The sequence below is a fragment of the Phragmites australis genome, chromosome 1, assembly GCF_958298935.1.
Source record: "Phragmites australis chromosome 1, lpPhrAust1.1, whole genome shotgun sequence".
NCBI lineage: Eukaryota > Viridiplantae > Streptophyta > Magnoliopsida > Poales > Poaceae > Phragmites > Phragmites australis.
Window position 1 is genome coordinate 1,511,259 of NC_084921.1, and position 70,207 is coordinate 1,581,465.

At 42.0% G+C, this 70,207-nt stretch overlaps 3 protein-coding genes and 1 pseudogene across 3 annotated transcripts; 2 read left to right on the top strand and 2 right to left on the bottom strand.

The window, feature by feature from the left end:
- The first annotated feature begins 10,021 nt into the window (after window positions 1-10,021).
- Window positions 10,022-23,860, top strand: LOC133910293 (uncharacterized). Its single transcript, XM_062352820.1, has 22 exons — window positions 10,022-11,054; window positions 11,686-11,801; window positions 12,374-12,582; window positions 13,155-13,274; window positions 13,393-13,521; window positions 13,608-13,733; window positions 14,240-14,295; window positions 14,399-14,498; window positions 14,591-14,708; window positions 15,269-15,478; window positions 15,574-15,886; window positions 19,553-19,646; window positions 19,883-19,991; window positions 20,263-20,534; window positions 20,632-20,759; window positions 20,923-21,157; window positions 21,636-21,824; window positions 21,905-22,191; window positions 22,298-22,478; window positions 22,570-22,812; window positions 22,998-23,080; window positions 23,202-23,860. Exons 1-22 carry the CDS (start codon window positions 10,219-10,221, stop codon window positions 23,347-23,349), a joined length of 4,302 nt encoding a protein of 1,433 aa, XP_062208804.1. The 5' UTR covers window positions 10,022-10,218; the 3' UTR covers window positions 23,350-23,860.
- A 3,515-nt stretch (window positions 23,861-27,375) lies between these two features.
- Window positions 27,376-31,182, top strand: LOC133910522 (zinc finger CCCH domain-containing protein 17-like; annotated as a pseudogene).
- Window positions 31,183-34,392: 3,210 nt separating this feature from the next.
- LOC133910428 (cytokinin dehydrogenase 1-like) lies at window positions 34,393-36,751 on the bottom strand. Its single transcript, XM_062352854.1, has 4 exons — window positions 36,089-36,751; window positions 35,301-35,716; window positions 34,949-35,214; window positions 34,393-34,812 (listed from the first exon to the last, which is right to left on the bottom strand). Exons 1-4 carry the CDS (start codon window positions 36,669-36,671, stop codon window positions 34,524-34,526), a joined length of 1,554 nt encoding a protein of 517 aa, XP_062208838.1. The 5' UTR covers window positions 36,672-36,751; the 3' UTR covers window positions 34,393-34,523.
- Window positions 36,752-58,218: 21,467 nt separating this feature from the next.
- Window positions 58,219-62,889, bottom strand: LOC133910614 (transcription factor MYBS3-like). Its single transcript, XM_062352966.1, has 3 exons — window positions 62,430-62,889; window positions 59,274-59,482; window positions 58,219-59,135 (listed from the first exon to the last, which is right to left on the bottom strand). Exons 1-3 carry the CDS (start codon window positions 62,758-62,760, stop codon window positions 58,566-58,568), a joined length of 1,110 nt encoding a protein of 369 aa, XP_062208950.1. The 5' UTR covers window positions 62,761-62,889; the 3' UTR covers window positions 58,219-58,565.
- Between the last annotated feature and the right edge of the window lie 7,318 nt (window positions 62,890-70,207).

The following is a 70,207-nucleotide window of genomic DNA, read 5'->3' on the forward strand; positions in this document are numbered from 1 at the left end:
TTACCAAAAGATGGAAATTTTTGCTTTGAACCTTACTTGCTCCAACCTTTTCTCTTCTATTCGCCTGAACTTCTCCAAAACCTCTCTTTCTACGAAGTGCTCCTCCCCCTTTTATCCTACCGGGGGAGGCTCGACGTGCCCAAATCGGGAGCACAAGTTTCCGTACACCATAAATGAAAAGCAACCATTATGGGTCTACAGTTTAATGTTACAAGCGTTGAAAATGATCCCTTCGGTCGGTCCCGTCGCTCATTACGCCCCAACTTTAGCAGGTGCAGGGGGGCCACCGGGCAGCCGCTGAATATCCCCGCATGCCCGTCCGGTCAGAGCAGATTTGACACGGTCTGACACGGCAGGATGGCACGCGATACGCCTCGAGCCCAGCGATAATATCTTCAAGCCATTTCCTTTATGGGCCCCGTAGGGTGACGTGCGATGGGACCCGTCGCATTAAATATCCCCATGCCTTCCTGCCAGACGGTCGCAGGGACTGGCGTACTCAGTACGATAGGCGTGGGGGGAGTGGTTGGATGTGACAGGCCACGCTCCCTCTTAAATGCAGCATCGGGCCTCCCACCGATTGACACCTCACCGTGGAACCCTTGTGGGGTCCATCGGCAAGGGGCTTCTCAGAACCTCAGGGAACTCTGGGTACTTGGGGACTAACTGTTGTTGGTCCCCGAGTACCCTCTCCCGGATTCGTCTCTTCTCAGGTCCTCGGGGAACTTCGGGTACTCGGGGACCAACCTCTCCTGGATTCGTCTCTTCTCAGGTCCTCGGGGAACTCCAGGTACTCGGGGGCCAACTATTTATGGCCTCGAGCACCCCTCTCGGAACTGGATCTTCTCGGATCCTCGGGTAACTCTGGGTACTCGGGGACCAACTGTTTATGACCCCGAGCACCCCTCCCGGAACTGTCTCTTCTCGGGTCCTCGGGGAACTCTGGGTACTCGGGGACCAACTGTTCTTGGCCCCGAGCACCCCTCCCAGAACTGTCTTTTCTCGGCCCTCGGGGAGATAGTCCCTGAGGGGTGGTGCCACGTGGTATTGTGCTGCCCTGGCCTCGGGACTCGGGAACTCCTGGTTCCCATATCACCGACAGCGTTCTTGGTAGCTTTTAGTTTATACTTCGTATGGTTATTTGGTATGACATTTTATTTGCTATAAATATTGTGAGCAAGAAGTTGCAATCATCATCTATGTGCATCAAGAAGTTGCAATCATCATCCATGTGCATCAACTTTGCTTTGCACCAAATTGAAGGTATGGTTCAATACTTTGAGAAGTATAGAAATGAAGGGTATGCTTCTAGTTTGAACATTGCCAAAGACCTTGCATTTGAAATGGGTGTTGAGCCATCGATTCCAGTAAAACGTCGTGCTCTTAGGAAAAAATAATTTGATGAAATTGATTGCAATGAAGAAATACTGCAAGATGAAAAGGCCTTTGAAGTTAATTACTTTTTGGTCAGGTTTATATGGTAACAACTTTATTGAAAAATAGATTTGAAGAACTCCAAGTGTTTAAAGGTATATTCGGGTTTTTACTGAGTTCAAACACCTTGAAGTCACTGAATGATATTGAACTAACATATTGCTGCACTAAATTTGCAAAAACTTTATCTTTATATGGTTCATCTGATGTGGAGTTAAATGATCTAATATCTGAATTAAGGGTTATGCAATTGACTTTACTGAATAGAACAATATCTGCTATGGCGAATTTTGAATTTGTTAGAGAAGTGGACCGCTATCCTAATATTTCTATTACTTATCGAATCTTATTTATTGTGCTTGTGACTATAGCATCGGCTGAAAGAAGCTTTTCAAGATTGAAATTATTGAAGAACTATTTGAGGTAAGTAATATCTCAAGAAAAGGCTAAATAGTTTGGCAACTTTATGCATTAAGAAGAATTTGTTGGATGAGATTGATATCGATACCATCATTAGTGACTCCGCTTCTGTAAATGTTAGAAAAAATTGTTTCAGATGATCTCTACAGGTAAAATTATATTCATATACTATTTTACTTTTGTAAGCTTAGCCACATTCATTGTCTCTGACATGTCTAATTATATTCTTATATTTGTTTTAGATTTATGAAAAGCTGGCTTCTATTTTCAAGTTAGGTGATGGAGTCGTGATTGCTAAACTTGATGTTGACAAACACAGAGACTTAGCTAAGAAGTATGTCTTTATTTTACTCTCTCATATAGCTATTTGTATGATATACAAAATATAACACTATTGCTTTGCGCCATTGTGTTATATGCTATTATCTATATATTATAATTTTGATTTTTTTAATGTATCACCGTTAGAGGTAATAATTTTTTAATACTTAAAATGTTATCTTTATAATTGATATATAAAATTTTTGAAGTTTATGTTTAATGACCCATGTTTTAGTTTGGTCCTGGGTCACCGAAATATCAGACCGATCGTGACTTTGCCCCCATCTAAGCGCATGTGCTAATGCAGTTGAGAAAACAAATCTATTTTTTCTTCTTTCAATAAGCACCTCCTGTGAGCAAAAGACATGTTTTTGTTGAGGTCCTTAGAAAAAAGTTTTTTGGTTGAGGAGAAAGATGACAGGTCTCTCTCGTACTCAGAAGAAAGTATAGAAAAAAGTTTATTGTTGCTCAATCGGCCGGCTCCGACGAGGACGAGGATGCGAGGGTTCGCTCATTTGACTCGAGACGCCAGCGACACGACAGGTGAAAATCTCCTGCTCTTCTGACGAATTTACGCCTGCCTTTCATCCTGTATCATCTGGAATTCTGAACTGAATTTTCATTGGTCCATTTAGATAACCGAATGAGAGGCTAAGGAGAGAAGAACCTTGAAGCCGATCCAAGCCAATCAATTCCTTGTCCCATGTCAACGTTATCTGAACTCTGATCTCCTGCTAATTCTCTGACGCGGCGCGGCGCTTCTGAAGGCAACCCGTGAAATGTAACCACCCAAGAAACCCTTACTCTGAAACCTGAGTGAGACTTGCTGAATATACATTCTAGGGCAGGGAACTGCCCATGTTATCCATGTAGTGTTTCTTGAGCTCAGCGGTCCTTTCGCCGTCTGCTACAAGCGGATGTGTCGGCGTCAGATCTCGCGTCAGTTTCCACTCTCTCTCTCTCTCTCTCTCTCTCTCTCTCTCTCTCTCTCTCTCTCGCCGTCTTTTTCGCAGATCGTCCCTCCCTCCGTCATCCTGGCCGAAAGGGCGAGTGACCGACCACCCCGCCGCCGAGAAAACAACCGGCCGATGGGAAAGGGATGGTGGATTTTGACCTGCAGAAAACGAAACCAGCAGGAGACGGGTCGATCGGTCGAGCCTCCGATGGTGACTCTCATCGATTTCGCCTTTTTTTCTGCTCCCAGGTTGAGGAAAAAAGTGACTTTTTTGTGGGTGGTTCTGTCTGGTGTGTTTCAGATCACACATAGTGGTCCTGGGTCACCCAGCCTATCTATGCTCCTAATCAACTAGCTGATTAGGCTTTGAAATATTGCCAGTGCTCAACAGGCCCAACTTGTGTTCAACTAGCTGGAGATTACCCAATTGGTCTGCGCTTTTTTAAATAATAATATTATTAGAAAATTACAAAAATAATACATAAAATCTGATATTTGCATAAATATGTACTAAAAATAATACGTGGAGTGTCGACATATTACCTAGCAGTGGGTTATAGGGTCTGTCGGTACTCCATGTGCCGACAGGTCTTATGTCCTAGACGATATTCAAAGAAAATTTATAATTTTTTTCATAAGATTTTGAATGGAGATGATCTTTATATGAAATTCGAATCTATCGACTATACCTATAAACTTTGTAATTGAATATTTTTCCATGTGAATCTATTTAGATATCCAAAAAGTGATTAGAAATTCCATACTAGTTTTTCAGGTCTGAAACTTATAACTATTTTTTTACACCTAAACAAATTTAAATTGAAAAGTGTTCAACTAAAAAGTTATAGATGTTATTGATAGGTAGAATTTTTAAATAAAAAATCATCTTCATCCAACATTATATGAAAAGGTTTTGATTTTTTTCTTTAAATATCGTTTGAGGACCGTGCCAATAGGTCCGTAGTCGGCACTCTGCATAATGGCACGTACCTATTTATACAAATGTGATATTATTTTTATAATTTTTTAATAAAATAATATTATTTTAAAAATCCTTTGTTCTGGCATGTCGGGTTTGTTAATCCTGCTTACATTAAGCCGACCTTAAGTGCTGCTTCTGATTGCTAATTATAATAAGTTGAGTAAATTTCACAAACTTACGATTATTTGTATGTTTATAACATAAAATTATATTTTTTAAGATATATTTTATAAAACTATAATTATTTGTATTCTTAATAACGCAAAACTACATGGTATAAATAGTTAGTTTTGTGAAATAGATCTTAAAAATTATAGTTTTATGTTATAAAGGTACAAATAATTATAAGTTTTTAAATTTTACTCTAATAGACTCTATTTAACACAGCTCTAGATCCGAATCCATACTGAATCTAGAATTTGTATAATAAAATAAATTAGTTTAAGCATTTAATTTTTTTCAAAATAAAAATCAAATTACTCAACCAAATAACCTCAATCTATTTATAATTTCATATTCTAGATTTTTTTTAAACTGGTCATTAACAAATTAGAATCTAAATTTGTACCAGACGGCTCTAAATTCGATAGAGACTGTGACATCCCCAGACGTCCTCAGGCTCCGGTCCAAGGCAAGGAGAACACGACGCAAAAGCTCCAAATGAGCTTAGTTCTATCGCGTTTGAGCTTAAACATGTTTTGTTACCTTTTGAAAAATAAGTGTGCAAGGTAAAAAAACTAAGAGAAAAACATAGACATTTCAATGCATTTTTCTGCTCCACTTTTAGTCAGGGATTTTTTTTCCTTGGTCTTCTTGTAGACGATAAACCTCTGCTTTTTCCTTAATGGAGTACATAACAATTCTTAAAAAAAAAAAAGTGAACAGATGTCAATAAAGCAGCCGTGTGCACGCTCATAAACTCCAAAGGAAAACAGAGCTTCCATCATGCCTGCAGCCCTGCATCAGCACCGCATAGGAAGTCCAATTTCTTGCATCACTGGAAAAGAAAAGAAAGGAAAGGAAAAGGCATCGTTTGCTTCTTTTTTGCCCACCGATTTCTCCCAAATATACTTTCTCACTATGCATAGTTCCTTCTGTATGAAGGCCCATTGTTTTCAAAATATTCCCTCTGTTATTCACTCATCTCAGTCTTCACCTTTTGTAACTTTTTTTTAAGACAAACGAAACTTTATTTCGAGATGAAATATTGATCCGGTTTCTACAACTAGCAAAATACTTGCACCCGTAAAATAGTGATGCACCACACCATTACATAAGAAAAAGGTAAAAAAATAAAGAAAAGAGAAAAATACTAAAACGGAGTATGAACAAAACAACATCGAGTCTCAAACCTAGAGCTACAGCTCGAACCACCCTACACTCTATAATAGAAATGCTTGGCGCTATTTCTACTGCGACATAGAGATATAAATAGCAGCACATATTACCTTACATCACGAATTGAGAGGATCTCAAAGATTCACAACAATTGATGTCCTCCCGCAAATAGGAGGTGAACAACAGAGTCACCTAAAGCAGTACACAAACATCTACAGCCTAGCATAGCCTCTGAGGATATATCAGATATTGGCCCTAAAGCTACACACAACTAGCTATCACCATCTAACAATGACGAGCGATCGCCTAGCACGACCAACCGATGACTTGACCAGCGAACCCATGATTTCAGTCGAGCGTCTTCTCTCCGAGCGAGCTCCAACAACATGAACAAGAACTCCAAAGCAACGCCTCTAAAGAGGACACAATGTCAAGACGTTGTCATTGCCATATATGTTATGAGATCTGGGTTTCACCCAGAGTGATGTGAGGGTTGGTCCCGTTCTTCTGATAGGCAAGAATAACTATAGAGTTGTTAGTGTATGGTGATGACGATGATGATTTGATTTTTGATCAGCGTGAAGGAATCCCTACAATCGCTTTACCACATAACCTGTTCACAAAGAACAATTATTGCATTGGAATCGAAAGAACAAAGCAGGAACTAGTACCAATCTGAATTGGAGATAAATAATTTGCTCATAATTGATAGAATGTTTCGGCTCGAATTGGTCGACCTAGTCGTGTCGAGCGATGAGAAACCCAACAGGGGCCTTGAATCACAATAATAAGTCTAGTGGATACTAGGATTAGGATGAGCTTGTGTCACGAGGAAGATAACTAAACAAAACCTAAAAAAAGTTATGGGTGACTAGCTAGGGTACGCATCCAGGAGACGAATGCGCTGCATCTAGGGTTGTCGTGGTCCTTGGACCCACCACATAATACATGGTCATGGGCCAATTTTGGAAGGATTTTCTCTTGACTTATTTCCTTGTGCTTGGAGATATGAGAGTTCAAGTTAGTGCCGATGTGGAACGGCAACATGTGGACGTACGTGTGGCAGGCCTTAGCGCGAGCTTGTGTCGGCACATGCCTGTAGGAAGACTTGCTGCAGGATCGATGCAGCAGACCTTGATGTCAAGGTACAGGTAGCAGCTATGCAACACTTGATGACACGAGGGAGCAGTGGTGGCCGACGTGTTAGAATCAAATTGAGGCAGTCTTGTTCATTTAGCAACATGTTAAAGTAGTTGTTGTGGTAGGAATGAACTAGCTCCTTCACAATAGCATGCATGTTTCTTTCTTCTATTTCTAAATGATCAAACAAACCAAAACTCACCTGAATAAGGTCCTGCATCATGGTTGTGTCCCAATGAACCATGATCTCATCACAGAGAACCCAACAAGGGTGGCAAAGCATGGGACACCATAGCGACACCTCAGAGGAGGGGAACGACATCTGAGGGCGTCGTTGTCTCTAACGTCGGCAGAAAGCCAAACAAAATTTTCACCCAATGCCCCGCCACCGCCCCGTGCACACGCTATCGCCTTTGAACCCACAACGTGGTGGCCATGTGTAGCATGGAGGAGCCCATGGAATGCGTTGTGCAGCCGCATAAGATCCTAGTTGGTTGCCATCGAAGACATGGGTGACACGGGGTACCGAGAGAAGCCTCATTTACACATACCCATGAGACGCTGGACCACCACCAGTCATGAGCATGCATGACGGTTGCCTCACAAATCTCCGCCACTGCGCCTAATCGAGCTGTCGCAACGCCAAACCCGACATCCATCGCGCGGATCACTGCCACGCGAAATAGGCCTGTTGGTATAATATGTAAGGGAGTGCCCCCACTTGACGGATCCCACGCTATCATGTGTCAACAGGCGGGCAAATATCCCCAAAACCATACCCTCACCTTGCGACCAGTCCGGTTAAATCACATTTAATCCCTGGTCGAATGGCATGTACTTACCTAACCGGTTAAATCATATTTAATCCCACGCACTCAAGTGTTTTTCATTCCACAGTCACTCTCTTTCAGTGAGGAAGGTCGTAGGCAAGCATACTAGCGCAGTAACCCATCCCATAATATTTAATGCTACAGAATGTTCTTGCAAACAAGCGTGACGATGTTCAGTGATAGGACGGGGCATGCAGGACGATCAAAGTAGGGCGTGCGTGCCTATCCTTCGTTATGATGAGCTAGGAATAGTTAGCTTCGTCAGGTGTAGGGCTGCCACAGAGTTTAGCACGATCTATTCGTATGTGCATATTTTCTCCTGTTATATAAAAGGGAGGAACCGACATGTATGATATAAAAACACATTATGTAATAAGTTCATTAAATCTATAAGAAATATATAAGACATACGAATATTATTAAAAAAAATTTAAACATGGATAATTTTTTTATTCTTGAGTCTATCGATCGATATACTTAAATTTATTATCAGAGATTATCCTGATAAGACTGTTTCTGCCGCCTTTAGAGGTAGGGGTAGTTTTTTTTTTTGACTCTTCGCCACTGAATACAGCTGTAGTATCTGAACATGAACGCGCGCGCACTCACCCCTCACACACGCACCCACTCCACACGCATCCACTCCACGCACACCTAACGCACGCACATGCTAGCCCTACAACTACACACAGCTTGAAAAAAGCGTCCATCTAAAGATCACCAGGACTCAAGAATCCCGAAGACGACGAGCACGTCGCAATCCTTTCTGTAGCACCACGCCGGAGAAACTGGAGAAATCCAAAATAAATCGGAACTCCCGTACGACAGCCAGACTTGAAGCCCGGCTAGGTTCGGCACAACGCCGGTGCCTTACCATCGTGCTGGAGGCACGTTCGCGAGGTAGGGGTAGTTGGGTGAGGGTTCGGATGCGCCTCGTGTCACCCCACAGAGAGACGTCGAGGGTCACATTACTTTTAAGAGTCTGCAGGAAAGATGTTGGTTAGCTTCCCTTCAGTGACGCCATATATTGATAATCAATACAAATATTAGTTCTCTGGCAATTTTTTTTTGCTTGGTCACCCATCGACATACCAGTCATCTATTTTGATTTGGTGGTAGTATCTGACAAAGTGCCTTTTATTGCTCACAGTGACTAAAAAATTCGTTTGAACAATTTTTCATCTTGGAGTATTTCTTTCTTGAAAGCAAGCGTGCAGCATTATGTGGTGAAATTTTCATGACAACAGCTAGCCGAAGGAAAGATGAAAGTACTTTTTGTACGAGAAACAATAAAGAGAAAATTTCCTACTTTTACACGTCAAATAAAAAATGGTGAAATACAAAAGAATACACTCTCATCAAGAAAGAAATGGATAAGCCTGTTACCTCACTACAAGACAGGGGTTCTTTTACAAAACATGGTGCCTTTTTGGATGACTTCCTCGATAAGGTTCCGGATAAATCCAATAACTCCCAATCTTTTTTTCTTTGCTTTTCAAAAAGCTCAGCCTATACATTTTCGTCAATCTGTTCTCCGTCTCTGCAAAACCAATGTAAAAAAATAGATGAGAAGAACGCATTAAACTGGCCAATTAGATCTCACATAACAAAAGAGAAGTTGGATCACAGAAAGCATTATGCTCTTTTCTCAATCAAGTCCAAAAGACAAATAAATTTGCAAAGGCATGAAACACGGTGTGAAAATTATGCTGGTTTAGTTTAGAGATAAGGCTAAGTTATTTTGGATACTTAAAAGGGCCAAAAATATAATATTTAGTAAAATCTCTACTACATAAAATCCATACTATATAAAACACGAGTTGATTCACGCGTCTACTCTCCCGTATCCTCCTCTCGTCTAATAAAACCCTTAAAATTCAAATAATTTACCAATTTTTATCATCCATTCTCGTCCTACAACCTTCCCATATCGTTAGACCAAGCCCAAGGGAGTTCCTTCACGGGCAGATTCCCTTCGTGAAGGGATTCCCGTTCCCTTCAGCGCTCCCAACGGTTTCCCTTCACGGTTCCCTTCACGACGGGATTTCCAGGGTCATTCCCTTCAGGACGGGATTCTCTCTCCGTTCCCTTCGCGATTCCTCTCGAAGGGAAGCTGTTGGAGATGAGAGGAAATAAAGGGAATGTGAACGGGGAAGAGAATCGAGAAAGGAACAAAATGAAGGGAAAATGGTTGGAGATAGTCTTACCGGCTACAAATGTAATACTCGTTTTACTAATAAAAATAAATAAATAAATTATGAGAGAAATTAAAGAATAATCTCCTCATCCTTTTTAATCCCATATAAAATTAAATTATCGTTTTCGACGTATTCATTTGACGATACTTTTATGACAATCGTATCTTCGTATCTTAAATTACCATATTTAATATTTACATTTTCTTTACACCTCACACTTAAGCTAGCACGATAAAACGCAGCAGCTAAAAAAGAAATAAAGAAAGCTAAAAGGACAAGCGAAAAAAACGGTGTCTTCTGCTCCACTTGTCTCTACTGCAGTACCTACTCTCACGAATCGTGAAGCACATCAAACGGTCCGCAGCCTTCTCCCTGCTCCCCCCACCCCACTTCTCCTCCCATCCATAATCCATTAAACCAAAAGAAGAAACCAGAGGAAATGGAAAGGGGAAAAAAGGACTAAACCCAAATCGACTCACCAAACCCAACCCGGAACACCCGCCGCCGCCATCGCCGGCGACCACCGCAGCCGTGGTGTCCGGAACCTAGTACTGGTACTACCAACCCCCCTAGAGCCTGGACTCTGATGCGTCCCAGCCCATGGCCTCCCACCTCCGCCTCCTCCTCCATCTCCGCCTCTTTCTGCTCCTCGGCGCCGCCCTCGGGAACGCCGGCCCCGGTTGGGGCGTCGGGCAGCAGGCGTCAGATCGGGCGGAGCCGGACCCGTACTCGATCCTGACGTGGCAAGACTACTCGCCGCCGTCGCCACCGCCCCCGCCGCCTCCTCCGGTAGCGCCGGCGGCGACCTGTGCGGGGGACCTCCGTGGGAAGGGGGACTTACGCACGCGCTGCGAGGTCTCCGAGGAGGTCGAGCTGGACGGTGACGTCTACATCACGGGGAACGGCAGCCTCGTGCTCCTCGCCGGCGCCGCCCTGACCTGCGAGAAGGCCGGGTGCGTCATATCAGCCAACCTCTCCGGTGAGGTGCGCCTCGGCCGCGGCGTGCGCGTCATAGCCGGGAGGGTCTCCTTGGCCGCCACCAACATCACGCTCGCCGACACGGTCGTTGTGAACACCACCGCGCTTGCTGGCGATCCGCCCGACCGGACCAGTGGCATCCCCACGGGGACGCACGGGGATGGTGGCGGACACGGCGGCCGTGGCGCCAGCTGCTACGTCAAGGATGGGCAGACACAGGAGGACTCCTGGGGCGGCGATGCCTACGCATGGTCAGACCTCGAACACCCGTTTAGCTATGGGAGCAAAGGGGGTTCGACCAGTGTTGAGAAGGACTACGGTGGTGCCGGTGGTGGCATCGTGTGGGTCTTTGCGGACGACCTGGTCATGAATGGCACAGTGCTCGCGGACGGCGGGGCTAGCAGTGAGAAGGGCGGAGGTGGCTCTGGAGGGAGCATCTATATAAATGCAGCGACTATGTGAGTGTTTTTGGAATGATTAAAATTCCCGTTCTGCTTTCTGTATACTAAGTGAACTGAGGTATGGGAATCTAATCTAGTTAATTAACTTGAAGTTAAGAAAACAGTACCCAATTGAAGGCCACTGTAATGAATTGGTAGGTTCTGCAGTTTAGGAACAAGTAGTAAGTGGGATTTACGGCAGTATTTGTATTGTGATGATAGTAGCCTAGTAGGCTAAGAGGTATTGAAAGAAGAAAAAAGGATACTCAGATTTCTAAAAGTGTACTCATGTTTGAAGTACTGCAGGGAAGCCAGTAATTAATTTAGGTAGTGGGCTCAATTTGATGGCATGTCTTGTTAAAATGTTAATGAACTAAAATTTAGCTTGGTTGAATCACCTACTTGACCACAGTACAAGAATCAAGATCAAGTGAGTTTTAGGATTTTCTTTCGTATAGAGAAATTAAGGGTAGAAAAAAATCACACCCAGGGATTGATAGAGAGTAGCTAAATGACGCGCATAATTATTTAGTAGATGAGTCTAGAAAGAATTTTATACTGATCACAATAACATAAATATATAATAAAAGTTGTAGTTGAGGAATCTCTAGTGTCATCTTGTTTCTTTATCTAAATTCATATGCAACAGGCATGGTGGTGGCAAGATCAGTGCTTCTGGGGGTGATGGTTTGGCTGGTGGAGGTGGAGGACGAGTTTCTATAAATGTTTTTAGTAGGCATGATGACACCCAGATTTTTGTTCATGGTAACTTGCTCTATCTTATTCACATTAATCTTCTTTTGCTTTCTTCATTTAACTTGTGGTGTTGTTAACAATTTTCTATTTTGGAGAGTTGCAGTTTCAAAGATGCAGATTAGTAGTTCATCTGATGTATATAGCTTATCATATGTTTTGTTTCTTGGTTGCCAATTCTGGTATTTTAGATTTTGGCTCTGTGAAGTTGCCTCTTTATAAACCCTTCTTTGCATTATTCATAGATTTCAATTAAACAAGGTTCTCGCTGAATCGATCTTTACTTTTCCTTCTTTCTTTTATTCCTGGAATTTAGTTTAAGAGCTATATGTTTTCACTGGACCTGCATGTAGTGTGCTGTTTGTATCAGAACAATAATATTCATCTATTTAACCATGGAAGCATCCTACTGCTCCTTTTTAAATTTACTCCAAGGCCTCAATATGTTGCGAGTCTTCTCTTTGTTGTATGAGATAAAACTCCTAGTCTTAGTAACGTTTTCTAGTGATATATGATTGAAGCTAGTGTGTAGACAAATATATCGATTTGTTGTGTTTGAAATTGAAGCGCGACATCTTTTTCAGGGGGGAGGAGTTCGGGCTGTCCTGATAATGCAGGAGCTGCTGGAACTCTCTATGAAGCAGTACCGAAGAGTCTTATTGTTAGCAACAATAATTTGAGTACACAGACTGACACTCTTCTTTTAGAGTTCCCAAATCAGCCACTATGGACAAATGTTTTTGTCAGAAATCATGCTAAAGTTGTCGTTCCCTTGCTCTGGAGTCGCGTTCAGGTATGAGAGCTATCTTGATTATCTTTTCCTACCATGGTGTCTTTAGTAGTAACACTTGCCTTATATATCTGACATCGACCCATTGGGTCCTATGATTTTGCATTTTCACGTTCTTCAATTTTTAATTTCTATCTTTTATAGACTCTCTAGAAACAAAGAATGCGTATGTGAATTTCGGTTGTAGTCATATAGTCAATGCCTCAGTAATATACCACATGGGAACTTTATGTCTGTATCCTAGTTTAGAGTCAAAAGTACTAAAGTCTACATGTGTCATTCTCCCCTTAGTACATATCATGTCAAGAAACCTCTATGATTTTAAAGTTCAAGAATGTACATCTGGAAGTAGTTACTAGAGTCTTAATGTTCCACGAAAATTTTTGTATTCTTTTGCAGCTGAAGCTCTTTACATCTTCATAACTAATGTTACATGTCGTTTGCATAGTCCATGAAGGTGTATGTTTTCTTATAATGAGACACACCTATTTTGGATTTGCTGCTTTTATTTCTATTGACTACGTGCTTTCTCTCTAAAAGATTTAAGTACACAACTGATTATTTATATTTTTCAGGTCCAAGGGCAACTTAGCCTTCTTACTGGTGCTGTTCTAACTTTTGGTCTGACCCGTTATCCATACTCGGAGTTTGAACTGATGGCTGAGGAGCTTCTTATGAGTGACTCAACAATCAAGGTGATTTTTTTGTTGGTTCTTGTGATTTGCTGTCTCTTATGATATTCATTTACTCACCTTCAACTTGGTGTATCTGCTAGGTATGTATTCCTGGGCCTAACTTTAATTTTTCTTCCAGGTGTTCGGTGCTTTGAGAATGTCTGTAAAGATGCTCCTTATGTGGAACTCCAGAATGTTAATTGATGGTGGTAGAGATTCGATAGTTGCAACTTCTTTGCTGGACGCTAGCAATTTGATAGTTCTGAAGGTGCATTGTTGGCCCAGCATTAATGACTGTTTTCTATTTTGCTGCTTTTACTTAATGCACATCATTTTTGCTCATGTATTTGTCAGGAATCATCTGTGATACATTCTAATGCTAATCTTGGAGTTCGTGGTCAAGGCCTGTTGAATTTGTCCGGGGACGGAGATGCAATTGAGGCACAACGCCTTATTTTATCACTGTTCTACAGTGTACACGTATGATAGTTTCTTTAGCATGTTTTGTTTTTGTTTTCCTTATCCACCGCCTTTTCTGATGTATTTGTTTCTTGCTGCAGTTTTCGCGTTTACTTAGTGCAAAACTGTGTTTTCTCTTATTCCTTTTTATTGCATGTGGAAATTTATCTGTGATGCGATTTACAGTTTGCAAATTGCACAGTCTGTATAGCATTTTATTGCTCTATTCGAACCCAAAATGCGATATTAGACATTTGTTTAACTACCCTAGTTAAGATGGCTCATATAGTCATATTTCTCCGCTTATTCAACCTTTAACTGGGGAATAATTTCTACTTCTGGGATGATTGCCATATCGTCTCCTGCTGTGTTATGGTATATTGCTCACGTGGTTTTCCTGTATTTGTAATTCTAATTTATAACCATCCCATTCAATATTGCATATTTTGCCGCACGAGGCATTATGTTCTGTTTTTCCTTTATAATCTATCAAAAGAAAGAATAATGATAAATGTTTTATTTTGTAGGTTGGACCTGGTTCCATTTTACGGGGCCCACTTGTAAATAGAAGTAGCGATGATGTGTAAATACTTTCACCTTCAACTATCACATTGAGATGTTCTTTAGCCATATTTCCTGTGTAGGGAAATTGTTTGCTCATTAATGAGCTCTTGTTCATCTATTAGGGCCCCAAAGCTGAATTGTGAAGACGATAGCTGTCCTGTGGAAATAATACATCCACCGGAAGATTGCAATCTAAATTCTTCATTGTCATTTACCCTTCAGGTAGATTCATTTTTTTTTTGAATGATCCAACAGAGTGTTTCCCAGGTTACTTTTCTGATGCGATACAACTTATGGCCCACTTTCCCCTTTAGGTATGCCGCGTTGAAGATATTGACGTCTGGGGTCTTGTACAAGGAACTGTAATTCATTTCAATAGAGCGAGAAGTGTCACTGTGCATACATCTGGGATCATCAGCGCATCAGGCTTGGGTAATTTGTTTTCTTTCTGTTATTTGTCAGAATTCTTTGTTGGCTTGTTGCCTTTTGGCTGCAGTTCTAATTTCTAAGGACAGCAGGTATCCCTGTGGATGAGCGAATCATATCATTAGCTCAGCTATAGCTACAGTTGAAGATTGTTGTGGAAACTTGCAGAGTTATTTGGTTGCTTAGTATAAGAGAGTGGCACACATACTATGATCTTTAAACCCATTTATCCTGAACATATTTCAACAATGATGTTTGGCATTCATCTAGCTTGTCAAGATGTCATGGTATAATATTTTTGGCAGGAATAAATGTTATCTTATATTCCAACCAAGTGACTGAAGATTTATTGCACTCTATAACGTTGAATATGTCCTTTTTTTGCCCTTTCTATTCTATATGTTATGCCTGCTATTACTTCTTTTGCTAATCCATATAGAACAAATTGATCTTACATTTGCTAGTCTAAAGCTATTCTTTCACATTGAGATGATTTTTTTTTGAGTCTGGTGGCATGCTTTCTCCTACTTATAACAGAATTTAAATTTCGTTTATTCTAATTTCAGGCTGCCGAACTGGAGTAGGACAAGGAAAAATGTTAAGCAGCGGCATAAGCGGTGGTGGTGGACATGGTGGTAAAGGTGGGGATGGTTTTCATGATGGAAGCCACGCTGAGGGTGGACCTACCTATGGTAATGCTGATCTACCTTGTCAACTTGGCAGCGGCAGTGGGAATGACACTACAGGATTTTCCACAGCTGGTGGTGGTATAATAGGTATGAAGGTATCACATGATTCAGTTGACCTCAGTTTTTGCTCATAGTATGTGCTAAGAACTCATCTCTTAAACATTGCTGTAACTGCACTCCAGTGATGGGTTCATGGGAGTATTCTCTGCCAAGTCTTGCCCTCTATGGTTCAGTAGAATCAAATGGTGACAGTTATGCTGATATGGTTACTAATGGCTCCATTGGAGGACCTGGTGGTGGTTCTGGGGGCACAATTCTTCTATTTGTGCGCACTTTGTACCTAGCGGAAAGCTCTGTCTTTTCGAGTGTTGGTGGCTTTGGAAGTTCTGGCAGTGGTGGGGGTGGAGGAGGGAGGATTCACTTCCATTGGTCTGAAATTCCTACCAGAGATGAGTATATTCCTTTTGCAGCTGTTAAAGGATCAATACTTACAAGGTCTAGTCTGATTCTTTCTCTAGTAATTTTAGTATCCTTGTTTTCTGGATGAATTCATAAAAGGTTGCTTTGGTATTTCTGGCGATTTAGGTCAGAACACGTGGTGTTAGTACTATTTATGAACTTCTATGTTCTAGACTTTTAGTTCCAATTTAATCTTGCAGTGACTACTATTCTTGTCTAATCTGATTTCGTTTTTTTCCTTCCGAAAATGCGTTCTCACTCGTGCCCATGCCTGGGTTTGTAGCCACGGCACGGGCAGCCCGCTCTTTCTTTTATCACCGTCATCTATAGCATGGTTTTTAAGGCGGCAAGGCGAGGCGCGGCGGCCCACCCCCTTCCAGCCGCCTAGGCACTTAAGGCGCGTGTGAGGCGATGACATACACACATCCTAACCTTCATTGGCTCTAGATTTTAGTACCAATGTAGCACATATACTTACCTTTGCTTTTGCTGCCAATGATCCGACCTCTATTCTCTTCCCTTCTCTTTTCTTCTATTCTGACTAACAAAGTAGAGTAGAGCAGTGCACAACAGACTAGCATAGCAAAGCGAAAGGCATAGGACCAGAACAACGTAGAACACAATACTACAGCAGAGCAGAGCATGGAGAAGGAGGATCGGAGGATTACCTCCTCTCTTGTTCGGCCACCGCCGAGCAGAGCAAGGAGGGGATCCAACCGCCAAGGAGAGATGGGATCCCGCCGCCAAGCAGAGAAGAGAATGGATCCTGCTGCCGATCACACCAGAGCAGGGATCCCGCCGCCAAGCACATCAGAGCAGGGATCCCGTCGCCAAGCACATCAGAGCAGGGATCCCGCTGCTGAGCACATCAGAGCAGGGATCCCTCCGCCACGGAGCCACCTCTTTCCCTCCCTCTCTGTTTCTGAAGGCACTCTGAGATCCCACTGCTCCGCCGGTCACCGTTAGTTTCAGTTTCTGCCGCCCGCCGCATCTTTCCCTTCCTCTCTATTATTTTGTTTTCTATTTCTCTCCCCTTCTTTCCGCGCGGCGCACCCCTCTTTCCCCATGCGCGCCTCTTTTCCCGCTTGCTTGCTAGTTTGGCTTCGTTGAATGGCATCCGCCTCAAGCCGTTGGGTGCCAAAGTGATGCCTTATTGCGCCTAGGCAACGCTACAACGCTCAAGGCGGACACCATAAGCTCGGATGGCAAGGCGACGTCGACACCTAGAGCTTGAGCTCGCCTGGACTCCTAGGGGTGTGTTTGGATGGCCTGATGCGCTCGTGCAGGCTCCGCTCGTCCGTATACGCGTGAGGAGTCAAGCGTTTGGTTGTCTGAACGGGAGTCGTGCGCTGCATCCGCCCGTGCAGCTTGCATCCGCCCGTGCTGCATCCAGAGTACGCGGGAATCGGCCGTATGTCGCATGCTGGCTCGCCGAGTGCAGCGTTGTGTAGCTGGGTCCACTCGTCAGTGACAGCGAGTTTTCTCGTGCAGTCTCAGATTCAGCCTACCAAACACAAACTCAAATTCAACCTGCATCCGTTGATCCAACCAACCAAACACTCTTCTTTTCTAAAATACAGCTCCCCTCAGCCTGCTTCCTCTCATCCAGGATATACGATGCAGCTCTACAAGACACGTGCAGGCAACCAAACACACCCTAGGTGACTCCTAGGTGTCGCCTTAAAAATCATGATCTATAGAACTATTTTGTGTTGTATGCCTTGATATTTTGGACCTTTCATCAGTATCTCTGCCAGCCTTATCATCAACTTTGTAGATGGTGTCATTTTTTTTGTAGACTTGCTATTTATGTTTCATATTCTTTTTACATTGGTGTGTCGGCAGTTGGAATTGTCACATCTTATACAGTAAAGCAATGTGGAAGGTTCTGATATTATATAACAAAATTTGTGTAGAAATTACTGTAGTAACGTTTCACAAGAAAAAAATGGGCACACAAAATAAATGACCTAGTATTCCAGAACTTATCTAGCCTTACATCTAGGATAGCTGAAAAGAGCATATTGGTGCTTTAAATGTGGACTTAATCGTCACATATCATGTCTATGTTGAAGCTTAATATAGAAGATGGCACTGTAGAGTGCCACGTCACCCCGTTTTCTTCGTGCTATCCGATTCAGATCAAATTAAAATACACCTAAAGAAATAAAATAAATCATACAATCTAGAACTCATTACAAACTTGTAGCCGTGTAAGGCTAAACAACACATCTCTCTGAACACAGACAAAAGAAGTAACTTATTTCATACGAGTTGCATAATCATTTTCTCGTACCATTGATAATACGAACTTTCCATGCTAAATTAAAAGGAGTTGGAATTTCCGCATCAACATGCTGGCTTGCTAGTTCTCAGGATTTCTCAACGTGGAAACATTTTAGTAGGATGGCATCTGGTCTTCATATGGTTTCCTCATATAATATAGCCCTGCTTTCATATGGTTCTTACCAGTGTTCACCTATATGCTACTAGATGTAGACAAGCGGTCACCTCGTGGTTAGCTTCTAGGCTGTCTAGACGATGACTAGACGATTTTGTAATGTAGCAGCAAAAATGAAAACAAATCTGGTGCCTTGTAGCAAGCTAGGAGTAGCATGCAACAGAGTGCACAAATAGAGCAGAGCACACAGAAGTAGTAGCAGTACAAGCAGCAGAGCAAAGCACACAAGCCATACCAGGGGAGTAGAGCACAGATCCGGTGGAGGAGGAGCACAGATCCGGTGGAGGAGGAGCACAGATCCGGGGAGCTGGCAAGCAAGGGAGTTGTGGAGTGGAGGGGCAACGACTTGGGCCTGGGTGACAGCGCAAGCGCGCAGGGCTGCAATCGGTTGCACGACAGATGAGAGGAGACGAGACAAAGACTTCAGATGCCAGATGGGGAATGGTTTAGGTCTTTGTGTGTGGAATAGTTTGACGGGGCCAAAATTTCCTCCCCCGTGCGGCCAAAACATTTACTCCCGTGCGTGGATCCGCATTTACTCTCGTGCCTCGTCGCGTCCAGGAACCATCTAGCTCCGCCGACTAGGCCGTCTAGACGGTCTAGCTGTCTAGAGTTGCGCCTACCCCCTAAACTGGGCGCCGAGCCTTCGACTAGCGTCTAGTCATCTAGACGCTCTAGACAATTGTCTATGCGAACATTGGTTCTTACCGTCCTTCATAGCGGTAATGCCTTTGTGATGATAACATGCTGTTACTACTTCAATAGATAGAAGTTCTTTTGTGGAATTCTCATCCAATCTGCACAAGAACCATCTTGAACAAGCATTCCTGTCAGTTCGAAGGTGACCTTAGATATGAAAGAGCATGACAATTTAAAACTAAGACTTAATTCCACCAGTTTTTGACACAGATCATTGTGATCAAATTTGATTGTGTTTAAAATATTTATGCGTCAATTACTCTGACTTTATGTAATGCTGAAATAATGTGTTGAATTAGACTTTATGGAATGTGCTGTCAAAGTGAGTTGTACTATATTTGATGCATGTGGTGATGAAAAATCTGAAATCCATGGTTGAGCTGTGATGTGCATGGTATAGCTTAAGTTGAATTTTGTAAATTTTCCTTTCATCACCAGTGGCTTTTGTGTGAAGGATGCACTCATACACATGTCCGACATGACTGTAATGTTTTGAATTTGTATGTATATTGTGAGTATGCTAACTGTGTATTCTTATACAGTGGAGGAATCAGTAAAGGGCAGGGGTTTTCTGGTGGGAATGGAACAGTTACAGGAAAAGCTTGCCCAGAGGGTCTTTATGGCACATTCTGCAAGGTAACTTGTTTATATGTTTGAAATGTGATCTACCCTGTCTTATTATTTACTTGTAACATGTTGAACAGTGAAGTTTGATTGGTTAACCACCCAAGTGTTCTGTTCATGATAATATTTAACATGGTTGTTGCAAAATTGAATAATTATGTATCTAGTTCTGTTAGTTTTGATGGCTATATCTTCGGTAACTCTATTACTACTTAACGTGGTGGTAATTGTTTCCGTGTAAATTGCAGGAATGCCCTTTGGGAACATACAAGAATGTCACTGGATCTTCTAAATCTTTATGCTTTCCATGCCCTCCAGAAGAACTCCCTCAGCGTGCTATATACATAAATGTCCGAGGTATTCTGTCTATTTGTTTGTTTTTTGATGTGGTATATAGCGGAAATGCAACCTAAGAACAACATTTTTGACTTAACCTTCTAATTTTCCCAACCACTTGGCCTCTTTTTCGATGAAGATTTTTTTTCGCTCCTGGTCACGCGTGATTTCTCCCTTTTTCTTCTTGGTTTTAGCATAAATCCTTTTACCTTTTCTTTTGATATGCTAGCTAGGTATCCAGACAATTTTGTTACTTTGCTTGGATATTACAAGCCTTGCTTATGTTTGACAGGAGGTGCTGCTGAAACTCCATGTCCATACAGATGTGTGTCTGACAGATATCGCATGCCTCACTGTTATACTGCTCTTGAAGAATTAATATACACTTTTGGGGGACCTTGGTTATTTGGCCTACTTCTTTCGGGCCTTCTTATCTTGTTAGCTCTTGTTTTAAGTGTTGCCCGAATGAAATTTGTTGGTACTGATGAGTTGCCTGGGCCAGCTCCAACTCAACAAGGATCGCAAATTGATCATTCCTTTCCTTTCCTAGAATCACTAAATGAGGTACTTAATACTTTTTTCTTCTCTTAGTTCTCCAGCTCACATCTTAAGTACCATGTGGCCATCCTGAATTCTGATAGAAGTTTTTCTGTTGCTGCAGGTCTTGGAAACTAATAGGGCTGAAGAATCACACGGTCATGTACACAGGATGTATTTCATGGGTCCCAACACCTTCAGTGAACCTTGGCATCTCCCACACACCCCACCAGAACAGATCACAGAGATTGTGTACGTATACTTGTTCAAAAGTGGACCTAGATCCAACCTTCCCTTCACCCCTTAAGCTTTGTTGATTTTCTCTTTTGACTCAAATACACCTTTTTAATCTGCCTGTTGGAAGTCCTATCAAAATTGAAGTCATGTTCTAGTTGTGCTGTCTCTTCATTGTCAGGTATGAAGACGCGTTTAATCGATTTGTCGATGATATAAACACCCTTGCAGCTTATCAGTGGTGGGAAGGATCAATTTATAGTATCCTTTGTATACTTGCATACCCCCTGGCTTGGTCATGGCAACAGTGGCGTAGGAGAAAAAAATTACAGAGACTTCGTGAATTTGTTCGCTCTGAGTATGATCATTCATGCTTACGGTCTTGCCGTTCACGTGCGCTCTATGAAGGTCTCAAGGTCTGAATTTGTTTTTCTCAGAATATTCAAATGCCTTTTGATTTCTTGGTCTTCCTCAGAACATCGAATACTTTTAAGTTCTTAAAGTTGGATCCTTAAACCTAGACTTCAGTTTGCGTGGTGAGTGTACCCACTGTCAACTAATAAAAAATTATCTGAGGGGGTGGCATCCAAAACTACCAAGATTAGAAGTAGTAGTCTCAAAGATGCTACTTTGGGTGGATAACAAGAGTTGTTGTGTTGATGTTAATATTTCTATAAATCAGAAAACATTGTCACTGAATTTATTAAGATCCCCTGGAATTACATTCAGGTTTAAGATAAACCATCTGTAAATAACCCTTTTACTGTTTCTAGTACCCTTAGTTTGGTCAACTGTATACTGTTTACTCATGTTCTCATTTCCAAAGCTAGATCTGTACCTTCAAGCTTGTCAATTTCTGGAATTTAAGATGATGCTGGCTTTTCCAATCTATAGGTGACCGCAACTCCAGATCTAATGCTAGGATATTTAGATTTTTTCCTTGGGGGAGATGAAAAAAGGCCTGATCTTCCACCTCGTCTTCGTCAAAGATTTCCAATGTCCTTGATCTTTGGAGGTGATGGAAGTTACATGGCTCCATTTTCACTTCATAGTGACAGTGTTCTCACTAGTCTAATGAGCCAGGTATGATTTTAAGATCTTCCAAACTGCACTGTTTATGTCTTGACACTTTTCCTCAGAACCTCATGTCATATCCATTACAGGCTGTTCCCTCATGGATATGGCACCGTCTTGTAGCTGGATTGAATGCCCAGCTGCGTTTGGTTCGACGTGGAAATCTGAAAGTAGCATTTCTTCCTGTCCTCGATTGGCTTGAAACTCATGCAAATCCCTCTTTGGCAGTGAATGGTATCCGTGTTGATCTTGCCTGGTTCCAAGCTACAGCATTAGGGTATTGCCAACTCGGTCTTGTTGTTTATGCTGTTGAAGGAGAACCAGCAGGTGCTGAACCTGATGGTAGCCCTAGAACTAAAATAGAGCAACGTCCACCGTGAGTTATTATGAGCTTTGCTATTTGTTATTGGTCTTGAGAATTCATCATTTTGCTTGCCAATCATCATTTATCAATTATTGCTGATGGCTTCTTCATCATGCAGAGCGCAAGACACGCTCGCTGGTACTCAACTAGGCCAGACAAGGATTAAGGATGCTCTTATGCGCAAAAGGATTACTGGTGGAGTTCTGGATAGTAATAGCTTAAGGACACTCAAAGACAGGAGAGATATTTTTTACCCATTTTCTCTTATCTTGCACAATACTAAGCCAGTTGGGCATCAGGTTGTTCTCCGCCATTGTTTCAATTCGCAGAATAATTGTGAGCTATTTCTTCATGTCGCGCTAATCATAGTTCTATTGTTCTTAACTGCAGGATCTTGTTGGTTTAGTAATCTCAATATTGCTTCTTGCGGACTTCAGCTTAGTTTTGCTTACTTTTCTCCAGCTATATTCATACTCTATGGTTGATGTTCTCTTGGTTTTGTTTATTCTTCCTCTTGGGATTTTGTTGCCTTTCCCTGCTGGTATAAATGCTCTGTTTAGTCATGGACCGAGGCGGTCAGCAGGCCTTGCTCGTGTATATGCATTGTGGAACATAACTTCACTGGTCAATGTTGTAAGTATTCTCCGCCCATCTACATTTCAATGTTACATGCTTATTGGCATCTACAATGTATTTGATGCCCCCGAAAGCTCTGTTGTTAGGATTGGCCTCTATTATGCATAATAGCAGCAACCGGACTAGCTTATTTATATCAAGTTTTACTCCTCTATAACCTTCATGTGCTTGTTTATCACTAGGTTGTGGCTTTCATATGTGGTCTTGTACATTATAAGTCATCAACCAAAAGACACCCGAGCGTGCAGCCATGGAATCTGGGAACGTAAGCATAATTTCCCCGCCCATCCACTAGCATCTTTTGAGAGTTGCATGCAATTAGGCTACAACACATCGTTTTCCCCACCTTGCCACCTCGTTTTTCACATATCATGAACTCTTTCCAGGGATGAAAGTGGTTGGTGGCTCTTCCCGACCGGACTCATGTTGTTGAAATGCATCCAAGCAAGGCTCGTTGATTGGCACGTCTCTAATTTAGAGATCCAAGACCGAGCAGTCTATAGTAATGACCCGAACATATTTTGGCAGTCATGACACCTGGTGTAACTGAGGTCCCTTTGGAAGCTTTTTACAACTCGATTTTTTGGGAGTTGCTAAAAGGAAGAGTGCGGGCAGCAAGGCCTTTCTTTGTTGACCAGGCCAAAGAAGCAACTACAGCGGTTGTAGATGCATACTTCCGCGTCCTTCGTTAATCATGTGCAGTTGCAACCGGTGTTCTGTTGTATATATAAAGGTGTACTTGATCCATTCTTTGTAGGATTTAGACACCATAGAATTATAAACAAGGGGTCTCTAAACAATGCCAAATCTAACTTAAGAGACGCATTGGCGGGATGTGGTTTTGTTATTGCTGTTCTCTTGCTATCCAGCCCTGGCCCCTGATGTTGTTGAGCTGGGCATAGGTAAGTCATCAAAATGCAAAACCTTTTGTTGTATCTGATGTTCTAATTGGTTTTCACTAACACATAGCAAGGCTGATAGAGTGCTGTGACAAATTGATATAAGCGTTTTTAGGATGTTGATTCAATGTGCTTGTTTCTGACGTTTTCCCCCTGTACTTAAATATATCAGGCTTTGGTCAATAGTTTTTTCCGGAATCTTATACTTTGCTCGCGAATATAGTGCGCACGCCTTTCTTCTCCGGCGAGCCGCCGCCTCCGACCATCACGCCAGCACTTCCCTAACCTCCGCGTCGATGTTCCCTCGCCTCCCGCAACTGGATATATCTGAACAAGAATGGTCCCTGCTAGTCGTTGCTGCTCCCTCCGTGCTTCCCAAGCTGTGCCTCTCCCCTTCCCTCTCCTGATCGCCAATTGGCAATTAGCTAGCTCGGCTACCACGCCAGCCGCGACGGATATATAATGGACCAAAGAGTTAAGATTGTCATAAAATGGAATGGAACAGTAAAATGGAATGGAACAGTAGAGTGAGAATAAAGAACAGGATCAAGTCATCTTTGATTAATCATTAATGTACATATTTATACAAAATGAAGAGATGTAAGTTACTGCTAGGTTGGCACCCCTCCCCAATAAACACATGCAACTGCACGTTAGATGTTTGGTCACAAAAGATGTTAACCGCAACACTCTCCTTGAGCAACTTCGTCATTTGTGCATTGAAAACTTCTACAAAAACATGAGGAGAAAAAAAAGATGATAATAAGCCATTAAAAATTCTTTTAAAACCCAGTTGAAAAAATATTGGAAGAAAATGTTATGGCATATATGAATACTTGTATTAATATTGCCTCATTAAATTTTTATGAGAAACTTCCTGAAAAAATCATAAAAGAAATAGTACAATATTTGCGATCTGATTATAATTTAGGAGTTTACTCCCTCAATTTTGCAAATCTTGTACCAATTCCATGAACATATTTTTGGAATGTAGATTTTGGTAAGGACTTTGTAAATGCATATGCTAGATTTTCAGAAGGTTTTATTTGCAAAGTATTTATTTCTTCATTTTTTTGTAGTTCATGTGGAAAAATAAATTTAGGAGCAATGTGTTTAGTAATATCGCACCTTATATGACATGTTTGCATTTGAGTAATACAAGCCGCATTATGTTTATAGATAATAGTAGGCAATTCTAATAAACCTATACCACATGACATTTGAATGTGATTAATCATTTAATGAAACCATACACATTCACGTCATACCTCGTACCAGAATAGTTAGTTAAAGTAGCCACCAAAGTTTGTTATGATAACTTCCACGGGAAAGTTATACCACCATATAGAAAGATAAATCCAATTTATGATATGATATTACGAGGATCAGATAAATATCTAGCATTTATATATTCTACCATGATCATATCTTGATTTTTCTGATAGAATAAACCAAGATATATTGTAACTTGGAGATATCTGAGGATATTCATTATGCCACCCAAATGTCTTTTTATTGGGGTTGCACTATATCTGGTAATAAGTAAACTGCAAATGGTATTAAGATATGGAATTTCAGGCCCTAATATCTCTTCATCATCGTCGTCTAGGTCTGAATGGATCTTTATCCATATCAAAAAATCGAAAAATCATAAGATTTTTAGAGGGATATGATTTATCCATATTGAATTTTTTCAATATTTTCTAGATATATGTAGCCTGATGTACTGATATTCTTGAAGGAAATTGCTTAAGTTGTAGTCATAAGCAAAATTTGGTTTTATCCAAGTTTTTCATCTCAAATTCCGTCATAAGATGATTGCTTACTTCTTTAATGTCTATTGTATTTATGATGATATTAAGATCATCGACATATACTGAGATGATTCAAAATCCAACTGATAATTTCTTTATGAATACTCATGGACAATTATCATTATTTGAGTAACCTTTTTGTAAAAGGAACTCACTCAATCATTTTTATCACATTCTTCTTTACTGTTTTAAGCAATATAGTGATTTTTGTAGTTTTACACAGTACATGTTGCGATTTGATTTTGGATTTAGAATCTTAAGCCATTGAAGGTCTTTCATATAGATATTCGAATCAACTGACCAACATAAGTATGCAGTTACTACATCTATCAACTGCATGGTTAAATTCATTTGTATTGCTAATAAAATTAAATATTGAAACGTTATTCCACTTATAACAGGTGAGCATGTTTCATCGTAATCGATGCCTGGTTTATATGTGAACATTTGTGCTACAAGTTTCACTTTATACTCATCACCTTATTGTTTTCGTTTCTTTTCTGAATGAAAACCCATTTGACTTCCACAAGAAAAACATTATAAGAACTAGGTATTACTGAGGAAAATACATCTTTTTAGTTAAGCGAGCGTAATTCTACCTCAATTGCTTACTTTTATTTGACACAGTCTAAGCACTTGAGGCACTTTGCAAAATATTTAATTATGGATCTAGTTCGAGGCCTTTGGTAATTTTTTAGAAGAAATATATATCGATAATTGTGGTCTTTCTATTATATAATTCTCTTGAATCGATATAGTTTATGGAAATTCAATGTATTATCCATTCGAATAGATTTTATCATGTGTTTAAGATAATTGGCTCTTAATTTGATAATGTGAGTAATTAATTTAGCAAAAATATGGTTCCTTATGGATAAGAGAGACACATAAGACCATCTCATAGATGCATTGATGAGCATCATAAAGTATAAATGGTCTACATAGTAGTTGAATAGGGCAACATATATCTTTTTGAATGTGTTCAAGAAACTTGAGTGACTCAATTTTAATTTTAAGGTAAGAAAAAAATTAATTTTCTTGATGCACATGATGTGCATATAAAATTTGATGATTTTAGGAAATTTGTAGCATTTATGTTATGACTTAAAGAATTGTTAATATTTTTTCTCATTATCTCTAACCTAGGGCGACCAAGGTGATCATGCAAAATCTTGAATTTATCAAGAGTTTGAAAAAATATTTTGAACATAACATGTAGTATGAGTTTGATATATATAAAACACAATAAAGATAATAAAGAATGAATTTTCTCAAGTACTTGTTTGTCAGAACGTTAACCTTGGTGAGAAGTAGATATGCATCACGGTTTTCAATATGAGTTTTTGCATGGAAACCATTCATATGTATATATTTAAAACTGTGTAGGTTATGGATGTAATCGGGATACAGAAGTACATTATCGATTACTATATTTGTTCTCATGGGAGGAATAATTGTGGCTAGACCCGAACCAACAATTAATGTATAGTGACAGTTATAATCTTTCTATTTCTCTTTGTAAGATTATGAAAATATTTGATCTCACTTATTATGGTGTTAATAGTATAATTATTCATTAAATAAATTTCTTCCTCCATCTGATTACTTCCAAAAAAAATTCGGCAATTGTTTGGTCTTCATGGCCGATTAGTGTAAGTGATTAAAAAAACGTGGCTGATAAGGTGTTATAAAATGGAATGGAACATGAGAGTAGAGAATAGAATCAAGTCATATTTCATTAATCATTGATGTAAATATTTATACAAAATTAAAAACAGACATGTTGGAGGAGCATCCCTCCCTAACAGAGATGTGCAACTGCAAAATGCAGTTAGATGTTTGATAACAAAAGATGTTAACCGCAACAAAGATTTCGCGTAGCCCCACGTCGACGGTCACGATCACCTGCCTTCTTCCAAGTTTCACCACGCCAATCACCCGTGGAAACCTAGCGCCGCCTCGACCTCGCCGTCGCCGCGCCGCGCTTCCACGAGATCGGCACCAGTCACCGACATGCCTATCTCCTCCACCCTCTCCGCGCGCCTCGGCACCGGCAATGGCCCCGCGCCCCCGCCCGCGCGGTGGAGCCCTTACGCCCGCCCCTCTGTGCCTGAGCCCGGCGGCGGCGGCGGTGGCGCCAAGGCCTCCCGTCCTCCCCTCCGCCTCGATCCCGCGAAGGCGAGGCTCCTCGGTCCCGCGCCTTCCGGGCCAGGTCGCCGTGCCGAGCCAGCCGCGTCCGGTGCTGCTGCCCCCGCACGACGGCGCCGTATATGCGAGGCGACAAATCCGAGGCCTGTGCCGAAGCCGAAACCGGCGGCAGGAGACGAAAAACCGCCCCTTAAGGAGAAGTGCCGCGGTGGTGGCGGCGGATTCGTCTTCCTCTGCGTCCTCGCTGGACACACGGAGGTGCGTGCTTCCCTGCCTCTCTCCAAATCCGCGCAATTTCAACGTGACCGGGACCCAATTTGGACATTGATTTGTGGCAATTCTGCGACATGTTTCTGATGATGCAAGGAATTTCGGTCGAGTAGTTGATGGGTTCTTACTGTCATCATTGAATCCCGCAGGCTATCAGTGGGATCTCTCTGCCGCTGGGTTCAGACAAGCTTTACTCCGGCAGCGTCGACGGATATGTTCGCGTTTGGGACTGCAACTCCGGCAAGGTAGCTCGGTTCCCGGCTCCTGGCAATCTCATCTGACTTTTTATGCACGGTTCAACTTGGGGTTGCATCAACCTCGATTCATCCAATGCTTATGGTGTAAGCCTGTGTCACCAATTGGCAATCCGGGATTTCTTCTGATTGCTTAATGGTGGATGATGTGTCATTCGGTTCGAATTGGATTGTCCGTTGCACGTCTACAGTTCTGGACATGTTGATTGGGCTGATTGTTCTTGGAGGTTCTTCACCTGAGTCAGTGATTAGTGTGCCCGGGATCAGTTAGGGAGTCCATCTGGCCTGTTGGCTGACAAGCAAGGGGCTCTCCGAGATTACACTTGTCTCATTTGCAGATGATCCTACGTTTTTGTAAGAAAAATGAGTAGTGAGAAAAAAAAGATAAAAAGTACACAAAAAGGGAAAAAAGATATTGAGAGAAATGAACATATTTTCTAGATTGAGAAGAGGAAAAGAGATCTTCATGTACAAGATAAAAAAAATACGATTCTAATATGCTACTGCATTGCCTTTTCGTTCTTAATGTCTGCAATAGTGTGTTGATGTCATCAAGATGGGAGGCAAGGTTGGCTGCATGATCACCGATGGCCCGTGGGTGTTTATTGGAATCCCGAAATCCGTGGAGGTGATAGTCTTGTTTCATGGATTCTAGTGGGAGCACACATTCATTTTATGTTATACCATATGGTGATGTTATATTGAGGGTTGAACTGTTGATTTTGATTGGTACCAGATATGGAACACACAGACAGGGATGAAACAAAGTCTTCATGGTCCTTCTGGGCTGGTTTGTTCCATGACTATAAAGAATGAGATGATGTTTGCCGGTACGGGGGATGGTCGCATCATGGCTTGGAAATTCCCTTCTAAGGAGATCAGCATTGAACCGGTGGCAATCCTTAGTGGCCATGCACGTCCTGTGATTTCACTCTCTATCTCAGCAGCAAGCCTGGCTCACTTGACAAGACCATCAAAGTAAGCATTTTTTCAAGATTTTGCTCACATTGACCACTGAATGTTATGTTGGTACTGATGAATTCTTTCTTTTTTATCAGGTATGGGACCTTACAACCCTGCAGTGCGTCCAAACACTGTCTGAGCATAAAGCTGCTGTAACATCTGTGCTTTGTTGGGATCAGAAGTTACTATCTTGCTCCCTGGACAAGACTGTAAAGGTCTGGACTCTTTCAGAGTCTGGAAGCCTTCAAGCGAAATATACCCATGCTGAGGAGCATGTAAGTAGTGCATGCCTGCTTCTCATGTGTTGAAGTCTTGAAGATATCTCGTTTTGTTTGGTTGAATGCTGCAGACTGTTTATAGTAAATAGTTAATGGCATCTGCATATATTTAGTTGTAACTAAATTGTATTATTAAGGTTGAGAATTAAGTAGCAACCTTTACCTTTTGCTAATTGCAGTGCTTGGTTGAGCTATTTTTATTCTTCTGAATGTGGGTTCAGCAAAGAAAAATGATAGCGTGTGAAAACGATGATGTTTTTTAGTTTGTTTCACCAATCAATGAATTTTGTGTATGCACAGTGGTTGTTACTTCTGTTCCTGTCTTTCATGCATCAATTTTGTTTCTTGTGTGCTTCTGCATTGATCAGCTTCTGTATGTTCTCAAGCGACAACACAATGCTTCTGCACTAGCAATTACTTCACTAAAATCAAGCGGAAGATGTTTGCTCAGAGTTGTTTTGTTGCCGCAATTGGTTTTCCTGTTCTTGCTGTCAGTTTCATGGAGGACTTAATTGTCGGGACTTCATCTGCATTCAGCCAAGCAATACGATTCATACGTATGGTCTCTGAATAAGGTGTAGCATAGGCATACTGGAACCCCTCTATGTAGGGTGTTCTTCTATATCATATTGACAAGGATGGCATGCGGGAGATTGCTTGTCTGGTGGGTCTTCTTGGCCAACTGGAGTTGTTCTTTTATATAGTGAACTGGGAACTTCATAAGCCTTATTGGTTGAGAACTTCAGATGGTTGCACTATCAGTCTGCTCAGTTCATCTATTTGCCTTGATGAGTATTTTGTATCTTAGAACTCAGAAAGCAATTGATTAGAGTTTATCTTGGAACTGATTAGAGCCTATCATCAACAACTGAAATGCAGTCTGCTTGAAGCAAGAACTAACAAAATTGCCTCAGAATGATGTTTCTTTCTGAATTCCGGATTTTTTTCTGGATTGTTTGTCAAGCGCTGTATTCAACCTTCCTGTATCTATACCTGTATGTCCAAGTGTCCCCTCAATGTATTATTTTCTCGTGTAGTACTCTAGATTTGGAACTAGTTCAAATAATTACCGTTAGAGGTTCTGTTGAGTTCCTTAGTAAGATGGTCTCAGAAAAATGTGCTGTGCTGCGATGGTGATTGGCCATGGAGATCATACAAGCGCAATGAGAGTGTCCTATTTTTCACTCGATTTATTTGCCTCGCACTAGAATGATTTGTTTCTGAACGTCTTGGTAATGCAGTTTTCTGCTGTTTAAATGTCTGTCGGTTTCATCACAAGAACAAATCACGAGCGTAGGCGTTGAGGCATCGCTTCCTAACTGACAAGAGTTCTGCTTTTGCTTGGTTGTCATCTTTCAGGTTCGATGAGATGGGCACGCTCTTCTCCAAGAAGGAAGTGAGGACCATCGAACTCGCGGCCGGTGGGCTGCTCTTCACCGGAGACTGCGCTGGCGAGCTGAAGGTGTGGAGGTGGGCGCCCCAGCTGGACTAGGAGGCAGCACCTGCGGCGCCTCCAGAATCTGCAGTGCAACGTCATTGAATAACGGGTGTTCCTTCCACGAGCTCCATCATTGTGTCCATGTAAATTATGGCAGCTCCAAAGTGAAGTGCTGATCGATGTAAAACAAAATGGATCCGGATCCTCTACAGTAATGACCAATTAATGTAGAGGACCACTGTATGGTAGTATAATGCGCCATCTGCTACAGTACTATGCATTAATTAGTGGTTACTGGTACAACAGTACTTTGGTTTACTGTGCTGATGAAAAAGTGCTGTAGTGGCAATAATGTAGCGGTCATTTTGGAGGTTGTCTTTCGATCTGATGGCTGCGAGTAGGGATGATAATGGGTACTGCTACCTGATGGGTAATTACTTCATTAGAATCGGATATTTTTTATATCCACGGGTTTGTTAGCGGATAAAATCTTCATCTATTAGTGGAGCGGGTCAGATACATTTTTGTAGTACCCGAACACGTTTACCCATAGGTTCTAGATCCCCTACCAGTCACCAGCCCACCTCCTTCATCTGACCTAAATTACCCATGCAACGTCGCAACCTAACCCTGTGAGGGCGTGAGGTCCTAACCCTGTTGCCCAAATACCCACTCGTGACTCACCCTTGTCTGGCTGTCGCATGCCTGCACAACAATGTTGCCCTCGTCCACTCTGTCGCTTAGCGCTTGGTGCGTCGCCCTTGCCCAATGCCTCCACCGTGGCATCGATGCATTACCTAGTGCCTCCGTTGTGGTGTCGACGTGTCGCCCTTGCCACCTCTACCCATTGCCCGTGCACCTGTCACTTGTCACTCCCCTCTCGACCCCCGTCAGCCACTGCCGCAGTCCTGGCCAGTCGCCTCCCAGCCGTCATCGCTAGATCCCGGCCGATACCGCCAGATCCCAGCCACTGCCTCTTTCACTTGATCCCGCTTCGAGCGACTAGGGTTACTCCATGGCGGCACTCTCCGACACCACCGATGATGACAAACCGGTGACGATCCTTTGATTCCTTCTTCCTTATTGCGGCTAGCCATCTATTGACCCCGCAGGCAAGAACCTGCTCCTGGTATTGTCGGTGTCACTACCAATTGGAGGTGTTTAGCTCTATGTCTTTGATTTTGGGTGCCTGTAATCTGTTCGAGTGCGTATGTTTTAGATCCAGTTGTATGCAATGTGTCATTGGTCATGGATGGTTGCAATTTTTCGGTTTGCCTATATTCTTGAGGATCTGGCCTTTGCAAGGTGCTTGTGAATTGTGAGTTGCCATTAGATGACTAAGAGCTGCTGCCTTGTTTGACTGAGATCAGGATCGTTCAGTCATGTAGGCCTTCTAGGCATGCCTTGGAACTAGATGCTGAAGTCTTTTGTAGGGTCAATTTGCAAATGTTGCGTAGCAATGTGGAATCTAGTTGATCAAGAGCATACTTACTGATTCTAGCAAGATTTTGATGTATGGATAATTTTTTTTGTTCTTTCGACTAACTGTTGTACCATTTTAAAACTCACTGCAGTGCAAAATGGAGCATCAAAACTGCTCTTCTTTTTTATGTTGTTTAGCTGTTATTGTTATTGTGCCGCTGCCTTCGTTATTGTGGTGGTGTTGCCTACTGAAGTGGATTTGGATAACCCGCTCGGGTACCCGTTACTCGCTTAGTATAGATATGAGTAAACATTGTACCGGTAACAGATATGGATATTTTAGCGGGCATATTTGCTGAAAACATGTACAAATATGGAATGGTATTACCCGACAGGTCTGAACCCATTACCATCTCTAGCTACGGAAGGGTCTTAATACAGATGACTGTTTATCCTCAGCATTGATCACTCCACTGCAGACATCCGATTTCTGAGACCTGATAAGTGATGCAATCCTGATATCATGTTCCATGCGGCTCCCTTGAGATGCGTGCCATGCCGCCAAGAAGGTGTATGGCCGTGTGGGTGCGCAGATCGCGCACGCGCAGCAGAAGACCAAGCGTGTAGCTTTGGAAGAGCTCTAACCACGCCGTGTGACATAGACTGCCTAATTCCAATTGGCTCCGGTAATGTCAATTTGACGCAAGGACACAATGCCGCCCATCGATTGTGCCCACGGGTTATACATATATAATTTTATATATACAAATGACGTGAAGCTCTAATTCTCCATGTAGCTTGCTCTGGATGTTTTCTTTTAAAAATGCAACGCTCATGAGCATGGTGTTTTCTTTGAAATACATGCTTGTTTGGTCAGAATGCTCATGTTTTTGCTAAGACCGTGCTTTGTATAGCTTTTACACCTATGTTTAGTTAGTTTTTTTTGTTTTGGTTTAGTTAGTTTTTTCCCTACTAATCAATGAAAGACAGGTCTTCTGCTTTTTCGTTAAAAAAAAAACAGAATGCTCATGTTTCCTGATGTTAATTCATGTGCTCTAGTGATAGGCTCTAGCCTGGGCTTGCGTATGTGTGATGGTAACTAATAGTGTACGACCACCTCTATTCAAGTAAAGAGTGTTGCTTAGCTTTTGTTGAGTGAATTCCTGAAAGCCAAGAATAAATAAATCTCTCCATGTATGGGTTAGTCAACAGGGCTAGCTAGTGCATGCATATGGTGAATGCTGAGAAAATAAGAAAAGCAAACCAAGTGAACTGTAGTATATTATTCTACTTACCAGCCAATCTGGTTAAATGGGTCACTTGAGCCGGTCTAAGTACGGATCTGACTTGACATGATCTGAACGGCACTGTCCGTCGGCCATCATGCTGTGCCGAGTCGGTCTGGGCACGATTGGCACGACGGGCACGGCGTCATGGATGGTCCAATGGCACGGGCGGCCCGTCGGCACAACCGATCCGATAAAATAAAAAAAATAGCTATAAAATTAAAAAGATATAGAAAATAGATAAAAATGAGATTAAAAATTATATAAAATACATAAAATAGTTATCAAATTAAAAACATATAGAAAATAGAAAATAGTCGGATCCACACATGCTGTGCTGGATCGTGTCTGGCCGTGCCATGCCCGTGTTGGCTCTACTCAGTCGGGATGTGCCGTGCCGACACACCGTGTCACGCGCTCGACCCAGACACAGCCCGTAGTCTCGTGCCGTGCCGACTCGGCCCGTCTCGGCTCGGATCGTACCGTGTCTGAGCCGTACCTACAGTATCGTGTCACGAGTCAGCCCAGTAAACATGTCCCATTTAAACATTTTTGGTTACAAATGATTCTTCACCTGATCATGTTGATGTCGGTTGTCAAATGCTAGATGACGATTAACCACGTAACACGACTGTATTTTATAGAAATGACGATGCCACCGAAAGTAATTAAACGTGAAGACTGAAGAAACATCTCTTTGAGATTGACGTTGTTTGAAACAAAAGTCTGTCGCAAGTGACGGTATCTCTTTTTTTTACAGTTTCGCTTTTGCAAATCGATTTGAAGACTACATGAACATGAGATGTGATTTCCCCTTATTATTATTCACATCACGTACATGACCTTGTAATGAATCATCTGGTATAGATGAATTGGTACTCCATATGTAGTACAAGATATTAACCCAAGAATTTGATGCGAGTTAGTGGTGATCGATCAGTTGAAGATGTCTTGGCCGGGGGAGAGCAGCTTCTTGGGGTCGTACTTGTCCTTCATCTCCACGAACCGACCCCACTTGCCGCCAAAGTGCCGGACCCAGTCTCCGCGGTTCGTGTAGTGCGCCAGGTACTCCTTATACCCGATCCCGGCGAGGTCGCAGAACCGCAGGATCCTCCGGTTCTGCTCCTCCAGCAGCTTCAGGTCGTTCGCCACCGACGAGAACAGCAGCGACACGGCGTAGAACACTTCCTCCGCCGGCGTCACCGCCGACATGCCGTCGTCCCACCTGAACGAGGCAGAAGCAAAAGCGCGTGCATACGAGTCAGCAGGCTATGTGTCTGATCGATTTGCGCCGAGTCGCCGATGCATCTGCAAGGGCGCGATGGAGATAAAATTACGTTGCAAGAAGTGTGAGTGCGTACTTGGATTTGTTCATGGGGTACACGATGAGCGGGCCGACGACGTCGGTGCCCTGGAGGATGCCCCTGAAGACGCCGCGGTCGAGGTCGGCGATGCGCGACCGCGGCACGAACAGGTTGAGCCACGGGTGCGGGACTCGCCACAGCCCGGCCTTGTCCAGCGCCACCTCCTCGGTGTGCACCCGGTCCAGGAACTCCATGTACGTCACGTCGCGCACGAACGCGAACCCCTCCACGAAGCTTAGCTCGTCCAGCACGGACTTGAGCTCCTGCCATGCCAGCCAAACACACTCGATAAGAACGTTCTCACAGAGTGCATCGATCCATGCATGACGATCGAGCTAAACGTACGTACCTGATCCACCGAGGCAGCAGTGGCGTTGCCGTAGTAGTTCAGTGTGGCCTCGATGCTGTAGACGACGGTGGCGTTCCTCTCCGCCGCGAGCGCGATGATCCTCGCGACGTCGGCGTCGGAGAAGAACCCCGTGCCCTTCAGTCCGCCGGCGAGGCTGCGGTTCACGTACACCGACCCCTCAACGTAGCTCATCGGCCCGAACGCGCCGTCCGGCCGCGGGGAGATGAGACGCTCCTGGTCGGCGGTGAACGTGGCGAAGTCGGTGTACACGAGCCGCACCCACCGCACCCCCGCCGGCGCCGGCTCGAGCGCGATCTGGGCGCGGGTGATCACGCCGAACTGACCGAGCCCACCCAGCACCGCGTCGAACAGGTCAGCGTTGAGCTCCTTGGAGCACGTCACCATCTCGCCGTTGCCTGCACGCACGCGCCAATCCACCGATCCGGACAAAGTCAACGCAAATAATCAAGGCACGAATTAAAGTGATTAACTGCTGGAAATGTCAATGTCAACGCATTAGCGCAAGCCAGCAAATCTAGTTAAAGACGTCGACGGCCGGCCGGTGCAGCGCTGCCCATAAACCAGCGTGCACTAACAATATGGAGTAATATAATCTTAAATATAGTAATTTTCACTGTAGTTAACGAATTAAAAAGGTTTCGATGGTTGCGAGTTACACCAGAACAAGCAATTGAAGTTGATGAAAGTGCGCCACGTGATTAATTAGAAGCTAGTGTTTCCTTGTTGGTGCGTGGTGCATGGATATTGTTTGCGCCGCGTGTACGTACCGGTGATCACGTCCAGCTCGTACACGTTGGATATTTGGGGGCCGTGCCGGAACGCCTGGCCGCTGACGCCAGCGTTGGAGAGCGTGCCACCGACGGTGAGGTGGAGGTAGTCCGTCCACGACCGCGGCGCCACGCCGCGCTCCAGCGCCGCGCGCAGAACGTCGATCCACATCTGCTCGCCGCCGGCATCCACGTAGCTGCCGTCCTCTGACACGTTGATGCGCGGGGCGGCGTCGCCCAGGGACGGCATGTGGACGACCACGCCGCCGGGAGCGAAGGCCTGCCCCATGGTGGAGTGGCCGCGGCCGCGGAACGCGATGGTGTACGGCCACCCGGGGGTGGAGTACGCCGCGCTCAGGAGTGCACCCACTTCGCCCGAGGACGCCGGGAAGAGCACGGCCGCCGGCAGCGCCGTCGTGATGTTGCCGAAGTCCGTTGAGGTCGGCACGATGGCGTTGCTGTCGGTCCGGAGCTTGCCGTCCGCCGCCAGCGCGGTGAGGGAGGTTGGCCAGGGACGATCACCAAACGTGCCTTGTGCATGGGAGGCGATTAGCGAAGCTAATAGCAGGTAAATCATCGCCATTAGCAACGTTAACAGAGCTTATTCCGCAAGAGAGATGTGATGTGTTGGTAATTAGGGTGTGGTGTTTGCACCCGTATATATATGGGAGATGGAGCAACATCTACGTGTGACATGCTACTTTCTTACAAGAATAGTTAAGAGTTAAGATTTCGATCACTTATAAATCTGCTTCAAGTCGTAGGTGCCGTCTACTTTAGTCTTGTTTTCTATTGTTTGACCACAGAAAGAATACGTATTGATACGTATGCATGCGTACGTAGATATACACATATGTATGTATAATGTACTGATCAGTGATCACATTGGCTCTCTTGAGGTGTTTTGCTACAGGAGGCTGTCTGAACATTTGCAGACCAGGGGCAGGAAGGTCTTTGTATTGGGCTGCTGCTACATTTCCATATATTATATATTAGTTCCTTTGACCAAATTAAAGCAGGTACCAGAATACTACATTAATATAATACTCCTACTTAGCAATATGAATTCGTAGCATTCCTGTCACTTTATCTCATCTTAATAACCATGAAAAAGGTTCAGAGAAAATGAAAACAAAACTCTACCACTTAAAAAATAAATAGTGGTTTTCGCACCCTCCTGTGTCCTGCCTCCACGTCTAACCCCCTCCCACGTTCTGCCCTCGCTCCTGGCCCACGCCTGTGCTTCCACCCACCCTCCTCCACCAAATTACTCTCCCCAAATCACGTTCCGGTTTCCTTACCGATCAAGATCTGCAGTTAGGGCATCTCCAATCCGGTTCAACTCTCCATCCAGCCGCGGAGATCCGCACACGGCTGACATTCCTCCTCTACCGCACCGTACGCGCGGTCAATTTCCTTTTCGATCGAGACCTGCAGTCAAGGAAATCCTTTGATCCGATCAAACTCTCTGTCCAGCCACGGCGATCTGCGCTTGGCTGACATTCCTCCTCAGTCGCTTGTTTGTACATCTCGTCACCGTTCGCTCGCATCGCTCCCACCTAGGTCGCCACTCCGTTCACTCCTGCACCAAGCCCTTGCCTCGCCAAGCCCCTGCCTCGCCGTCTCCCTTTCTCATGCGCCCACCAGTCCGCACACGCCTCGGGAGCGATCTCGGCACTTCCCGTTGGCCTACACGCGCAACGTCCTGCCCCATCGATCTTGCCAGTCCCCAACGGCCTACACCCCGTCGGCTCCATGCTTCCCACGGTGGCGCACTTTGCCAGTTTGTGTCCATCCACGACGCTTTGATGTGCCCTGCTACCTTGACACAATCCAGAATGAATCCCCAACCTCCCAATCGTTGCCTCTGTAGCCCCTGTCTGCCGTCACCCCATCATCAGGCACCATCGAGTTCCCCTAACACGCCCCCACTGCGTCCTCAAGATGATCCCCATGTCGTTGCGATGGGCTAGACTCAAGAGCAATGCCAAGTGTTGTCCTTCCTCACCTCCCCAGGTCGCGCCTACAAAATCGCCACCAGAGGAGGAGCACACAAGTAGACTTGTCAGGTTCCGGTACGTTGTTTGTGACTGCAATACTTGAAGAGAAAATGGAAACACAAGCATGATGTATCTCCCTAATTTTTTGCCGGGTTGGCCCACCCTTCCCCCACGCACGTCATGGACCGAAGCCAGTTGAAGCCCAGCCCGCTCCCTCTCTTTCTTTCATTGACATGCTAGGTCTGCTTGTCATTCCCATCGCCGTGCTACAACCGCGCCGCCTGAAATAACCAACGCACGTTCCCACATGTGTCGCTGTGCGTGCACCCTTCCCACAACTGCCCCACAGCCGCTCGTGCCTATAATGCCGTCCCCAACCTCACCCCCTCTTTGTTGCTTCTCACCCGCTCATCACCATCACCGAGTCACCATTACCGCCCCAAAGCACCACCGCCCGTCGACCGCCTCAGCCGAGCCCTCCCCATCACGTCTGAGGCCGTTGTTGACTTCACAGGGGCATGAGGAACCTTCTTTGCTGCTCCTCAACATTGCTCCATCACCGCATGACATCCTTGCCGAGCTTCGGTGAGCATCGTCGCTGTGCACCATCGCCAGAGTTCGTAGTTGCGCCCCGAGGCCCGTTAATGTTCTCTTCGGCATCGCAGGACCTCCAGTAGGCTTTCCAGACCCTTTGCTCCCTCTCCCCACTGCTAGAACCACCTTCCCATCAAGATCCGATCATCGCTGCCTGCTCCTCTCCATCGCTGACCACCGCCGAGACGCCTCCGATCGTCGTGAAGCCCTCAGTGAGATTCCCTGTTGCCTTCTCGTTCTTTTGCGCCATTCCTCATCATGTTAGGTGCCTTGTAGCACGTGCACGCGCATCACCGGTGAAGTTCTGACAAAATCCACGGCGGAGCTGCCTCTCTCGAGTCGCCGCCGACCACCATCTCCCTCCCCAATCGCCCTGGCCATCCGTTCTGTAGTGTGCGGCCATGATTAGATCCGAGACGTACCTTTTCACGAGCCAATAGGAAACCACCATGTGTGCACATAATCCTAGTCAAATGGTGTGGTCCCATCAGCGCCACGTGTTGACACATGTTGGCCGCGTCAGCCACCCAAGCTGAGTCAGCGGTCCCAATCAGCGATGACATCAGCATTACGCAATAATTAGGGTTTTATAATTAAAATTAATCTATCAATCCTTTTAATTAGATAATTTTTCATTTATGTCCCTAGACTTTTCCTGTTGTCACAAAAATGGCTCTATTAGCTACTATTTTTACATTAAAGCCCTTAGACTTTCCTATTTTTACATTTATATCCGTAGACTTATTATTCTATTACAATTGGTTCCTAAAATTTCTATTTTTACTAAATAGTTCCTATTCTTTTACAGAAAGACTCCTGTAGCTTAAAAATCTTATAACTTTTTTGTTATAGCTCTGTTTTAGATGTTCCTTGCACTCACGCGATCATAGTGATGTGTACATTATGTTAGTAAGTTTTTAGCCTTTTGATATGGTTTGGTATACTGTTATTAGTTATTTGTACGTGCTTGTTTTCGATGTTCATGAATGCAATAGGAGACGAGTAGTATGTGAACTTGCAAGATTAGACCTTCGATGTTTGTAAGAAACCTATTGTTGAAGGTAAGTGTTCTTGATCACATTGACCCCATTGTAGGAAAGGGTTTCTTTTATTTCCATTGCACGCTTGTCAATACGAATCCCATGAATATGGTTTACTAGATTCTTGATTATCCTTGTCGCTTGTGTTGTAGATTGGGTGTCAAGGGTAGATCTGCTTAGCTCCGCTGTCATGGATACGAGTGGGTTACTTAATAACTTGATTAACTATCTATGAAACATGAACCAGATTGGGTAATCTTTTACAGCAACATGGATCATAGGGATCTAGGCAAGTTAGTTTAGTTGGTATGGCTACTGTGTGCGCATTGGGTAATGTGTGAGTCTTGCTTTAGATCATAAAGAACGGTTTGTGAAGCATGTAACCTAACTCAACAGTACAACCACGAGGCTAATATGGGTACAGTCTGGCCAATTAATTACATGTTCTCCTTATTTTGTACGCACCAGTTGGATGTTAAGTGCACAAGAGGGGGTCTCTGGAGTGGATGAAATCCCTGTTAGCGGTGAAGCCTTAGTGGATGTATACAGATTAGGAGACACTTTGTAAAGGCCTTGTAGTGAGACCCCGGCTTTACACATCGAAAGTGTGAAACGACACGGAATCACAACTCATGGGTAAAGTGTGCAACCTCTGCAGAGTGTAAAATTGATATATCAGCTGTACTCATGGTCAAGAGCGGCTTGGACTTCTTCATGATTAGTGAGGGATCTTGGATGGTTGGTTTTGGTAGTTAGGTGGCGGTGACTCGATGAGTTGGTTGCTGGGTATGGAATACCTGGTGAGTTTGGTAGTCGGATGGAATCTGATGAGTTGTGCCTTTTAAAGTCTTGTCATCTCAAATAGTGAATATGACTGCTATGTTTTCTTAAGTCCAAAGTTAGAATGATTTAGTTGCAGTAAACCAGAGTCAAACATTCCTTATCTTAAACCCTCGTATCATTCTTTCCAACATTTGTTGAGTACTCTATGTACTCACCCTTTTCCTTTCCCCTTTTCCTTGTTGCGACCAATTGTTGTTCAAACCTTGGTGAAGAAGTAGAGTTCCAGGAGGAAGGCTTCGACCCAAAGACCATGTTCTAGGCTGGTGCTCTCCCAGACAATACCTGTGGATGATGGAAGACCCGCTATCACTGGTGGCTTATCCTAGTATTTTTTTAAGATCTACGAGTCCTTTTGTAATGAACTATATCATTATGTAATAACATTGTAATGATTTCACTTATGATATCACCGCATGTATGGAATATGATCCTGTCATATATATGGGATGCATCTAGTTTTTTTTTTTTTGAAACCGGGTGTGACACATGAGGCCTTTGCAGATCACTTTTGGCCTTACTTTTTAGTTTTAACTGTACATAGTTTTTCTCCTGTCAGAGATAGTATTTTTAATTAACTGCACTGTCGGCAAATCTACAGATATATTTATTACTATAGAATGTTTTCTTGTTTCCTTTTTTCCCTTCTAGGTAAGTTGTATGTTTCTAGAGCTTGAATTATCATGTATTGTCATTAGTTCTACTTGATTACATTGTTCATTTCCCAATAGTTGTAGCCTCCTCCTTCTGAATTCAAATAACATGGAGGGGAAGTATACTGTCTTTTCCCTTTAGATACTATTCTTAACATGTTCCATGCCAACGCTTAGCCTGAATCTCCTTTCCTCATATTTTTATGAGTGTTCAGTGTATGCTCAAATAAAGATGTAAACTTGGTTGTACGATGGTGTATTACTTGGTGTTCAGAATAGTGCATTTAGTGTTTGCAGTGCTTCAAAAATGTTAACAATGTTATAGCTTAAAAGATACTTCCACGATATTGTCTGGTTTTAGAAGAGTCAATAATGTTATCGTGTGTAAATTTTTGACTCTCATTGCAATGCACAAACATTCAACTAGTTAGAAACAAATGTTCATTGATTGCGACATTTTTTATGTTTAAGTGTAGAGTTAACGTACGTCCTGTTTAACGTTTATGTTGTTTTCTGCATAAGAATTAACCTTCACCATATGTTAATAACGCAAGGCACTATTTCTGTGGACATAGTTTCAATATCTTCTAGTCACAAAAGAGTGTCATTTTGGATATCGACATAGTCACCAATATACTACTTTCACCACTATTTGCTAGTATTAAATATATGTAAAATATAGTAAAGTTTTAATATTATGAAACTATATTTCAAAACAAATCTATCTATACCATTTTTAAAAGACCAACTGAAGTATTAAAAAAGGTATTTATGGTCGAAGTTTAACTTTGTTGACTATACGCAACCAAAAACCACATTTTTTGTGACTGGAGAGAGTATGTACTCAGTTTCATTTCTTCCTCATAAGGACTTAAAGACTTTGGAAAATGTCCAATGACTTCAGATTGACTAATATTCTTTGTAGACTGCAGTAAAAGACAAGTGATGATTTAGAATGATTACTGTCAAACCATGTAAATTTTAATAAAAGACAAGTAAAATTTTAGGAGGATTTCCTTAACAGGGGCTCCTTTGGAATTTCTCTTAGTAGCCCAATGCAACTTCACTCCCTTTCTCTCTCATTTTCTCTCTATACCCAAGAGATGTTTTTAATTCCTGTGGGAAGGCAATGTGCAAGAAGCTTACATCCTACATTTTTTTCCTTCCTGAGTTTTCCATTTCTTGTGTTCGAAACGGGAACTAAAGGAAATGTGAAGATTATGATGGAATTTCTCCAAGATCAAATGGGAAGGAATCATATCCTTCGAAATTTGGCTCCTAGTTTTGTATTGACCGCAAGCATGACATGCTGCGACCACATCCAAAGTCAGAGACAAAAGCTTGACCAGAAATAATTAAGCACGCTTCCTAATATTCAAGCACATAAAAACGTGATGCATCGATCAAGCGATGAATAACGCTAACAGGAGTTTGGGGAGGGAGAGCTACTTCATCGCTGAACTTAAAAGAGGTCATGGGGAGGAAGGTCGACCCGACGGAGGAGGCAGGTGTAATGAAAATGACCATATTAATTTATGATTGTGATTTTAGTGATTAATGATAACATAGTCATTGAGACTAATATTCTTGTCAAGAATATATATTAATAGGTCTCATAGATATAATACATAAAGAAACCACCGCAGCCGGGATAAAATTTGATTGAATTGGAGAAGTCCTAGGAGAATTGACCTTACCAAAAAGTCTGGTGTTCAGGAGTTCATACTCACTGAAGCATTATGAATAGGCTATGAAGGGCAAATCTACGATTTGCCATCGAATAACTACTGATTCTACAATCCGCCATCGAATAAATTCTGTTTACTTCTATACCATCGAATAAATATTTCAGTTCCTTATATGCCATCGGCTTCCGATACTATCCTCCGCTGTACTGTTCATGAACAGTACCCGAGAATAAAAAAAGTCACAAAAAATATGTCGATTTTTGTGCACGCTCTATAATTCATAATCAACCCGTTTTAACTGTATTCACCTAAAAATACTGTATAGAATTCAAACTAAAATTCTTCAAAATGTACTACTTTTGTAACTTCTTGCAATTTTTAAGCCTCATAAAAATTTACAAAAAATCTGAGAAAATTTACTAATATTCCTTTAATGTGATGTAATAATTTCTAAAATTATCTCCCGCGGTGAAAAAAATTAGTTCTTTGTAATGCACAGTATTACAAAAGTAGTTCATTTTGAGAAATTTTAGTTTGAATTTTACACAGTATTCTTAGGTGAATACAGTTAAAATGGGTTGATTATGAATTATAGAGCGTGCACAAAAATTGAAATTTTTTTTGGACTTTTTTTATTCTCGGGGGTACTGTTCATGAACAGTATAACGGAGGGCAGTATCAGAAGCCGATGGCATATAAGGAACTGAAACATTTATTCGATGGTATAGAAGTAAACAGAATTTATTTGATGGCGGATTGTAGAATCAGTAGTTATTCGATGGCAAATCGTAGATTTTCTCTATGAATAGAGGCTGATAGTCTCACCGGATAGTCTGGTGCTCTATATGTTAAACTCACCAGAGTATTTCTGACAAATTGGAAGAAAAGCTGAGGACCTCACCGGATAGTCTGGTGATTTGCACAGGGTAACACCGGAGCATTTCTTGCAAAGAAGAATGTAAGTGCAGAAGACTGAAAATCAACCCACCAGATGGTCTGGTGCTTGGTTTGTGCACACCGAAGTATAGCACTGGAGCATTTCTTGCAGAGACGACTGCAAATGCTGAAGAATGAAGATCAACTCATCGTATAGTTTGGTGATCCCAGATATAGTTGCACCAGAGAATTTTCAGGGAAAACAAGAGAAGATTTAACTCACCGGATGATCCAATGTGGATAAAATGAACACCGTATGATTGCACCATAGCATTTTATATAGAGAGGCTGCAAATGCTCAAATGGCTAAAGATAACTCATCGGAAGGTCCAGTGATGGATTTGAAGGCATATCGAAGTGTTCGGTGTTCACAAAGACTTTGAGTGGAAGTCCAACAGCTAGTTTCCGAAGTTGTACTCATCGGATGTTACGGTGTTAGTACTACTGTTCTCACCAGATCATCCGGTGTTAACAACTTTTCTAAGTCGTTGAAAAAATAGCTAATTGGCGGTTTGAGGCTATATAAACCCATTCGCTCAGTCATTTGAAGGTGTGGCATACTGCTGGAGTCTAAAGGAAGCTCATATAAACTTGAGAAGATATCCAAGCCACCAAAGTGCTTAAAGTAATTATCCAAGATAATTAAGTACAAGATTAGAGAGTGTTTAATGCTTATAGGTCTAGAGTGAGTTGTATCTAGGTGCTGCAGCTTGAAGAAGGGATCAAGGAGTGATCATAACTTGTGCCGAGTGCTACGTCGGTATCTTAGAGTCTTGGTGACTCGTCGGTATCTTGGGCCTTGGTGGCTCAAGCTTGTTGACCATCTGACTTGGTTTGAAGTGGCGGCAAGACATGTGTACAGAGACATGAAGATCTTTGCCTTGGTGGCTCAAACTCTGAAGTGATTATGGCGGCAAGTAACCAGAAGAGAGGCTAGTGGTGAGACCTTACCTTGATGGATTGGTGGCTCATCGTGCCTGAGACCTTGTCTTGATGACTTGGTAGCTCAAGAACCGTGTCTGGAAGAGACTTGGTGAACGGGAGTATATCCTTTGTGTAGCTCCAACGTGAACTAGGGGTGACATTCATGCTATCGATACCATGGGATAAAAATCCCTTACACCGCGTTTGTCTCTCTACCTTATTTATATTTCTGCATTTACATACTTGCAATTACATAGCTAGAGTAGGTTGCAATCCTCTTAAGTGGTAGAGTAGACACACTAGGTTTAGAAATTGACATAGGCTTATCTTTGAAATTTTTGGAGCCAATTTGGTTTAGATTTTTAAGTGTCCAAATTTACCCCCCTCTTAGAACATCACCATTCCTCATAATTAGTATCAAATCCTCGTGCTCTTGATGGGCTTAACATCCTAGAGTTGTGACGTCCAAGGTTAGGATGAATACCTATAGTGCTTCACTTTTTGATGACATAAATTTTTCCCGTTGAAAAATTCTAATGTCTTGTTATTTGAAAGCCAATGATCTAGATATTTGAAGAGTTACCGATGAAGGGATGAGACCTCACGTCACCAACAAGGAGAGACAATTAGATGCATTGACGAAGAGTATCTTTTTATCATCTTTAAATATTGATGCATTTAATCGTATTTATTCTCTCACTAATGCACATAATATTTGGACTAGTCTCATTGAAATACATGAAGGCACGAAGGATGTGCACAATAAGAAATATTATATGCTTGTTACTAAGCTCAATAGCATCAAACAATTTGCCCATGAAAATGATAATGACATGTACTCACGTTTGGATATTTTTGTCAATGAGATAAATGGGCTAGGTTTGACGCCAATTGATGATGATCAAATGGTGAGAATAATACTTCAATCTCTTCTTCAGAAATACAAGTTGATAGTCTCCATCATCTATAATAACAACGACAGCAAGAAGATGACTCCAAATCAAGTGCTCGACAAGATCACTGCCCATGAGATGACTATGAATATGGGGTTGAAGTTTCTTCCTCATTCGATGCTAAGAACCTTGCTCTCACAAGCAAGCAAGCACCATACCCACACATGAAGGCAAAGATGAGGAGATAAGAGCAAGAGTCAATCTCAAATGAAGATGATAAAGATGAATATGAAGATAAAGAGAGCAATGAAGATGATGAGCAAAAACACATCAACTGATGAAAAAATGGACCCCGAAGTCAGCAAGCTCATCTCTCAAGTGGTGAAGCACATCAAGAAGATTAATACTAAGATTGATAATCGAATCTCCATTAAATACTTGCTCAAAATTATTGATCACATTAAGAAGGAGAAGAATACCAAGAACAAGAGAGACAAGAGAAAGAGCCAAAGTATTTGCAAGCATGGGAAGGTGGGTGAGTGAAGATGAAGATTCAAGCTCGAGTGATAAGAGTTTTGCCACCCACTCCTCCAAAAGAAGCTCTTCCTCGAGATCATCATAATGCAAGTCGTTATCGCGCAAGTTATCACACAAGTGCCTTATAGCCAAAGATATGAATAACGATGTAAGTGATGATGAATCCTATGAGGATTCTCCCTCCTATGATAAACTCCTTCATTTGATCAATGAGCAACAAAAAGCCCTTAAAAAATAATCTAAATAACTTAAAAAATTCAATGCCCTCAATGACATTTATGCTACATTTGTTTCTACTTATGAGCAATTATTGAGGAATTTAATTAGCAAAACAAGGAGCATGAATAGCTTAAGATAAAATTTGAGTGCATTGAATCTCAATCTAAGGCCCGTTTGGAGCAATGTATCTCTCTATTTAATTTTAATCCTAAGGTAGATGTTTGCACTTTTTATGATGATTTAGTTGATTTATCTAGCTCACCCCTTTGCAATGAGATATGCATTGAGAATATTTTTTAAGAACCATCTAATAACCTCATTATGCAATAAAATGATGAGCTCAAGCAAGAAGTGGAAAAGCTCAAGAAGGACTTGGTAAGATTAAAGGGTAAGAACAATGTTCAACCTCCTCAAGATAACCATGCTACCATGGTGAAGAAGCTTACGGAGGTGTCTACCGTGACATGCTTCAAATGTCATCAAGAAGGCCATAAATCCTTCCAATACAAACAAGTTAAGAATGAGACCAAGGAGAAGAAGAAAACAATAAACCTCTCCAACAATACCTCCAATATCTACACTAAGCCTAACTACAAAACCAAGACTAAGAGCAATCACTACAAGTTCAAGAAGAAGAACAATGGCAAGGTAGTTGCATATATGGTTAAGAGAAAGAATTAAGGGTGGAACCAATCTATTTGAGTGCCTAAGGAAGTCATCACCAATATGAAGGGGCCTAAATCGGGTTGGGTTACATAGAAGACTTGAAGCCCTAGGCGGCTATAGGGATTTGGAGACTTGGCTTACAAAATAAAGTGAAAGTTCAAGCAAAAAAGACAAGTATATAAGATTGGACGCTTTGATGAAGATCATGATCACCATATACCCAAATCCCTATCCAAATGTAAAAAATATAATGGACCTAGATGCAAAATCTTTGAATTGTTATAGTTCATTTGCCTTGTCTAGGATTGCATGCGCTTATTTCATTTTATTACAATGCCTAGTATATATTTTCATATGGTAGGTTGCTTATGTTTCTCTCTTTTTTATAAGAAACCTACATGGTTTATTAGCTGTAGGTCCTTTTCATGATATTAGTTTCACAACTGGTATCTTTTATGTGCCATGAACCAATCTATATGATACAATTCTCATTGTTATAAAAAACAAGTGCATATGTATCGTAAGTATTCAAAACTTATATGCACATATTTATGGGGAGTATATCCTATGGGTTGTGATTTTGAAACTAACATGTGTTGCTAGATATATCTTTTGTAGTCTCATGGAAAAATCAACAAGTCCCTAGAGGTATACTATGTTTAAAAACTTTAATTGGTATTATTGTCAATTCATTTCTACATTTAAGCTACCTTAATGCATGATATGATTTAAACTTTCCACCTCTACTTATTGTCTAGATGTGTATATATTGTTACATTCCTATAAGTGGTATTCACAAGTGAGTTTCATTATATGTATGCACACATAAAAGGAGAGTTTAGATTATATCATGTAAGTTTCATGAATTATGATCCTTGTTTGTCTCTTTCAATTGATATCAATACCTCTTATCCTTACAATTGGTATATCTTTTTAATTGGTATCATTTCATATGGATCATGATTTATGAAGCTCTCTCCCATGTGCTATAACGTTCTTCCTCAAGTTCAACATATGTTTGTAACACTTTTTAAGATTGTTGATAAAAGAGGAGAAGTTTGATGACCAAAACAAAAAAAACAAGATACAAGATGTCTAGGAATTCCGAAGTTAACAAATGGAGAGAAGAAGAAGATACAAGAAGCAACATGAGACACCTAGGTTGACAAAGGGGAAAAGTTCTTGTATAGGTCGATCAAGGGAGATAGTATCAATAGAGAAAGGAGGAGCCGCAATAAAGAGGGACTAAATAGTAAGAACATGCATCTAATCAATGTGGTAAGACTTTGTGCTCTTTACGATTGGTATCATTTATTATTTGCCACTTGCTTTTATTGTGTTTCATCAATCACAAAAAGGGAGAGATTGTAGCGAAAATGATCCTATTAGGCCATGATTGTGATTCTGATGATTAATGACAATATAGTCATTAAGACTAACATGTTTGTCAAGAATATATATTAGTAGGTCTCATGGGTGCAATACATCAAGAAGCCACTACAGCCGGGATAAAGATTGATTGAATTGGAGAAGTCTCAGGAGAATTGATCTCACCGAAAAGTTCGCTGTTTAGGAATTTGTACTCACTGGAGCATTATGCACAAAGGCTGATAGCATCACCGGATAGTCTGGTGCTCTGTGTGTTGAACTCACTGGAGTATTTATAACAAAGGGGGAGAAGGCTGAGGACCTCACCTGGTAGTCCAGTGATCTGCAAAGGGTAACACCAGAATATTTCTTGTAGAGAAGAATGCAAGTGCAGAAGACTGAAGATCAACCCATCAGATGGTCCGGTGCTTGGTTTGTGCACACCGAAATATAGCACCAGAGCATTTCTTGCAGAGGCAACTACAAGTGCTGAAGAATGAAGATCAACTCACCACATAGTCGGATGATCACAGAGATAGCTGCACCAGAGCATTTCTAGCACTGGAGCATTTCTAGGGAAAAGAAGAGAATGTTTAACTCACCAGATAATCCGGTGTGAATAGAATAAACACTGGATGAATGCACCAGAGCATTTTACATAGAGAGACTGCAAAGGCTCAAATGACTAAAAATAACTCATCGGAATGTCTGGTGATGGATTTGAAGGCACACCAGAGTGTTTGGTGTTCACAGAGACTTTGAGTGGAAGTCCAATGGCTAGTTTCTGAAGTTGTATTCACCGGGTAACATGGTGTTAGTACTACTGTTCTCACCGGATCATCTGGTGTTAACAGCTTTTCTAAGCCCTTGGGAAAATGGCTACTTGGCGGGTTTGAGGCTACAAATACCCCTTCACTTAGTTATTTGAAGGTATAACATGCTGCTGGAGTATAGAGGAAGCTCATACACACTTGAGAATACATTCAAGCCACCAAAGTACTTAAAGTGATTATCCAAGGCAATTAAGCACAAGATTAGAAGTGTTTAGTGCGTATAGGCCTAGAGTGAGTTGTAGCTAGGTGTTGTAGCTTGAAGAAGGGATCAAGGAGTGATCATAACTTGTGCCGAGTGGTACATCGGTGTCTTGGAGTCTTGGTGACTCGCCAGCATCTTGGGTCTTGGTGGCTCAAGCTTATTGACCATCTGACTTGGTGTGGAGTGGCGGTAAGACACGTGTATGGGAACACGGAGACCCTTGCCTTGGTGGCTCAAGCTCCAAAGTGATCACGACGGCAAGTGACCGGAAGAGAGGCTGGTGGTGATACATTGACTTGGTGGCTTGATGGCTCATCGTGCTTGAGACCTTGTCTTGGTGACTTGGTAGCTGAAGAGCCATAACCGAAAGAGACTTGGCGACTAGGAGCATATTCTTTGTGGAGCTCCAACGTGGACTAGGGATGACATTCATGCTATCGATACCACGGGATAAAAATCCCTTACGCCGAGTTTGTATCTCTACCTTATTTATATTTCCGCATTTACATACTTGCAATTACATAGCTAGAGTAGGTTGTAATCCTCTTAAGTGGTAGAGTAGGCGGTGCCAGGGCGGGGCGAGGCTCGGTAAAGTCAGCTTAGCGCGACGACAGATCCGATGGCAAGAGTGCTGCCGAAGATTGGTGGAGAAGGGCGGAAGACAGGGGGAGCAAGCACAGTTGTGAGCTAGCGAGCGGTTGAAGATGGATACGAGGACGGAGGCGTGTGAAAGGTTGAAGACAACTATGAACCATTGGATATCGATCCAACGGCTCATAATAATAATAAAAATAGGCACATATATATATATATATATATATATATATATATACATACATATCTATATATATATGAAGCATATTTGGTACTCCCGGGAGTATGTACTCCCACATACGTATCTCATTACATAGGAAGTATCTCGTGTGATAAATGTTACGTACATGGAGCATGTGAGTATATAAGATCATCCAAGTGGTATGTATAGTTTTTTTAGGTGGTTTGCACATATTTTTTTTAAGTGTATTACATTTTATGTATAAATACAAAGGTATTATCAAAATCTAATAAAATTGATGGACTTCTTTTCTATTTTTTCATGTAGTTCACATTGAACTATCTTAGAATGAGTATATAAGTATACTCATAGTGACAAAGGAGTATATCTAGTTCATTTATATGGTATATCATAGTAGGGAGTATGTATTTACGGGAGTACAGATTAGTTTTCCTATATATATTAAAAAGGTCAGGACGTTATGCGTATCTATGTTGCCTTTACTTATGCATTGCATAGTAGTCTACTGGATCGTATCGTTGACCTTTTGAGCATTGTATGTGTGTGCTGCTCATACGTGTGCGTGTGTTATTAACATAGCTAACATATGTATCAAGAATATGAGCTGTATAGATCATATGATAGTTAGTAACATATCTTTGTAATATCTGTAATTAAGGAAAGATATATGCGGCAACCCTAGATTATAAAGAGCATGTCCGTAGCAGCGTTTTGTGCTATGACACTCCCAAACCATATAAATCTCTCAAACTCAACAATATTCTTCATGCTCCAGAAGCAACAAAACATGATTTTTTTTTTGTTCATCGATTTACTCGTGATAATGATGTATTCTTTGAGTTCCATCATGACTTTTTTGTCATCAAGGATCGTGCCACGAGGACCCCTCTTCTGCGCTGTAGATGTGCAGCCAGCCTCTACCCCGTTCCGCTCAGTCAAGTCTCTAGCACCAATAAACATGTCCTCACTCCATTGAAGCCCTATGTGGAGCAGTGGCATCGCCGTTTAGGGCATCATTCATCTACTATTGTTAACCAAGTCCTTCAGTCAAACAATCTACCATATTGCAATAAGTTGAGTAGTGCACATGTGTGTGATGCTTGTCAAATGGCAAAAAGCCATCAACTTTCTTTTTATGATCTAGTCATACTACCAGTGCTTTTCTTGAACTTATTCATTCAGATGTCTGGGGTCCAGCTATTCCATCAGCGCGGGGGTTCTAGTACTATGTTAGTTTCATTGACTCCTACAGTCGCTATACATGGCTTTACCTTCTTAAACGAAAATATGATGTTCCACATGTCTTTGTTGAGTTCCCAAACATGGTGGAACGATCTCTTAACAAGAAAATTCTTGACTTCCAGAGTGACTGGGGAGGAGAGTATGAAAAGCTTAATTCCAAGTTCAAGCAACTTGGTATTCATCATCGAGTGTCATGTCCTCACACACACCGACAAAATGGGGTAGCCGAGCAAAAACATTGCCATATAGTAGAAACTGGTCTCGCTCTTCTTGCTCACTCCAATGTTCCTTTACGCTTTTGAGGTGAGGCTTTCCTCACGACATGTTGTACTATTGATTGAAAGCCTTCGGGTGTGCTTGCTGGCCCAATTTGCGTCCATACAATGCTCGCAAACAAATCATATCGCTCCCAACAAGGTGTTTTTCTTGGCTACATCAGTATGCATAAGGGCTTCAAGTGTTTGCATGTACCCACTGGACATGTCTATATTTCCCGAAATGTTGTTTTTGATGAGAGTGTGTTCCCATTCTTTACACCTTCACCTGATTGCTCTGTGCTTGTTGTGGCTATTGAAGTAGCACTTCTACCATGGCTCCCCTCTATGGCACCAACACCATCTTCCTCTCTCGTCATAGCTGAGAATAATCTATTTGAAGATTTAGCTAACAACCCACTTGATCCGACTAATGTTGCTCTTGATCTTGATGTTCCTGTGTAGGCTGATGCAGTAAGACATGTTGCCTCCCTCTAGTATGTGTCTAGAGGAACCCTCCGCTCCACCTGCGAGTGCAGCACCAAGTCGACCAGTCACACGTCTACAAAATAATACCAGATGAACATGGCAATTTACAGATGGCACAATCTGTTATGAACCTCGATGGTGTGGTTTTCTTGTTGAGACTTTCTCTCCATCTATTTCGGTGCCTCATCTTGATGCATTGGAAGATCCTAAATGGACTCAAGCCATGACTCATGAATACAATGCTCTCGTATAAAACTGTACATGGCATCTTGTACCTCCTCAACACAGCCTCAACATTGTCGATTGCATGTGGGTCTTTAAGCTAAAGCATCGGGCATATGGATCCATAGAGCACTACAAAGTGCGACTCATTGCCAAAGGATTTCGTCAACATCATGGCATCAGTTATGATGATACCTTCAGTCCAGTTGTAAAACTAGCGACTGTACGTCTCGTCTCGTGGATGGTGCCTTCATTAAGCCGATGTCACCAATGCCTTTTTACATGGTGACCTTCATGAAGATGTCTATATGAGCCAATCTCCTAGTTTTGTGGATGTGACTCGACCTCATCATATTTGCAAATTGGACAAAGCTATATATGGCCTTAGATAGGCTCCCCAGGCATGGTATCAGAAGCTGAGTTCCAAGCTTCAAGAACTCGGATTTACTCCTTCCAAAGACGACACTTCATTATTCATCTTCCAAGACCATTTGGTAACTACATACATTCTTATTTATGTTGATGACATTGTGATTACAAGTTCTTCCGAAGCTGCTGTCACTCGCCTCTTGCATCAGCTACAAACAACATTCACAATCAAAGACCTCGATGATCGTCATTACTTCCTTGGCATTGAAATTTGGCTGACCTTAGGGGGGGATCATTCTATCTCAATAGAAGTATGTTCAAGATTTGCTCAAACGTACCAATATGCAGCTATGCAAGCTTGCCTCTACACCAATGAGTAGTTCAGATAAGCTCTCCAAGAGCTCTAGGAAAGCCTCTCACAGCTTTGGAAGCCATGCAATGCAATATCGAAGCATGGTTGGTGCGCTGTAGTATCTCACAGTTACATGCCTAGATATTGCCTTCTCGGTGAATAAAGTGTGTCAATACCTTCATGCACCGATGGATTTTCACTTGAGTGCAGTGAAACATATTCTTCGCTATCTTCAACATACTTGAGCAGATGGGCTTAAGATACATTGTTTGAGCTCGTTGTTACTTAGTGGCTTCTCTGATGCAGACTGGGCCGGGTGTATTGATGACCAACGGTCAGTGAAGGCTTTGCAATATTTCTTGGTGCAAATTTGATATCATGGAATGCCCGAAAACAAATGCCACTACTAAAATAGTATGGGTACAGCTTGTTCTTGGCGAATTGGGAGTATCTCTTCCTCGGGCACCATCGTTTCGGTGTGATAATTTAGGAGCAACTACTTATCAACAAATCCCGTATTTCATACTCGAACAACACATATTGAAGTTGACTTTCACTTCGTCCGTGAGCGAGTTGCTCACAAGGCAGTGCATATACGCTTCATCACATCTAAAGACCAGTTGGCGGATATCTTCGCAAAGACATTACCCCCTTATGCATTTAGGAAACTACCATTCAATCTCAATTTAGTTCCTGAAAAGTTATGATTAAGAGGGTTGTTAACATAGCTACATATGTATCAAGAATATGAGCTGTATAGATCATATGATAGTTAGTAACTTATCTTTGTAATATCTGTAATTAAGGAAAGATATTCGCGGCAGCCCTGGACTATAAAGAGCATGTCCGTAACAGCGTTTTGTGCTGCGACACTCCAAAACCTAGCCGTTTACCTTCTTTCATGTGTACTGGTCATGCAGCCTTGGAAACATACCCCTCACACGCACCAAGGCAGCCGGTCGGGCAGTCGTAGCGTGTCAGGCTCCTAACTGCTCCACGCATGATTTGTACATGCATGCATTTCTGCTAGTCTGCGATTGCTGCCCTAGTCTAGCCAATTGTGCCACAAATTTGTGCGTGCATGTATTGGATTTGTACGCAGGGAATAAGTTAGATTCTACCTAACATACGTGTCATACTCCTCCAATCCACTGTACATGCCAACTCGGTGCCCTTCCACTCCGCCGATTTGGCTTCGAAACACTAAAAAAAACTCTAAATCCAGTCGGTTTTGAAAAACCACATGTAGAACAGTCATTTCTTCTATCAGACCGTCGCACGTGGTTTTACATGCTCAATCCGTAAGAAGTTGGCTCCTCGGTCCATCAAGGTGCACTGTGTTCCAGTGATCTAACTTCCAAAAGATCTTGCTGCGATCTTCACAGGATCTTCCAGGATGTGAACCCACCATCGGGCACGCATGACCGCTGCTAATCCGCCCGTGTAGTTATATCGGTCACATACATAATCGCCCAATATATATAAACTCTTCCAGGATGTGAACCCAAGACCGAGCACGCATGGCGGGTTAACTTGTAACTCTTTATATATATAACTTATGGACTATATGAAGACTGAGGTGTGTGTTTTTCTAACATTTTTTATAAATAAAATTTTATTAACTCTTATCATTATAGCTGATTCGGTTCATACCACAGCCAACGTGCAAATTCGCAGAATATCATTTACGTATTCGAATCTCTTTCTCTCTTTTTGGGAGCTAGTTCAATGGCTGACAAAAACGTTGGTTTGCTGTTCTAAAATAGCTCTTCTAGCGCGGATGAAGTAACAAAGAGGCTTTTTCCCTCCATGAGATGAGTCAAAGAAAAAAGCTTTTTCATGTCATCCGTCCCATCACACCGATCTGCGGATCCCAGTCGGAAACGTCCTCAGTTCCTCGAAGCTCAAACATGTGGGCCGTCATCTTGTCGGGTATTCTACCAAACCCAAGTTTTTCAAGCCTTTGGTCAGTTGACGATATTTGCGCTTAGCCCTCAAAGTCGTCATTTGCGAGATTCATCAGGATACCCTGCAGCGTCAGTTGGCGATAAGAAACTCAACGCGAGTCTGACAGAAATCGACAGAAAGTTATGATCAATTCAAACTGACGATCAAAACACAGCTCGACATCTCAACAGGTGTCAAAAGAAATCGTGCATGACACCGATCGAGGAAACATTTAAGAGCTTGCTTGTTTGACACGGTCGTGCTTAACTCTCACTAATCTAGGGCAATCCAAATCTTGAACCGATCCTGTATTGAAGAACACAATCATCTGTCGTAATTTAGGACGATTTGGGAGAACTGTACTCTCGTCACACCATGGATTCCCTGAGATTTCAGACCAAACCAAATCGTGATCCTGATGTCGAGAAATATTTTTACTTGCCATGGCGATCGCGGTATCAGTTTCCTCTGAATTTGTGTCCCTCTTGTAGAACACTGACTCAGAATTAAGAACACATCGGTACACGTTTCTCCGGTCAATTTGCAACAATGGCATATGGCAGTACCAGATTGTAAGACTGAATCCAGTCCATCTAAAGAAACAAGATTGTATAAAAAAAAATTTCAAGATCAAAGAAAGAAGATTGCCACTGTCTTGACATTTGGCAGGAGAGTATTTTTAATCGATCATGGAGTTGACATTAGTTACCTTGCTAATCTTCTTCGATGAGTTGGTACGCTCATCTCATGTATACCTTGTTTTGCCGGCCATTGCCTGCACGTGAAGTTGAAATATGTGTTATGTATAGTTGCTGCTAGTTGGAGGCTGCCTCAAGGATTGATTGTTTTTCGTCGAATAATGACGTGCACTGGGACTCGAGAAGGTGTGGTTCCATACCTTTATCAAATCGGCCGATTCATTTCATCTGTTCCATTGATGTCGCTCTTTGTTTATAAACAAAACTTCAAATAAATTCTACACACATGGCAGTTTCATATGTGCAGTTTATGCACTGCTAAGATGTCAACTAATCATTCGCTGCCCAAAATAAAAAAGGTCAACTTGTCAGGAGACAGTTTATACAGGTAACATACAAACTACAGGACATGTTTGTTTGACGAAATTGATAAGTTAACAGGAGCGGCGGCGGCAATATATTGATAATATAGTCAACAATTCAGCATTGGCATCGTGACTGGCTGAACATTTTTCTTTTCAACTGCACAATGGAGTAATATAGATATATGGAAAGAATTTATCTAATATAAATTGCAAGAGCACAGTTAATCTGTTAAACATGACACTGAAATTCTTAAACTACTAGTTCTGTAGAGATGTACTTTATCCGCAAGTTACTCGGAGATTAGATATTTATTAATTTATCCTCCAAATTTCAGCGCATCCTGAAGTAATCAAATACACATGATAACATTTTATAACATGTTCAGTTGTTTTCCGCAGTTGTTTTATAACATGTCCCGAGGGTAGCAGCAGCAGCAGCGACAATATATTGATATACAGTCAACAACTCAGCATTAGCATCGTGATTGGCCGAATATTTTTTTTCCCAACTCTACTAGAGGGGAAAGTATCATATATAATTGTAACGAGTACAATTTTATCTGTGTTTAAACATAATATAGTGAAGCTCTTAGCTACTAAATCTGGAGAGATGCACTGCATCTGCAAGTTATTTGGACAAGATGATATTATTTGATAACAGATTCCTCCAGTTGTTTTTACTACACCGTATTTTTTTTCTTTCAGGTGGTACTAGAAAATGTGCCATCTGTTTACGTTTTTCAAAATGCACCTATATATAATAATGCTCAGGACTAAGCTTGATAGAGTGCCACTAACAGTAAGACATGACAAAAATTTAATTCTTAGATGGATGAAAATATATATCAGGAAATCAATGCTGTATCCTAAGAATCAAATTATTTCTCGGGAGTTCAAATAATAAGAAAATTTTGTGTCTGCTATCAGACTTAAGGATTGAAGGTGTTGTGATAATTCATTCATGCTACTAGCAAGAGACTTTCAACATATCTCCCATAAAATAGTGCTCGATAATCTTCTGTCCTCAGCTACAACATTAGGATGGTTTTGGACATGAGACTCATTGCCTTGTTTTGCTTGAATTCACCACATGATCAAAGTGGCTGAGAAACCAAATTGAAATATACTTTGGTTTATTTGTGATGAGTGATTGATATTAGTTTGATGATCTCCAGTTTTGCATGAGCATTGATATGTTAATTCTGGTGAACCAGGAACTTACGGTATAAACCTGGAACTTCCAGGTACCCTGGATGAAGTTTAGTTCTCTCATGATCACGATTCTTTTTGGGATGTGCTTTCCTCAACTGTTGATTTTGATTTGGACTAACTGAAGGTAGAGTTGGAGAAATGTGTTTGTTTGTCTTGTGATATATAAGTAATAGATGCAACTTGACGATCGACGATGCGATGATCAGGACTAAGCGGGATGCTTGATGCCGAACGATCAAGGAGGTCGAGTGGAGTCAAGGGTGATCCTAGATATACACGTGGAGATCAAATAAAGTATGGAAGATGGATGGAGACAGTGTGTTAAAAAAAGTCAAGAGAAATGGATGCAATGCAAGTGATAAGGCAGCCGAAGCGGGAGAGACTTGCCGATAGTCATGATCGCAAGACGGAGTACACGTGTCGACATCATGATGTTTGCTTGAGGTCAATCAAGTGGCAGTGAGTCATGCTTTGCAAAACATGCAAAGAGTTTCACGATTTAGCCTCAAAACTGTGGGAAGATGGAAGTGCACGTGGCATCTAGTGAAACTTGCGTCGATACAAAGCTAAGTCATGAAGCTCTATCTCTCTGAACTGAATGTGATTGGTCCCCCATAAGTTTGAGAGGATTATATATATATATTTGTTCAGGACCTCCCAAGAATACAAGTTGATATTACCAAAACTCTCTATGTCGTCCTGCGGACCCACCATCCTTTAATTCTCATAGAAAAAACCCTCTGCACCCAAATCATTCTATTAGCATTCAGGGTTCAGGGAGATTCGATAAATTTTCAAGGTAACACTAATAAACTCACTTGTTTGCAAATATGTAGTTAGAACTTAGAAACATGTCTAATTCTAGCATTTATGTGTCAAAATCTACACATCAATTTTCCAAAGCATGAAAGATAAATCAGAAAAGGTACATGCATGTAGCATCCCGACAGGCAACAATGTAGTCTAACAGTAGTAGTATGCTACTTTCATTGACATATGTATCTTCCATGCTTTGGAACATAAACTGGAAACAGAATAACTTAGCAGTTGCTACAGAAGTACATGCTCACATTCTGGGGTATTGGGACCATTAATATAATATGTAAGACTTGACCCAGTGGGACTATTCCATGCTTCCTCAAACTGCATGAATTGGACTGTTGTTTCTCTTTCTTGCATTAGGTCTAGTCATCGGTGGATTTACATGAAAAGCTGAATGCCTTGTATCCGTCGACCCAATAAGCTGAAGGGAAAGAGCAGAGGGTTCCATGGAGCCAGAACTAGCCTCACCAATACTGAGCTTAGACATACCGACAACATCATCTGCCTTAACCACCTCCTTACCATGCAAAGGAGTGGGTTTTAGGACTTCATGGGGTGTGCCTGCTTCCTCCATGTTAGCAACATTTGGAGGCCAAAGAGTTATTGGAACAGGGACTAATGCTGGGAAGAATGCTGGCACAGTCGGATCAGTTATGGTCTTGAATGGTATACTGGGGTTCATCTCCAAATCTGGTAGTGGCAATGAAGGCTCAGCGAATTCAGATTCCTCATGCTGCCTTAGATGCAAAGTTGGCAGCTGTTTAGCAAACTCTGCTTCATTCTGTTGCCCAAGATGTACCGTTAGCAATTGATTAGAACTTGTAGCTTCATCTTCAGTATTTTGGAGAGTAAATTGTTCCGCAACAACTGGGTCCTCGTCCATTGGCTGCAGATTGAAGAGGGAATCAGGGAAGCACAGAGATTAGAAGAACATTATATGCTAAAGAGAGGCCATCGCTAGTATTATGTAAAGTTTTTTAGATGAAATATTATGTAGGGTATTGCAAGAAAGAAAACAGCATACTGTTTCTGGGACCATGTCAAACAAGCTTGACCGCCTCTTTCGTCTTGATGAGTTTGTCTGTCTAATAAAGTACTTTTGAGCATGGCTGGCCACCTGAGTTGGGGTTCTGGAAACAACAAAGTTACGGGATATCCCACGCCAGTCTCCCTTTCCAAGCTTCTGCAGACCCATTAGAAACAGTCTATGTTCCTCTTCAGTCCAAGGTGTACCTGAAGCACAAAAGTAGTCCTTTGAAAGCTGTGCTGTGCACACTGGATGACTATGACAAAAAATAATACAGAAGCCCACATTCACTAGATTTTATACATTTAAGAAAATATCATCAGTTGTCCCCTTTGAATTTGACTAAAATCAGAAGATATAAACTTTCAGGCATTATAACCAATGTGTTTGAAGCTTCTCCATCTTGATATTAGCATATGTTCCATCAACTCATACTTGAATCTACAATTAATTCAGGCGAGATTCCATCTCTCAAGCAAAAGACCACCCCAGCACCACACAATAGTTTGACAATTTCTAAAGATAAAAGGCAAATAAACCTGCCTACCATGCATCTGCATTTATCGAATTGAAATCTGGAAATGCCTAATCTGGAGAGTTCCATTGCTAATGTCAAACTCTCATGCAATAGACAGGAAATTTCAGTATATAACACTGAATTCAAGTGCCTTTCAGGATTTGACACCCTACCCCATCAATGACTCAGAGTGACCCTACATGTCATCGTGATCTGAGTGGTAAATCCTGAAAGGCACACGAATTTAGACAGCCCCATCACTTGAATTCAGTGTTATATACTGAAATATCCCAGTAATAGACAGCCCCAACACATAAGAAATAATCTCAGAAAGTGGATAATAAGTGAACTGGCATGCGACTGGTTTGAATTCAGTGTTATATACTGAAATATCCCAGTAATAGACAGCCCCAACACATAAGAAATAATCTCAGAAAGTGGATAATAAGTGAACTGGCATGCGACTGGTCTCCTATTCAACATTTGTACAGTTGAATACTGAATATGCCTAACGGGGAGAACTTAATTGTCAAGGAAATAGGCCATAACGAGCAGACTTTAACATCTAACCCCAGTAATCAATTGATTTCACATGGTGTCTACATTCAAATTCTGGTCATGATAAACATGACAAAACAAATATATATTGAGAATCCTCATGCGACATTGTTGCCAGTTTTCAGATATCTCAATTGGAAGCTCAAGCTTGTAGGTATACTACTACTAAAACTGCTTACGGGTTTAAGACGTCTTCAAATAGAGAAAGCGGTTCTGATTTTTTTTTTCAGGACCTGAAGGTGAAGGGCTTTTACTTCTAAGCATTTAAAGTTATCTTTCTAAGTAAGGTAGACCTTGGGAAAGTGTGGTAGGAAGACATGACTTCCGTATGCTTCATTTGTTACACATGAGATGAAAGTGAACACAAGATGTAAAAGAGGCAATCAGATATTCCCCTATGCAAGGTCACTCCGGTTAAGGCACGCTATTGTTTTTATACAAAATGAATTTGTTTCACCTGTATCTGTGCCTATGTTCCAAAATTCTCCTCTCTCTTCTACCTCAAAGAATATCCCACAGCTGCATCTTCAAAACAGGATGCAGCCCCAGAGTTGCTCCTAGAAATAATGTCCTAAACGTATCATGCCGCAGGTACCTCCATGGCAACTTCGTGAGCACACATATAGGCATAAAGTGCATGAGAGACCACTTGAATTGGACACCATGGGTTAAGACCTTCCAAATTTAATAGCTATGGCAACAGAATGGTCCAGCTAGCATAACTAAACATTCAATAGGCCAAGTCATAAATATTGATCACTACAGCAGAATCGCATGATATTGCCTCGTACAAGGGAACTCCATTCGAGGTTTCACCCTTTTGCTCATTAAATTTGTAGCAATGTAGCAAGATAATTTAATTCATCACATATCCATTAGCGCAGCTGATTCAACACCAAATACAATAAAAAGCAAGCGGTCCTACTTCCTACATACTCTAACTTAACCTACAAGCAAACTGTAAAGATGCTTGGCTCCTGCAGTCCCTTTAAAGCCAAGTGCCAATAGTGTACTCTTGCACAGTCGTACTGATAGAATAACATATCGATACCAACACAGATACATTAAAAAAAACACATGGTGATCGCTTTAGGACTGGTGGTCAAAACAACTGGAAACTGATAGGGCTAGATTCTTTTAGGATCAGGTGATTAAATTAAAGGCGAAAGAGACATGAGGGGGTGCACTTGTGGGGCTCTGTAGTCTGTAGTCGTGGCCAGCCACTAACTCTCGTGGAATGCGATCTATCCAGGTATTGTGATGCACATGCCCATGTAACTTAATCAGGTGGGAAAAGATATTTAGCTGAGTTGATTTGTGTCGGCCATTCTTGACGGTTCCTAAAGACACCATTCTCAACAATAATAGCGTCAAAAACTCGAGTCTAGCAAATAAACTAGTAAAAAGGAGAGTGATTCTTATAGCATGTATTTAAAATATTGATATCAGTGCAAGATAGCTTCTTTTTCTAATTTCCTGTGGAAAGCTTGATTGCATCTCAAATGGAACAGGGGCCTACCACTCTTTGATCTCAAAAGGACACTGTAGCTATATGGTTTTGGCATTATATTGAGTGCTACCAACTCCCATTTTGGATGGATATGAAGATATATGGAGATGGGCATGTCAGATACATTAAAAAAAAAGGAATATGCTGTGCAATTCACCCCGCAACATTGTATTTCTCTTTATCACATTTCGCGATGATAAACAGTACAGAATTTGAAGAAATCGAACTAAAAAGTTGGGTATGACAAAAAAAATGTATCTTTCTTCTCTTGACGCAGAACAAAATGTAAGTAGTTCGTTCCCAAAAGAAATAACAAATTGTAAGTAGTAGTATTAAACAACTACTACTACAGCTCAGCGTCCTCCATGACGCACATAGAACGCCATGACGCACGAGTACAAAAGAAGCAATCAAATGCAATAACAAGTGCAATTGGCAGGGAAAACGGCACTTTTCTCTGTTTCACGCTCGTTCATCGAGGTAATTCGTCTAGGAGAAGCGCATTCGGGAGCGTCCCACGAACAACAGGAGCAAACCAAAGGAACCGATTGATGAAAAAAAAAATCACCTTTCTTCCGCTCGGCGCGGCCATTCGTCGAGCAGGATGCGTGCGCGGGGTCGTCGGACACGTACCCCGCGCCGCCATCTCCCCCTCCCCTGCCCCCACCCGCTCCTCCCGCCGCCGGCGACGAGCTCCCGGACCCGCCCCCGAGCGACGACGCGATGCAACTCATGCTGGCGCTCTTCTTCATCGCCACCGGCGCGGGCGCCGACGTGAGCCGCACGCCGAACAGCCTCACCCCGCCCCCGTCCGCGCCGCCGCCGCCGCCGCCGGAGCGGGCGGGGCAGGTGCGCGCGTTGTGGCCGTTGTTACTGCAGTGCGAGCACCGCCGCGTCATGGCTCTGGCACGTGCTACGCGCGCGGACGCGTGGGCTTCGTACGTGCGACGAGCAGCGAGCGAGCGTACCAACTGCGTCGCCGTGCGCGCTGGTTTTAGCTGTTTTCTCTCTTCTTTCCGAGGAGCTGATATTTCGGGAGTATTTAAAAGGACCGGACGAGACGAAATGACGATAAAGCCAGCACCTTCCCTTCGTTAACGGTGGTGGACTAGCGGTAAATTCAGTCACTCAACTAGACGGATTGGCGCCTAAGTCGTGCCCGTTTTCCATTTTTTGTTGCAGAACATAGCAAAAGAAGGATTAAAAAAAATGAGTTCAATATTTTTAGACATTTTAATATTTATTTTGAATTTATTAATATTTAACATATTTATTTAATTATTGAAAAAACAGTGATACTTTTATACATATACATAATTTTAACATGCAAATGACAGTAATAAAAAACTAACTAAATTTGTTTCATTTTTTTAGTTTTAGATATTTTTCTATGCATTTTAATTATTTCTGTCGATCTATCAGAATAATTATTATTCTTTTCAATATTTTTTAAAATTTCAAAAAATTATGTGCATATATATATATACATATACATATATGTACATGTATATACACATAAAAAAAACTATATAAACAATAGCTACAGTACTTAGGCCATATTTATTTACTGCTTCTAGTTCTGCTTCTACTGCTGCTAAAAGCCAAAAGCTAGAACAAATAAGGTTCTGAAGAAGTAGATTCTGAAGAAGCCAGAAATCTACTTCTAAGTAAAATGAATTAAAGCTGAGAAGCTCGTTAAGAGACGTTTTTCTGAGAAGCTATGTACTGAGAAGCTAAAATTTTATTATAGAAGCTAATAATCTATTTTCAAATATAGCTTTTCAGATAAGTCCAAAGCACCGTTTTCAAAAAATCAAAAAAAAAACTCAAACAAACATACCCTTACTCTAAAATTGCTCCAAACTAGATGCCGAGGAAGCAGACATGAGCTCATCACCTCGGGCTTCCCTTCTTCCTTTTTTCATCTTTCATTTCTTCTCACTCTCTTTTTTTTCTCCATCATCCATGACAAAAGTTATATATTGAAAGCTTAGGGAATTTTCATTGGCTGTGAAACAGTAGAAGGGCTTGAGCCTCCCGAATAGGACCCTATGCGAGGAGTCAGCATTCAGAATACTATAGCTTCTGAATTGCTTTTGATAATCGCACGTTTTTTTACTGGCGTTGTTGATGTGATCAAAGGTGAACCACAAGACATTCCATCCCAATATTCATTACCTCATCCTATCACCTTTTATTCTCTGGGAAAAAAAAGAACATCAGAATATGTTGACATCATTTAAACATCGTCTTCTTGGACCGCCCAATCATGTCCCAGCCATGCGATCCAATCCCACTTAGCCAACTATAAGATACATGCGACCAATCAGCTTCAATATCAAATATTATCGACCAGAGAGCGCACTAATACATTTCAGTTTTTAAGTAAATGGGCAAGAGTATTGCCCTTCATTAAATAGAAATTAGAGAAACCGTTGTATCCGGATTCACCCCAACAGCCTAAGCATGCCGTAATGCCGGCTGGACATTAGTTCAGGAGAAAAGGGAAAAAAACACTAAATCGATTGAACAATTCGCAGCTATCCCTTCTTTATTCGCTAGGATGTACTAACACATTTTACAGCTTATATATATTTAATTCCTCATTTTTTATTACAAAATTGCATACACACCACACTCACAAACTACATCCTTACCACATAACTAAAAATTGTATAACCAAAAGTATTCGCTGTATGTAAATTATGCTATCCGAATTTGAACCCTCGCTTGTTTCAAACATGCAGGAAATACAACTTCGTAACGTATTACGCACGCACTGTCTATTTCGATGGTTTACTCTTTTTGTCCAAATATTAATTCTCTCATCTATTTTATATTTTTTCACCTAACATATGCTAATATCAATGCGTAGATAGACAAATAAGATAAATGGTAAGTGTGCACCAATAGCAGAATCTTCCCTTCGCCGTGCGGAAACAGACGAGAGGCCGGGGCATTTCGGGCATCGGCAGCTCGATCTCGCGCCAAGCCACCGCCGCACCACGTGAGCGGAGGGCGGACGGTGCTAAAGGTGTCAGCGGTTCCAAGGCGATAAGAGTGTGGGGCTAGCGGCGGGGGCGCGCACGTCGTCAAGCTCCGCGACGCGCCGGCGCGGGTTGACCTGGAGCGCGGGCAGAGGCCAGACGGGGGTCGTCGGCGAGGTTAAAAAAACACGTAAATTTCCCGGTGGCCGTCGGTCTCACGGCGTACGGGGCACGGCCCGTGATGTCTGGCTTCCGAGAAGTTCCCTATGGACGGGTCTGGCCGACGGAGGACGGTGGCGGTGGAGGATACGCGTTATGTACGTGCCTCGCCGGAATTGTTTACTGATGAACGACCGAGCGCGTCGTGCTCTGCTCTCGCCGAAAGCTAAACTTCACAAACCTCGAAAACTAATGTCGCTGGTGCAGGAGTACTCCGTGGTGTCAGGAAACGTCACCGAGGCATTTTTTAGATAATGGAAACAAATTCCGTCGTGACTGGTGCTCACAAACTGATTTATTATCACAGCCACGCTGCAGTATACATGCAGGATTATGAAAGCAAATAAAATAATATATTATATGATAATTGAAATTTTATCGATCATATAGTCTGTTATTAAATCGTTATCTATCTTAGTAAGGACTTTCATAATGACCATCTCTAATTTTTAACACACCTTGTTCACGTCTTCCCTTTGTTCCTCCGTCTACAATAGTCTCCGATGCCAAAGCGTACATGTCCATATCCATGTCCATGGGTATCGAGATGCAAAGCGAACATTGTACGCTATCGTCAACAACCGCTTAACTGATAGGCCGTCAAATCGTAGTGGAAACATTTGTCTCGAATCGATCGATCCTGCACGAAACATGTGCGAGATCGAGTTCATTTCTTGTGGAGTCCCCAATTTCTAATCGCGTCGAAGATGGAAACAGGTATCTATCTATCTATCTTCGGAGTGATAAAGCAAAGCTATCTTGCTTGTATCTTGATTAATACTTTATAATAAGCTAAGTAGTGCTATCGAAAGTGATGCGTCAGTTAAACAAAGCTACGTACAGAATGGTAAATAAAATAAGCTCTTGTGATGTTTCCTCCAGTCCAAGGTCGTGATGGTTCAGTTCTAGCTAACTCCTGTTTTGTTCGTAAGCCAAAGACAGGTTAAAAGTTCGGATGAAGGGAAGAAATAAAAATGATGGGTCAGGAGAAACGTGATTGTCTGGTACTTCGGCCCAAGATGAACAATGGGCTTCGGCCCAAGAATAAAAATAGCCCATCGTCGGCCCAAATGGCGCGAGGCAGCCTGCATCCAGAACCGAATGAGGCCCAAGAATAAAAATAGCCCAAATGGCGCGAGGCAGCCTGATCCAAATTTTAAGCCAGGAATGGATAGTCCAAGGTTATTGATAATTGATCCACTACAGACTATCATGATGGATTCAGGTTATGTTAGAAACAAAATTATATGTCGATCTTTCGAAATGGACTCCGATCCACACACATGTTCCAAGTTTAATCCCCCCCCCCCACCACACACACATATATATATAGAATAAGAAAGAAAAGTATTTCTTGGTATCTGATCATTGAAGTGAATTTCATAGTAATATAAGATATGAGAGAGGTTACTTCCTAGCTAGGGCACCGTCGACTGTGAAGAGCGCGGCAGAGCCAGTCGATTTTGTGAGATTATCATGGAATGTCCGTTGCATTGATTCGAGTAGCATGTATTACATTATATAGGCGCATGTGAAAGCAAATTAAGAAGCCGGATAGGCACAGGAGCCGGATGACCATGGTAGTCGGACGGTCATCCATGCATGCATGCACAGGAAGGCAAGGAGCCAGATTATCTGTTTAACATGCCCCTCAGTCAGAGCGTCACTAGAGCAGACGTTCAAAATAGACCTGAACTCAGTGAATACTGACGTCGGAAGCTCCTTAGTGAAGATGTCAATGTACTAGGATGAAGTCAGACATGAAGAACACGAACGTCACTGAAGGTGACACGCTCCCGAACAAAGTGTAGATCAATCTCTACGTGCTTGGTGCGCTGATGCAACACCGGGTTAAAGGTCTCATGCTTGATGACAGGGCTAAAGGTCTCATCAAAATCAACACCAGGCCACTACGTAAAGCCACGAAGAACCTATCATGCTTTGTATTGGTCAAGGGAGCCATTAGACTTGAACTTGTGACGAAAGATCCACTTATTGGTAACGATGTTGCCATAAGTCAGTTGTGGCACAAGAACCTAAGTACTGTTGGCCAACAAAGTTGCGTACTCTTCCTCCATGATGTGGCACCACTGTGGATTGGCTAAGGTATATTGATATGTTTTGGGAATCGGAGATAGGGCGCTCACATTCAAGTTGAGGCGCTGAACTAGTTGGCGAAAATCGTGTTTGCCTCGCATCACCATAGAGTGCTCATTGGTGATGAGCGCAACCGGCACGGCACCAACCGGAAGCCGCAAGGCAGAGGCTGTGGTAGGCGTGGCCATGACAGGCATGGCAGCCAAAGTTGTGGCAGACATAGGCAAAGAGGGCGCCTCAACTAGAGGCGCGGAGGGCGGCATCATTGGCTACGAGGCCAAGGCTGAGGCCGCAAGCGATGCACCCGGAGGCACGCTGTCACATCCTTAAATCCGTAATCATGTCATTAAGCATAAGCATGCATCATGAGCATCATATTTATTTGTTGAGTGCTTGTTAAATTCTTTTGGTGGTTTAACTTGCGTTTAGAGTTATGAAGATACCTGATGCTAAAGTTTCTTTTAGTTTATATCTCGCATAGGCATGGTGGGTGAGTCTAATTTAAATTGGGCTCATCTCATTTTGTTATCGCTGCACAAGAATTCTTAGAATTTACAGAGCACTAGAGCATCCTTTTAGGTAAATAGAAGCAAGAAGGAAAATGGGAGAGAATGAATAGAATTTCAGCTAAAATATTTCATTACTCTAAAGCGTGGGACCCACTAGCTGGCCCCACCACCTCTTTCTCTCTCACTCAGCTGCAAGACCAGCAACTCCACCTCACTCCCTCACTTGCTCCCTCTCCCTCACACACTCTCTTGCTCACTCCAACCAGCCAAAGAGAAAGAAAGGGCAGCAACTCCCTCTCCTCTCTCAAGCTCTCTCTCACTTTTCTGTCTCAAGAAGCAAAAATTGAGGTACGCATGTCATCCCATTGCCTTCTCCAAATCCCTATCTTTCCATCCATCCAAGATTTTCTTGCATGCATGATGATTTAGAGGATTTACAAATCAGTTTTCGTCACCCTTTCTTCTCTGAAAATTTCAGCACTTTGGTCTCTCTTCTCCGAGCCATTTCCTCCGATTCTTCCCCAACTGACGGTCACTAACCATGAAAAAGGACCTTAGGTAAGTTCTCTAGGCTCCCTTGGTGAGAATGCAGGTTTGGTTTGGTCGGATTCGAGTTTAGGAGCTGCATTCTTGAAAATGGTGATGCATCGTTGTGTTCTTGAAATGGAGCTAGTATGAGGAGTTTTGAAGGAGTTAGAGCTAGTGATTTGAGCTTTTAGAGTGGGTAAATTAGTTCTAGAATACATGAATTAGTACCAAACATGTCTATCCTCAATTTAGAAAGACATGCAAGTTGAATCGGCCGACGAATCATCGAAAAACTCCCGTTCTACTACAACTCAAAGGTTTCGAGTTACAACCCATAGGTTCTGCTTTAATCCAAGCTATTTTTAACAGAGAACACTTGCCCGGAACCTCACCCCGAGGTTACGGATTAAACCCGGACCTTCTGAATTTACTGTTCATCAAAAGTTTTTTTACTTGTTTGGTAACTTTGTTGGTAGCTTATATATTTTATAGTTAATTCATACGAACTTCAAAAATTATGAAATCAGTTGCACTAGCTTCATATGAGTATTAACTACATGTAAAAAAAATTATAACTCAATAAAATACCATTTAACGATTAATAATTAATTAAATGTGTTTTAGCTTAATTAAATCACAGTTAATTAATACCATGTCCTAAAATTATAAAACCACTTGAAAAATTCATGTTATGATAATTAATATCTAGGAAAAATATAATTTAGAATTGAAATGTTGTTTAAATTGTGAATCTCAATTAATCTTAATAGCTAGCTTAATTACGATCTTTTTTAACAGGCCTTAACTTATCTTTTATACCATGAGCTTTCGCATTTCCATTCATATGATTCTTGTTGTCTCATATTCTTTACTCAGTACCTCATATCCCATTCAAATTTTATGGCATTTGGTGTATGTATCATAGTATTTCATCATGTTAATTGTGATGCACCATTCTTTCTTTTAGCGATCGACGAACCGGACAGCGGCGAGGGTATTCTTGAGGTGGAACCTAGTTGTGATATTATGTGTGAAGCACTTGATCAATGCAAGCATCTAAGCATGTTGCATCTATTACTTTGGATCATATGTTGTCTTTAATTTGATAAAGTGTGATATATGTATATCACACATGATAGTTAGTTGAGGTCAGGTTTTTGGGAGTAGATTCTAATTGTTGAATTGCCCTTCCTTGTTATTGTTATCCTTTGATCTATTGTAACCCTGGGGAGTAGCACTTAATGGTTTAATTTAAAACGAATATGCTTAACAAGGCTTAGGTCATCGGTAGTAGTCGAGCGGTGGTTCGATCATCGTTCGCGAGCTTAGGGCTTACTTTTATTCACAAAGACAATGATGATGGAGGGATGTGTAAGTTAGTAAGAATGAGATGAGATTTGGGAGGGCGGTAGGGATGGCTCGAGAAAGGAGTCCTGGATGTTATAAGCCCGCTTGAATCGCTTAAGTACCGACCGTTGTTGTAGTTGGCTTTGGCACTTTTCATACTTACCACATATCGATATAATGGTAAGATAAGGTGAGTAACTTTTGTAGCTATGACCTTTTGTCTTGTTGGCCTATGGTGTCGTGGGCATAATTGGCTTATAGAGGTAACGTCGTAAAGGTGATGTGGGTATAATAGGTTTGTATAGGTATCTAGTTTACTCGAGGAGTAGTTCTAGCTACCTTCACACCTTTATGCATAACTAGGGTGCCCTGAGAGTAGCTCTAGTGGACCTCCTCACCTATAGGTGCATGTTCAAACGGTCGGGGCTTAATTGAAAAAGGTTGTCACAAGTACCCTCTTATGTGTACTTTAACCGGTAGCATAAGCCGAATGGTACTCGTGTCGTGTGGGCAAAGGAGTACCTCCTACAAGGTGTAAGATCAATTTGAATTTCCACACTCTCAGTTATGAGCATGCTTCTATCCATTTATATCAATCGTAAAGTTTTCGATATCAGAATGTTGTTATGGTATGTTGGGAAGTGGTTGGTGGTGTTAAT

Coding starts and splice junctions, on each gene's coding strand:
- LOC133910428 (XM_062352854.1), bottom strand. CDS start 36,671: ATGGCGATGATTTACCTGCTATTAGCTTCGCTAATCGCCTCCCATGCA. Junction 35,717..36,088: donor CGAGCTGGACGTGATCACCG/GTACGTACACGC, acceptor GCGTGCGTGCAG/GCAACGGCGAGATGGTGACG. Junction 35,215..35,300: donor CTGCTGCCTCGGTGGATCAG/GTACGTACGTTT, acceptor CTGGCATGGCAG/GAGCTCAAGTCCGTGCTGGA.
- LOC133910614 (XM_062352966.1), bottom strand. CDS start 62,760: ATGACGCGGCGGTGCTCGCACTGCAGTAACAACGGCCACAACGCGCGC. Junction 59,483..62,429: donor CCGCGCCGAGCGGAAGAAAG/GTGATTTTTTTT, acceptor TTTGTGCTTCAG/GTACACCTTGGACTGAAGAG. Junction 59,136..59,273: donor TTGACATGGTCCCAGAAACA/GTATGCTGTTTT, acceptor TTCAATCTGCAG/CCAATGGACGAGGACCCAGT.
- LOC133910293 (XM_062352820.1), top strand. CDS start 10,219: ATGGCCTCCCACCTCCGCCTCCTCCTCCATCTCCGCCTCTTTCTGCTC. Junction 13,734..14,239: donor CACTGTTCTACAGTGTACAC/GTATGATAGTTT, acceptor TTTATTTTGTAG/GTTGGACCTGGTTCCATTTT. Junction 15,479..15,573: donor AGCTGGTGGTGGTATAATAG/GTATGAAGGTAT, acceptor ACTGCACTCCAG/TGATGGGTTCATGGGAGTAT.